The sequence below is a fragment of the Drosophila miranda genome, chromosome 2, assembly GCF_003369915.1.
Source record: "Drosophila miranda strain MSH22 chromosome 2, D.miranda_PacBio2.1, whole genome shotgun sequence".
In the NCBI taxonomy this organism is placed as follows: Eukaryota; Metazoa; Arthropoda; class Insecta; order Diptera; family Drosophilidae; genus Drosophila; species Drosophila miranda.
The window spans coordinates 33,278,013-33,349,492 of record NC_046675.1 but is presented as its reverse complement, the minus strand read 5'-3'; the positions used below and the strand labels follow the sequence as shown (position 1 = coordinate 33,349,492).

General features: G+C 39.9%; 4 protein-coding genes and 3 non-coding genes across 12 annotated transcripts; 4 read left to right on the top strand and 3 right to left on the bottom strand.

Annotated features, from left to right (window-relative positions):
* The first annotated feature begins 15,629 nt into the window (after nucleotides 1-15,629).
* Nucleotides 15,630-24,339, top strand: LOC108157270 (extended synaptotagmin-1). 5 transcript variants are annotated; one of them, XM_033388226.1, is made up of 11 exons: nucleotides 15,632-15,756; nucleotides 16,315-16,417; nucleotides 18,763-19,279; nucleotides 19,337-19,888; nucleotides 19,949-20,119; nucleotides 22,049-22,134; nucleotides 22,381-22,429; nucleotides 22,496-22,672; nucleotides 22,728-23,159; nucleotides 23,219-23,722; nucleotides 23,999-24,339. In XM_033388226.1, the coding sequence occupies exons 2-11, from the start codon at nucleotides 16,377-16,379 to the stop codon at nucleotides 24,086-24,088; spliced, it is 2,619 nt and encodes an 872-aa protein (XP_033244117.1). In that variant the 5' UTR covers nucleotides 15,632-15,756; nucleotides 16,315-16,376; the 3' UTR covers nucleotides 24,089-24,339. The 5 variants fall into 5 exon arrangements, with proteins under 5 accessions (XP_017144751.1, XP_033244117.1, XP_017144747.1 ...); XM_017289258.2 differs by lacking the exon at nucleotides 22,049-22,134 and adding an exon at nucleotides 20,698-20,795; XM_017289260.2 differs by lacking the exon at nucleotides 22,049-22,134 and adding an exon at nucleotides 20,348-20,433.
* Nucleotides 23,841-23,947, top strand: LOC117187594. Its single transcript, XR_004472249.1, has one exon. It is a non-coding gene; the product is annotated as a U6 spliceosomal RNA (small nuclear RNA).
* A 305-nt stretch (nucleotides 24,340-24,644) lies between the features above and the next one.
* LOC117187593 lies at nucleotides 24,645-24,751 on the top strand. The gene has a single exon (XR_004472248.1). It is a non-coding gene; the product is annotated as a U6 spliceosomal RNA (small nuclear RNA).
* A 613-nt stretch (nucleotides 24,752-25,364) lies between these two features.
* LOC117187592 lies at nucleotides 25,365-25,471 on the top strand. The gene has a single exon (XR_004472247.1). It is a non-coding gene; the product is annotated as a U6 spliceosomal RNA (small nuclear RNA).
* Nucleotides 25,472-28,559: 3,088 nt separating this feature from the next.
* Nucleotides 28,560-52,906, bottom strand: LOC108156300 (protein CREBRF homolog). 2 transcript variants are annotated; one of them, XM_017287684.2, is made up of 6 exons: nucleotides 52,750-52,906; nucleotides 46,137-46,197; nucleotides 29,282-31,336; nucleotides 28,967-29,222; nucleotides 28,774-28,899; nucleotides 28,560-28,709 (listed from the first exon to the last, which is right to left on the bottom strand). In XM_017287684.2, exons 3-6 carry the CDS (start codon nucleotides 31,223-31,225, stop codon nucleotides 28,600-28,602), a joined length of 2,436 nt encoding a protein of 811 aa, XP_017143173.1. In that variant the 5' UTR covers nucleotides 31,226-31,336; nucleotides 46,137-46,197; nucleotides 52,750-52,906; the 3' UTR covers nucleotides 28,560-28,599. The 2 variants fall into 2 exon arrangements, with proteins under 2 accessions (XP_017143173.1, XP_017143172.1); XM_017287683.2 differs by lacking the exons at nucleotides 46,137-46,197; nucleotides 52,750-52,906 and adding an exon at nucleotides 39,465-40,708.
* An 87-nt stretch (nucleotides 52,907-52,993) lies between these two features.
* LOC108156301 (BUD13 homolog) lies at nucleotides 52,994-54,883 on the bottom strand. The gene has a single exon (XM_017287685.2). The coding sequence runs from the start codon at nucleotides 54,791-54,793 to the stop codon at nucleotides 53,054-53,056; it is 1,740 nt and encodes a 579-aa protein (XP_017143174.1). The 5' UTR covers nucleotides 54,794-54,883; the 3' UTR covers nucleotides 52,994-53,053.
* A 13,871-nt stretch (nucleotides 54,884-68,754) lies between these two features.
* LOC108157757 lies at nucleotides 68,755-70,638 on the bottom strand. Its single transcript, XM_017289938.2, has one exon. The coding sequence runs from the start codon at nucleotides 70,494-70,496 to the stop codon at nucleotides 68,871-68,873; it is 1,626 nt and encodes a 541-aa protein (XP_017145427.1). The 5' UTR covers nucleotides 70,497-70,638; the 3' UTR covers nucleotides 68,755-68,870.
* Nucleotides 70,639-71,480: the final 842 nt, after the last annotated feature.

Sequence of the window (71,480 nt, the reverse complement as noted above, 5' to 3'; positions counted from 1 at the left end):
AAGAGCTAGAACGATGAAATGTCATAACTTTGCATTTCGAGGCATTAAGGTGTTAATATTGAGATCGGATTGCAAGCGAGGATGAAATGAAATGTCCTTGTACTGGACACAGAGTTTAACATCATCCGCATACATAAGTACTCGAGAGTATGTTAATACTGAAGGTAAGTCATTAATAAAGAGTGTGAAGAGTAAGGGGCCTAGATGGCTGCCTTGTGGTACTCCCGAAGAAACCTTTACTGGTAAAGAGAGGGAGTTTTTGAAGAGGACTCTTTGAGACCTAGAACAAAGATAGCTAGAAATCCATCTCAGGAGGTTGGGCGGAAACCCTAAAAGGTCAAGTTTATGCGCTAAAAGGGAATGGTTTACAGAGTCGAATGCTTTACTAAAGGCGGTGTAAATAACATCAGTCTGTAAGTTACATTGAAAGCCTTTAATAATGAAAGAGGTAAGCTCTAACAAGTTCGTGGTGGTTGATCGCCGCCTTATAAATCCATGCTGAGTTGGAGATATAAGTGACTTGCAGAGATGTTGCAAGTGCGGAGTTAAAACCTTCTCAAACATTTTAGGAATAGCGGATAACTTTGCTATACCTCTATAGTTTTTTGCATCAGACTTGCTACCTTTTTTATGGAGAGGAATTATAAACGATTCCTTCCAGATCGGGGGGAAGCAAGAAGAATCAATGGACAGGGTGAATAGTTTAAGCAAAGGTCCACACAGAGCTTTTGCGCAGTACCTGAGTACACAACCTGGAACCCCGTCTGGACCCGGTGAAAACACCGGCTTAACAAGTCGAAGATCATGAAGTAGGGAACATTCATTTAACAAGGGACTGAAAATGCCGTTTGACCTCAGTAAACCGTATGGGTACGGATGACCAGAGTAGCTTTCCTCAGAATAGGTGGTTTGGAAAAATTGGGCAACAAGATCGGCAATTGCCTGATCATTATTTGCCGACGTATTACAAAATGATAGCGAGGATGGGTGTGCGGACGTTCTACGCTTACTGTTTACGAAGCAGTAAAATTGTTTAGGGTCCTGAGAAAAACGTATCCTGCATCGGAATAGGTAGTTCTTATAGCATTGAGCATTAAGAACTGAAAAGTTTGACCGAGCTATTACATAGCGAGAGTGAGAAGTAGGAGAACCCACTTCTTGAAATTTTTTATAAAGTCTTGATTTTAAGTTTTTTAGACTGGATAACTCTTTGGTAAACCAAGGGGGTTTTCCAGATCTAGTCGGACAAGAAAGCGGGACACAAGAATCGAAAAATGTGCCAAGAGCATTGTAAAAAATGTTTGTGCCTTTTATGACATCAGTGCACAAGTACAAAGCGGACCAAACAAAATCCCTACTGAGGTTATTAAGCTTCGCAAACTCGGCTTTACGAAAGCAGCGGACACGTTCGGGCAGCCTACTCGACCGATCCAATACAGTTGGTCCTATATCTAGCGACACCTCGAAAGTAGGGTGGTAGGCGTCTTCAGGTATAGTGAGCGGAAGGGCTCGGGTTAACAACACTATGGTCGGATCCGATACATAGCACAGATCAAGCAATCGACCCAAGGAATTTTTCACATGGTTGACTTGAGACAGGGATAGGTCAAGCAAGCCGTCAACGAAGTCATGTCGTGACATGGGCACTAGGTTACTAGACTCGTTTACCGAAGACCAAACAGTTCCTGGCAAGTTGAAGTCACCAAGAACAATTTACTGGTGGGATCGGGATAGACGGGACAACTAGCGAACTTGCGGACACCACGGACACGGACGCTGCAGACGTACTTGGCTGCATATTCTCCGAGGCGATGAATTCGGCTACTGAATCTGCATCGCCAGCAGCTGTCGTTGCCCTTGGAGTGGCAAACGAGATCAACTGCTGCACACTTGGAGTGGTCGGAGTCAGTTTTTCGGCGGCGCACGGCTGAGTGACGGTTGGCAATTGCAGATCCCGCGGAGTGACCTTTTTGCGCCTCGGAGACTCATTCAGCAGTTTTAAACCGCTAAACTGAGCCTCCATGGCTAGGAGCCGATCGTATTGGTTTTTAAAACCAACGGTCAGCTCCTTAAAGCCACTCCGCGTCTGCCTCATAAAAGCCACCATGTCTTTCTCCACCGCACGGCATGCCTCGCAACTGTAATGCAAGCCATTACGTTTGGCTATAGCATCACTCACGAGGCCAGAAAATCCAGCGCATTTTGCGTGCACTACGTGGTCGCAGAACCAGCAGTGGACATTCGGCTGATCGTGGGTGATCTGATTCTTACAGCTTTTTTTGGCACAGACCACAGCGTATTCCATTTTATTATTTATTTATTTACTATTATTTGCAAAACAAATTGGTATCAGACCAATGTGCCAGACAACGCTCAAAGCGGAATTGGTAAAAAAAAGAGAGCAGAGTGGAGAGCGGTTATAGCGAGAGCTACTAAGCAGAGAGCGCTATTGCTCAGAAAGTTTAAAGAGCGAGAGAGAAAGAACAGTTATTGAAGTTGAGGTGATAGCGAGAGAGTGATAAAACAACAAAAGCTACCAGACGAGAGCGGACTGCAATGCAATGTAATGCGTACTCACTCACTGCAACAACACAAACACAAGCACAAGCACAAGCCGACGCCGAAAAATAAAAAGTTAAATAATGTTTTAACACAAATCAAAAGGGCATGCACTCGCGTAAATGAATAGGTTTCCAGATTGTTGTCTGGTTAGAAAGTATAATTAGAATTTAGTTAGGAAAACACCGGCTGTTTATTCAAAACAAAAGGAAAAAATGCGGAGCGCAAAACAAAAACACGTCTGATCACTACGAAAGAGAATCGGATTTTTGCGTGCTGCTTTCCCTGATTTTCTTGTTCTTTTTCTTTATTTCTTTTCGTTACGTTACTTTCGGTTGGCTTAGCCAAGACACACAAAAGAGAAGAACCAAAAATGCAAGTAGGCTTCCGTTGTCGAGTTGACTACGGACTACTCTTTCCTCGAGGCGTAGTCACTCAACCCGTGCAGTAGCTACTCTCGATACCCTCAGATTTCTTAGTCGGAGTTTTCCTCAGCTGCTGTCGATCGGGAAGATTTTTTTTGTGTTGTTAAAGCGGCACTTGCTTTAGAACCTTTTGCCGTATGATGTTAGTTTTCTTTCTGGGCGTGATGCGTGCTGGAGCAGACGTAGACGCCGCTGCGGTAGATAAGGCCCAATACTACGATAGAACCGTGGGACCGCCGTCGCCAACGCTCGTGGACCCTCCGTTTTCGCTGGTGTCTCGATCTCTGCGCTTTCTTCACCTAAGTCGTGGACCCTTGCCCTGTAAGTCTGGTTCACTATTATCTGGGTTACATTCAAGCTTTGCAAAAAAGCGGATGCCCTACGTTAGGAAAAGGTGCATACATTTTAACCTGACTTTTTCCACTAATTGTGCACTCACCCTACAAAGATGTATTGGCACTGATTCTAATTGGTTTCACTGGAATTTATTTCCTTTTGTACCACTAAAAATGCCCGCGGATGGTTTTAATAGGCTCGGATAAGTTTTGGGCTCTTTTAATCCACGTTGCAGCATTTTCCCTGGGGCTGTGCGCTTGTACGTCTGCACATTGGAGTGGTTTGGAAGGAAAAGAACGATGCTCAGCCTTCTGCCTGGCTCCATGCTCCCAAAAGATCTTAGCAAGAGAGAGAGAGAGAGCGAACGAGAGAGTAATGTCATTTTTGACAATTCGTCTGTCTTTCTCTTCACTTGTCCCTCTTACGTTACGTGTAACGTACCCTCTGCTCGCTCATGTCATTGCCAAAACGTCAAATTTCCCCATGTAGTCTATTAACTACATTTTTACGCTCGACAAACTGTTCATTACAATCTATAGGCTTCATTTTTATAGTACGGTGATATGAATTATTGTAATCATTTAGTAAGTCATGCAAGGTATAAATCCACGTATGATTACCCTGCATACTAAACATTTTCCACATACGACTTTTTAATGCTCTATTAAAACGTTCACAAATAGATGCCGTAAGGTGTGTATATGTATGGTAATGGTTAATGTTATTTTTTTTCATTTACTCTCCGAAGGCTACATTAAAAAACTCCTTTCCTTAATCAGATTGAATATTTTTAGGTTTATGTTTAGATATTTTTAATATTTTCTTCAATGCTGATAGAACATCTAAAGCTGTTTTAGACTTAAAGGGAACTGCATATGCATACTTCGATAACGTGTCAATTACTGTCAGCCAGTATCTACATATATCCTTTGTTTTCCTTATAAAAGGGTATCATTTCAACAAAATCGATTTGCCACGTGTCATTAATTCCCTTTTGTACGAATTTACGACGAATAAAATTTCTTCAAGCAGGCTTTCTTGTAGTTGAAAACAGCATTTAAGCTTTAAATTATGTACTACATAATATTCGAGACCGAAAATGACGTCGTGATCCTGCTTCTTTCTAGTGGACCTAATTCTTTTTGATTGAAGCGTGTCAATTTGGGTTGAATGCTTTTGTTAAACTTAGAACTCTTGCTGAATTGGGCTATATATAAAGGAGATAGACATCAACGACTCATTCAGTTTCTTACAAAATCTCAAACCAACATGAACACAATCGACAGGAATTCAAGCGTTATGGTTAATTTTCAATATCTCTTTGGAAATAATAAACAACTTTTTATTAAGGAATTGGCGTTTATGCAAACCGGAACAGTAACACCAAACTTCTTTCATTTCAAACCACCATATCATCTGAATTAATTGGATAATGAAATGATTAAACAACAAAATATTAATCGTCAAACCATAAATGGATTGGAATGGTCAGATGGTGAAATATCATATTTACGTTTTTCACCACTAAATAGATTTAGCATCGTCATTGTACGTGGTGAAATTAAAACGAGGTGGAACGTTGTGAGTTGCTGCGGACACCGCAACTCTACAGTTATACCCGATACTTAGTCAGTATGGCTCTCCTCCGGCAGACGCCGCTAATATTAAACGACACGACAAGGAGTGCGTGCGAGAGAGACAGAAAATCAGTCTGAGCGTGACGTCGGACGCTGCGTAGCCACTGCAAATTGATTTGTTGCTTTTGGCTATAAAAATTATCCGATCTGATTCAGATTCCGCAACCGGATATATATGGTCATTCTCTATGATTGTGCGTTCTTAGTTTTCTCGAATCTGCAATATTGTGGATGCAACAGATTTTCGTCCTTTGTGGGGGCGGAAAAGGGTAGGGCGAAATTTTGAGATATACGTTTTATAGTGAGATCTAACAGGAGTGCGTATACCAAATTTGGTTACTCTAGCTTTAATAGTCTCTGAGATTTGTGGATGCCTCAGATTTTCGTCCATTGCGGAGGCGGTAGGGGGTGTGGCGAAATTTTGACACAAAACGGTCAAGGTCCGATATCACAGGAGTGTGGATACCAAATTTGGTTGCTCTGGCTCTTATAGGTTCTGAGATCCTTGAACTCATATTTTGCAATTGGCAAAGCCGACCATGAAACCTGTGTGTTAGAGAGAGACAGAGCGAGAAAGAATGAAATTGTTTTCTTGATTTTGGCTATAATAATTATACGATCTGGTTCAGTTTTTGTACTCTAGAAGATATAGTCATCCTCTACGATTCTGCGTAAAATTGTGGATGCCACAGATTTTCGTCCTTTGTGGGGGCGGAAGTGGGCTGGGCGAAGTTTTGAAATATTCTTGTAGCAGTGACATATCACAGAAGTCTGGATCCAAAACATCGTTGCTCTAGCTCTTATAGTCTTTGAGCACTAGGCGCTGATAGGGACGGACAGACGGACAGACGGACGGACGGACAGACGGACAGACAGACTGGGCTCAATCGACTCGGCTATTGATCAAGAATATATATACTTTATAGGGTCGGAAACGATTTCTTCTGGACGTTACACACATCCACTTTTACCACAAATCTAATATACCCCAATACTCATTTTGAGTATCGGGTATAAAAATGACCACCCATATTGAATGTATGAAAAGCGAATTGGATCTCTTTGAGCCACATCCTACTAAAAGCTCTATTCTGAGAACAGAAGAAATTTCATATAAACCCATAGATTCGTTGGACAGTGCTTCTTCAATTGAATTTGTTTGCTTAGGAAATGGGGAAACATATCGAGACCTATCAAGTGTTTACTTAAGACTTATTGTGCAACTAAGAAAAAGTGATAATGCCAACATTGAAGGAATCGATGTTGGAGTAGGGAATAATATTTTGCATTCAATATTTAGAAGTTCGTCCGTATATTTAAATAATATTTTGGTTTCTCAGAGTGATAATAACTATCATTATAGATCGTATTTGCAAAAGATTTTAAACTATGGTAGTGATGACAGTAAAAGTCACTTAGCCACTCAAGGCTATTATCCTAATTATGGTAAATTATTATCTGGTAGATACGTTAACACCGATGGATCCATTATGCTCAAAAATATTTTTCAAAACAGTAATAAGGTTGAACCATTCGGAAAAGTTCATGGAGATAGATTTAATCAACCAAAACTGCTTATAAATAATGTAGATTTGAGGATTACTTTTAACATTGAAAAAACAGCATTTTATTTAATGGAATCTAAAACTGAATCAAATCTTAAAATATTGGGGGCAATACTATTCATGAACCACATAACTATTAATCCGGGCATTTTTTTGGCTCATCATCATGTTTTACAAACTATAAATGCTATTTATCCATACAGCAAAGTTCAAGTAAAATCATTTACAATAGATCCAGGAAATAATACATTCCCAATTTTTTGGCTTTTTGCATGGTAAAAAAACCAATCATATTCTGGAAATCGGGCATTGAACCCCTTCAATTTTGATAATTTTAAAATTCAACGCTTTAATCTATTGGTTAATGGAGTACAAGTACCATCGCAGGCACTTGAGTTTGATTTCTCGAACTCTGAAAATGCTCAAAGCTCTAGAGGATATAATATGCTATTCAGATCAAGTGGAATAAAACATTATGATCGAGGCTTACAAATTTCAAAGGAAATGTTTGATAAAAATAGTTTTATATTAGCATTTGACCTAACTGCAGACCATCACAATTCAACTGTATGCTCAAATTTATCATCATTTATCACAAGGAGCCATCCGATTTGAAGGATGCTCCAGGGGCATAGCTTATAATGAAAGTTAAACTTGGAGTGCTGAAGCGCCTTTTCCTCCAGATCATCCAAAAATGCTCATCAAATTTTCAAGAATTTGTACGTGCTCCTCGAAGATCATCTCTTCGAATTGCATTAAAAAAAGTTGTATTTCTTTGGCATGCATCTTGCAGCTGACTTCTTGAATATATGACTGATAATGATTCAAAGAGCATTTCTTATATTCTTTATTCTTTATATCCACGTCTTTGCTCTGTTACCCTTATTATACCCTATACTCAAAATGAGTATTGGGGTATATTAGATTTGTGGTGAAAATGGATGTGTGTAACGTCCAGAAGGAATCGTTTCCGACCCCATAAAGTATATATATTCTTGATCAGCATCAATAGCCGAGTCGATTGAGCCCTGTCCGTCCGTCCGTCTGTCCGTCCCTATCAGCGCCTAGTGCCCAAAGACTATAAAAACTAGAGCAACGATGTTTTGAATCCAGACCTCTGTGATATGTCACTGCTACAAAAATATTTCAAAACTTCGCCCCGCCCACTTCCGCCCCCACAAAGGACGAAAATCTGTGGCATCCACATTTTTAAGGATACGAGAAAACAGAAACCGCAGAATCGTAGAGGAGGACCGTATATTCTAGAGTGCAAAATCTGAACCAGATCGTTTAATTACTATAGCCAGAATCAAGAAAACAATTTCATTCTTTCTCGCTCGGTCTCTCTCTAACACACAGGTTTCATGGTCGGTTTTGCCAATTGCAAAATATGAGTTCAAGGATCTCAGAGACTATAAAAGCTAGAGCAACGAAATTTGGTACCCACACTCCTAATATATCGGACCGAGACGAGTTTGTTTCGAAATTTCGCCACACCCACTTCCGCCCCCGCAAAAAACGAAAATCTGGGGCATCCACAATATTGCACATTCGAGAAAACTAAAAACGCAGAATCATAGATAATTACCATATCTATCAGATTGCTGAATCTGGATCAGATCGGATCATTTTTTTGGCCAAAAGGAACAAATCAATTTGCAGTGGCTACGCAGCGCCCGACGTCACGCTCAGACTTATTTACTGTCTCTCTCGCACGCACTCTTTGTCGTGTCGCTTAATATTAGCCGCGTCTGCCGCAGGAGAGCCATACTGACTAAGTATCGGGTATAAATGTAGAGTTGCGGTGTTCGCAGCAACTCACAACGTTCCCCCTCGTTTTTTATTGGTTGAAATACTTAAAGGCTGCAATCCTAAAAACAGATTAGGTAGACTTTAGTTACGCATTAGATACACTTTAATAAATGTGGATGATACGGTTGATTAAATTGTAGTCCGTCTGAAAAATTTTAGTCTCCAAAATGTTCAGAATATACCCCTCTTTTCGCTGCTCTAAGACTCCACAAAACTCAATCTCTACACGCACTTCAATAGGGCGAGAGCGAGAGAGAGAGAGCTTTTACACTTCCAGAGAGCTAGCTGAAGCTTTTTTACATGTCATGTCATGTAATAACTGATGAAATTTACATTGATAGATCCATTTAGTTAATTTAATTATTAATTAGTTATTAATATAATTTATAATTTATATAAATTATATAACAAAAATCCTATATGTAGTAAACATTAAATAATAATTTATAATAATAGATATAAATGGAAAAATGTTTCTTCTAATATAGTAGAAATTTAATGTTTTTTTAGCCTTGTTATGAACATATATGTATGTATGTACGTACATCTGTAAGATATGCGTTCTGTGGCGTGTGGCGGTGTATTCCAACCCCGACCCCCGTGCAACGCTGTGTAAACACACACTGCAACAGTTGTTCTATTTTGGCGCCAAAAATAGCAGAGAACGTAAACAAAAGTCTATCAAAAACAAAAAACACACTCAATCCGAAAGCTCTCTCTTACACTCACTTACAGCCACTCATCTACTCACGAACATAGGCTACAGGATGTAGGTCAAACACTGCGTATGAGTGATATGGCAAGAGGCAACAGAATTTCGCTTTCACCTTGCCGCAGTTCAGTTGTGCGAGTCGCGTACAACAGTCAACTCCTTTTCGGAAAATGTGAGATCCACAAAGCGGCGGAAGGCTGTAAAGGAAATTCGCGCGCGACTTTTTCCGAATCAATACTGCGACTTGTGTGCTGTGCCGGGCCAAAAGAAATAAAAGAAGGCACACAAACGGGCCGAACAATTGGAATTTATTTTTGGCAGCCCATTGACATTGGTTACACATTGGCGGACACATTGTCGCATAGAGACAGGCAAGTGGCTCTCAAACTGCCAGCAGGCGAAGGCGATGGGCAGAATCAGCATTAAAAATGCAAAGGTCCTAAGTGGGGTCCACGGTCCACCTGCGAAAAGGTCTCTCGCTGTTATCGCGCCTCTGGAGGCGCACTCGCATCTCATTGGTCTCATTCATGCACATTCAGGGCGAGTCGAGTCCTGTATCCTGTGGCCGCCATGGAAATTACACCACATACCCCAGTGCAATGTCAAGTGGCAGAATGAGCTGTCACCAGGCGGGAGGGGGAACGAGTAGGCATTTGAAATATTTATGAAAGCAGTGCGCGTTTCCATGAATCCTTCAACATTTTGTTGCTTCTCTTGCTGCGTTTGTTTTTTCCCCCCTTTTGGTGGCAACTCAACATCAAGGGTAATTAAAATGTGGACACATTAGGGCGGCTCGGGGTCTAGTGGTTGGCCACATAACAGAAGACCTCCCACCAGCCACCAGCAGAGAAATTTTCACTTCAGCTGCTGTTCCTGGCTTTTGCTCCTTAAAGCTGGTGACACGTCGACTTGAAAATGAAGTTTATTCTTTGAGTTTTGGTAAAAGTTTTTTCCTCTAGAGAGGAATATGTACTTTTAAAAGCATGAGAAATGGCCCTATGCTCTCGCCTATATAATGGGTGACAGAGAGGGAGATCATAATAAGTAGTTTCGAAACAAATGGTGGCCTTGTTATACGCTTAAAGCTGGTTAAACTTAAGCTGGAAAACTTTTTAGTGACACCAATTTTAAGAGGAAATTATTTTGACTAAAGAATATATCTAGCTGGGGTATTATTTAAGAAATATGTACAGTGGCGGACAGTTTACTGCTCTTTAAAGTGATTTTCCATTGCTATTTTTACAAGAAAAATAATTTTAGCTGATCAATTAATCAGTTTTCTATAAGATTGCTTAATTTTTATGAGTGTATTTTTATTGAATTTTTTTTTGTAAAATTTTTTAAGTATTTTTTTGATGAATTCTAAGTTTTTTCAATTAGTCCATATAGTCGCTTTCTTTTTACAAGGATTTACAATTGGGTCTAGTCCTGTGCAACTGTCCAATATTAAATATCAAAATCTCTCAAACTAAGACAAATTAGAGTTAAGCTAGAAGAAATACAGACTCTCAGAGGAAAATCATTCTGCATTTTCCCAGCCAAGGCCCAACTACCAATAGAGACCCCCCCCCCCCCCCTTCCTTTTGGAGCATCGTTCAACGTTTCAAAAGAGCTTTAAAATTATAAAGATTGAAACACACAAGTGCTGCATCATGTATACATCGTGTAGGCTCTAAAAAATGTTGTTTTCCCCTAGAAAAGTCCCCCCATATTACACTATTTTAGCAGATCCTTAACCGCAAAAGACCGTTCCAATTTTTACTAAAACAATTCCAGTCTTAAAGAACGCGTATTTATATTTTACCTTTTGGATACTCCAACATGGCAATCGTTGACCCCACTGAACTTTCCTTAATAATTTTCCTAGTTTTGCTGCCCTTCAGTGTTTCTTCTTTTTTTTTTACTGCCTCAATCAACGATTTCCGTGCGAGTTACCCTATTTCGGTATTTTTGTGCTGAGAATTGTCGGCATTTCAGGGGCAATAACCAAACACAACACAAGAAAAAAAGATGGGTGCCGTCCAATTTGTGTATAATTCATAAGGCCAGAGACATTCCACTCCATTCCATTAGTATCGTACTTATGGTCGATAGGTAGTACGGTTTGGCTTTGGCCTGATATCAAAGCCCAATAATGGCACTGAGGCTATGGGAGGAATAACTTAATGGAAAAACTATCATTTGCAGTCTAGTGTGGAGGCCTGTGGAGGCTTCTATTTCAGTCATTTTATATGTATCCCTGCGGACATTTTACGTTTAACATCATCTGCATATATATAACAGTCTTTGAGCCAAAAAGTGTGCAACATGTCAGAACCGAGCAGGTTTCTTTTAAGGTCTATGGGGAGTCGCCAGACATTCTTGACTAAACATTGAAATGGCTGAAACGTGCGCTCAGCTGTGATTCAGCCAAGTGATTAAAATTTAGTAGAAAATTAAAGATGTCTCAGCCAGATATGGCTCTGAAAGCAAACTACAGTAGAGGCTCCCCTTTCTTGCTTCAGGGCTGGCTGTTTTTTCTATTTCTTTATTATACCCGATACTCAAAATGAGTATGGGGTATATTAGATTTGTGGTAAACGTGGATGTGTGTAACGTCCAGAAGGAATCGTTTCCGACCCCATAAAGTATATATATGCTTGATCAGCATCAATAGCCGAGTCGATTGAGCCCTGTCTGTCTGTCCGTCCGTCCGTCTGTCCGTCTGTCCGTCCCCTTCAGCGCATAGTGCTCAAAGACTATAAGAGCTAGAGCAACGATGTTTTGGATCCAGACTTCTGTGATATGTCACTGCTACAAAAATATTTCAAAACTTCGCCCCGCCCACTTCCGCCCCCACAAAGGACGAAAATCTGTGGCATCCACAATTTTAAAGATATGAGAAAACCAAAAACGTTGAATTGTAGAGAATGACCATATCTTTAAGACTGCGGAATCTGAATTGGATCGTATTATTATAGCCAGCATCAAGAAAACAATTTCATTTTTTCTCGCCCTGTCTCTCTCTAACACACACGTAGCATAGGCGGCTTTGCTTAGAGTAAAACATTAGCGCCTAGATCTCAGAGACTACAAAAGCTAGAGCAACCAAATTTGGTATCCACACTCCTAATATATTGGACCGAGACGAGTTTGTTTAAAAATTTCGCCACACCCCCTTCCGCCCCCGCAAAGGACGAAAATCTGGGGATATTCAAAAATCTCAGAGACTATTAAGGCTAGAGTAACCAAATTTGGTATCCGCACTCCTGTTAGATCTTACTATAAAACGTGTATCGCATCCACAATATTGCACATTCGAGAAAACTAAAAACGCAGAATCATAGATAATGACCATATCTATCAGATTGCTGAATCTCGATCAGATCAGATCATTTTTATAGCCAATAGGAACAAATCAATTTGCAGTGGCTACGCAGCGTCCGACGTCACGCTCAGACTGATTTTCTGTCTCTCTCGCACGCACTCTTTGTCGTGTCGTTTAATATTAGCGGCGTCTGCCGGAGGAGAGCCATACTGACTTAGTATCGGGTATAACCGTAGAGTTGCGGTGTCCGCAGCAACTCACAACGTTCCCCCTCGTTAATTGTGTATTTAATCCTCTTTGAGATGTGACTCTGTAACCTTTCCCTTTCACATCTTGAAATCAATCACACGCACATCTTGAAATCAAACCAATTGCTCAAGAATGTCTAATTGCATTACAGAGCAGAAAGAACTTGAATTACCCATTGAATTTAATTCAATTCTGACCTCATTTGCTGCTCTTTGAATGTATCTAGAGCCCGTTTGCCTGCAATCAATGATGCCTCTTCAGTGCCCTGCTGCTCCACATTTGCTATACCTTCGTTGGGTCTCAGGTTCGAATCCCCCACACCCCTTTCCTTGCCTTTCCTACGACATGCTCCATAAATCAAAGGCGAGTGTGACGCAATTTTCTTGCAACACCCAATGATGCTACGGAAAAACTAAACAGAAAGAAAAATTTCCAATTTGTATACATTGTTCGCTCAATAAAACCAAGGCGCCGTCGTCGTTGATGGGCTGGAAATTGTCACAGTTTAGTTTTGAATTGTGTTTTATGGTAGGGCCATAAAGCACGCCCAGCCACGCCCATTAGGAGGGTTCAGAGTTCCAAATCCTGCAGCAGGTAGCACATAATGCCAAAGTAAAATCAAAGTTGGGCAAATAAAATATTTATAGAGCAATTAAATGAAGACGCCAAGGAGACAAGACACCCGAAAAAGGATGTCCGACGACATGCACAAACGAGTTCACAAATTTCCCCGAGGCTTACAATGTTGTCATTAACAATTGAGACTGTGTTTCCGCTGATCCAGAGAATTGAGAAACAGCCAACAGAGGATAAGCCACGGATGCGGATAATTGACAAGGACCCGCATCCGAGAACCCTTGGCTGCATTTGCCTGGCGGCGGTAACGGCAACGTCAACGCACGCTGCACGTCCTTCTGTGAAGCTCCATGCCTGTCCTGCTGCCAGACAATGTCTGTGTATGTATATAGTATGTGTGTGCAGGTGGTTTAAGTGTTGTGTGTGTGTTGAAGGCCATGTGCAAGATACTCTTTTTTTTCTGGTAAGGGCTTGTTTGCTTTTGATTTGCTCTTTTCATACACGGATACACGTCAAGTGCAGGGGGATATACCCGCATTCCATTGGTGTTAATACTACTAAAAGGACGAGTGAAAGTGTAAAAAGTTAACAGCTTAAAGTGTTATGCCCACGCAGGGAAAGTTTTTGCATTTGTACCCTCATAAAAACACTCAAAAATTAGTGTACATTACCATAATTTGTAAGTTATGAGGCTTGGCAGTTGAACGGCCAATATATGAACATTATCTACCCACAAAACCAGAGAAAAGGGACTACAATCATTTTAATACCTACACTTTAATTTAAAAATGCATACCAATTGATTGGCTGCGGGAGTGGAAAATGGAAAAATAAAGAGTTTTCACTTAAATAAAAAATAATAAAAGATAAAAAAAGTAGTAGAAAATAAAGCAAAATAGTAAAAAAAATAATAAAAATATTAAATATTTGATTTAAATATATTTCGTATTTTAATAAATTTTAATTTAATTTAAATTAAATATTGTAATAATTAAATTATTTAAATTATATGTATTTCAAATTTAAATTAAAGACATATTAAATTCATATTAAGATGAAATATATTTCCTACTAATAATATTTATTGTATTTATTTATTTATTATGATTTAAATATATTTCGTATTTAAAATAAATTTTAATTTAATTTAAATTAAATATTGTAATAATTAAATTATTTAAATTAAATATATTTCAAATTTAAATTAAATACATATTAAATGCATATTAAGATTAAATATATTTCTTACTAATAATATTTACTGTATCTATTTACTTATTATTCATTTATATATATTTCTATATTTCCTAATATTTATTTTATTTTAATTTATTTCACTTTTTTCATAAATTTATGTTTAAATCAAAGTAAATTCTATTAAATCTGAATATTTTTGTATATAAGAACCGAATATCTAATTAAAATATAGGTATGTTTCTTTTTTACTAACCCATTTTTCTCTAAGTGTATCTACTAAAACTGATATCGATAAGATAATTATCACGGATACAATAGCATACAATAATATGTTTCCCTGTCAAAGGAAATTAGTTCTTCTTTCTTATAGCTCTATACTTTTAAGTTTCAAATAAACAATTTTCAGCATACATCCTGCCTAGGGCCCAGTTCTGGCTGGCCATAAATTGAGTTTTATCGTAGCAGTTTTGTTCCTCCTCGTTACGTTTCTTATTATTTATTACATTGCTTTTTTCGTAGGGGATATCTTTCAGTCGGAATGTCGACTTACTTATTCTGTGGCACATTGAATCGCTTTACTACCACTACTCCCCCAGTGTGTAACTTTCGATTTCCCATTTCGAAGCATTAAAAATGCATATGCCACGATTATTACACATACGTCATGTGTTACACCTCCATTTGATATTTATGAAAAAGACTGAAGCCGAGAAGGGGAAGTGAGAGAATTACCCAAAAAAGTGGCGCCTATGCCCCCACAGTGGCTCTCAAACTGCTGGCTAATTGCGCGACACACAAAGATTCTCATCTCATTTGTTAGTGAGTCAACCATGGAAGAAGCAGAAGCAACAACAATTACCCACTGCTTGACCCAGGACCTAGGCATGCTAATCCCATTACACTGTCGAACAAAAGATGGGCCAAACAAATTTACAACTGGCTTTCCATTTGTGGGATTTGGACTTTGATTCCATAATTAATTTCTGGTAATGATAACAATGTCCCTGTTGTGGTCCCCAGAACCAGGCTGTACAGTGATGCCCAGGCCCCACTGCTGTGGCTTTCATGGCGGCAACAAGCTGTCTATCACCCTACCCTCCACTGTAAATCCGCACTGGCAGCCACTCCACTGTGTGTGTAGCGTCTGTGTGTGGCTTTTGTTGCAGAGCTTTCGCGCGGAGAGCTTTCGCTCAATACTCAAACTGCCTCTGGTTCTGGGTGCGAATGATGGGATGATGCTCAGCGAGAATTGAATTCAATTTGAAAACACCGCTCACAATGAAAAGTCGCTGAAAATCGCTCGGGACAGACAGTTGAAAAAAAATTGAAAATAAATTGAGTGTGGCCCTCAGATCCATAAAATATTTCAGTTGTCTTTTGGGTGCGTAAGAAACACACACAGTTTTTCGTTTGCTTTGGGTGTGTAATCAGAATACGGTTTTGTTTTTTAAAAAAGTGTGTATAAAATAGAAGTTGATAAAAAATATACAACAATTCCGATAGGGGCATACATGTACATATATGTATATGTTTGTACGTTGTACATATAATATAGGGGGAGCATACGCTATGCCCTCAGTTTCTATTCGAGTATATGCAAATGTTGGATATATTTTCCGTTCGTTTCGGTTTTCGTGTGTGAATTTATAATACAAGAATTTTTGCCAGCCAAAGAGAGATTGGCTAGAATATATAGGATGTTCTCGTTCAAAGATAAAAATTGCACATCGAAAGGCATGCTGGAAAAACGTTTAAGCCAAAGGAAAAAATGGAATCGAACATTTATGAATACACTAAAAGAAAAAAGTGACATTTAACCTTAAATCAATTGTTATTTATTTATGCATTCCATTTATGGGTTCAATCACGAAACACCTTTGCCTGACTGACCTTCTCATCAACCGATTTGTTTAATTAAGCACCGAAATTTTTGTTTCAGATGCACGCACATAAATTACTCTCTCAAAAAAATAAAACATCATAAATAACTTACACAAGTGAATGCGAAACACCACCCCCAACCAAAGAGCCACAACGATGAGGTGATGCAACAATTAATTGAAATTATATTTATTTATTTATCATTTATTTATGCGCATTAAATACAAACCACATGGCTGCACACACACACTCAGTCGTACATTTGTTTCATATAAAGAATCGGCATTAACATCAACATCAACAACATACACGACGGAGACGACGACGTCATCAGTAAGAAACCTGAACGGCAAGCGAAATTTCAGCTGTGTACAAAAAAAGAAACAACCTATTAAGGAACTACAAGTCTGTGGTTCAGACTTAAACATACCCCAGCTAAAGAGACTCCAAGGAAAAGGCTACCAAAAATAAACGAGACCAGCTAAAAAGCAATCCTAATATTGATCAACGAGGACTCCTAATATTGTAGACATTTACTTGTATCCAATATGCCCTCTTGCTCTACGATTACTGGGTACAAAGACAACGTATGTCGGTTCAAGCTCTTGGCAATAAGAAGAGCCGCCTCCCCCTCCCTCCAGTCGAAGGTAGACAGCTTTGGGCCAGACTTGAAATCACTCTCTGGCTCTCTGGCTGCTGCCTGGCATGTATAGGGGGATGGGGGGCACCATTCAACAGGTGCTGCCCAGCAGCACAGAACAGAGCAATTCCCCATTGCCCTCGCGTTTGTCAACAGTTAAAAGTTTAATGCTGCCAACACTCGAAATTCGAGCACTCTGCCCCTGCCCCTGCCCCAGCCCTTCATGCACCCCTAGCTAAAAAGCCCTCCCAGAATTTAGCTTAGTGAAAATGTTTGGTTTTTCTTTGTTGTTTACAGCAAACAAAGCGTTAAACAGCAGCGTAAAACAATATATTTTGAGTGGGGAAACAGAAACCCCTTGGAAAAGTTACGGCTTGGCAGCAGATTATTCGAGTCAAGGTTGGGGCCTAAAATGTATAGCCACAAGCGCGGGAGAAATTACAGCCAGCAATACTCGTATTATAATGAGTCCCCAAAGCCCACAAAAGGAGGAAAATGAAAGGCAGGATAACAGGAGGCGAGGAATTGTTTCTGGGAATATTTGAATAAAGTCAACAGCTGCCAAGGCGCTGAATAATTAAATGAGAAAAAAAAAACAGAAGGAAAATAACGGCCATGTTTGCGCGGAAGAATAAATACACAGAGAAATTATGAGAACATAATTTAATGAAAATAAAAATAAACAATACAGAAATGGTAATTTGCTGGGGAATTATTTGGCTTTGATTAGTCAAAAAATTAAGAATATTAAAAGGCCACTTGAAGGCTTGACTATTTGTATTTTTCCTGATAAAAATGAAATAAACGGAAATAGGATAATTAAATGAGAAAACAAATGTTTATGCGGAAGAATAAATACACAGGGAAATTATGAGAGAGAATATATATGTATATATTTTTAATTCTCAAAGTTAAGAATATTAAAGGCCATTTAAAGACGGGACTAAAATTAATCGAATGGATGAAGAATAATTAAATGAGAAAAGAACACAACAAAATTATGAGATCATAATTTAATGTATATGTTTGTATTTGTAATACTCAAAATATTACAGGCCTTTATCTTAATTTTTCCTTTTAAAAATTAACTGAAGGAATTTTCTAGGAAAACATTCAGGAAATTCCTGTAAAATATCTTCAGTAATCTTTCAGTCATCAGCAATCATTAATTCCCATTTAAAGACTAGACTATCTTAATTTATTTCCTTTTAAAAATTATGATAACAGCATTAAGAATGTACCAAGAAAACCTTTAACGAACAGTCTTTCAAATTAGTTATTTTAAATCCATTAAAATATCTTCAGTAATTTTTCAAATCTTCGGTGCCTTTATCCTTCCTTTTTGGCTTAATTTTCTTTCGAGCAAACTTCCCGAGAAAGTCGATTTACCCTTTGGTGAAATGAAATGAAAGTAATTTCATGTCCCCCTCACACTCAACAGGTAACCCCCCAGTTTGTATCCCCAACAGAAAACTCGTAAAACTGTGTCAATTTGCCTCACCCACACACTCGGTACTCGTTGTGTGAGTAATGCGAGGGTCTATTAAAGAAATTAAGCTAAGTTAACAAAAGCAAAAACAAAAGATACAGATACAAAATACAAGCAAGATTGTTCCATAAATGTTCCATATAGTATAGACAGCGACTGGGGAGGCATTCCAAGATCACATTTCTAGCCAGAGGCGAACACAGTATGACATCATCATCTCTATCATCATCATCGCCATTCGATGCCGGCGGCATCTTAGCCGGCAAATGCTAATGAATCAGCTGCCTGCCGCAAATTCTCGGAAGCTTTACAATCGGAAATATCTGCTAAACACTTAACGAAAGCCTCTCTCTCTCCCTCTCTTCCTCTCTTTGTAGCGATAACACCACATCTGTGCCCTTGGCTGACTTCATAGAACCGCCCAATCCAACCGAAGACGAACCATTCGTACCCCTGGCCGAGCCCAGAAAAATGAACGATACGCCCGTGGCAGCGGCTGCCACGCCCACGCCCACCACCGCCACCACCGCACCCATCAGCAATGGTACGCCCACGGAGGCGGCTGCAGCATCGGCGGCTGCAACGACAACTGTGGCCACCAGCGGCAGCAGCGAGAACAGCATCTTCTCCATACTCTATACGATTGGGAAAAAGGTGGCCATTGTGGGCTCCATCTATCTAGTGGGATACATGGGCTGGTCGGTGGCATGGCTGATAGCGCCGGTCATCCTGTCCGTGGCACGCGACCAGCTGGGCAAGACCTCGGCGAAGAAGCGGGACATAGCCAAGGCCTCGGCGCTGGCCTGCGAGAAGGATGTGATCCTGGCGCGAATTGATGAGCTGCCCGCCTGGGTGTATTTTCCCGATGTAGAACGATGCGAATGGCTGAATAAGGTGCGGCTTTCGATTACCCAAATTGCTTACAGATATTTGATATCCCTTTTCTTACAGATTCTGAAACAGGTCTGGCCGAATGCCAATCATTTTACTCGCACGCTGGTCAAGGAGACCATCGAACCGAATGTGGCTCTGGCCCTGTCGAACTACAAGATGAACGGCTTTCGCTTCGATCGCATTATCCTGGGCACCATACCACCCCGCATCGGGGGCGTGAAGATCTACGACAAGAATGTGGACCGGAATGAGATCATCATGGACCTGGATCTCTTCTATGCCAGCGACTGCGACATCAATTTCTATTTGGGTGGCATGAAGGGCGGCATCAAGGACTTCCAGATCCATGGTTGGGTGCGTGTCGTAATGAAGCCCCTGATCCGTTCGATGCCCCTGGTGGGCGGTCTGCAGATCTTCTTTCTGAACAATCCGAATATCGATTTCAATCTGGTTGGTGTCATCGATTTCATGGACATGCCGGGCCTCAGTGATCTGCTGAGAAGGATCATTGTGGAGCAGATCGGCGCTGTGATGGTGTTGCCCAACAAGCTGCCCATTTCCCTGAGCGAAGAGGTGTCCGCGGTGGCTCTCAAGATGCCCGAACCAGAGGTGACTAATAGAAGGGGGATTCTCTCAAAAGGAAATGCACTAAAGGTAATTTTTTCCTAGGGCATTCTGCGCATTCATGTGGTGGAGGCCAAGGATCTGATGAAGAAGGACATCAGTGTGCTGGGCAAGGGCAAATCCGATCCCTATGCCATCATCAATGTGGGCGCCCAGGAGTTCAAGACCCAGATCATCGACAACAATGTGAATCCCAAGTGGGACTACTGGTGTGAGGTGCGTATGATGGGGGAGTCCTGTTGCTCCAACGTTTGTTGCCTTGGCTTTTTGTAGCTGTAGCTGCTGTTGTTGTCGATCGATTTGCTGCATGACACACACACACACACACAATGCCACAATTTCCTGAGTAGTTTTGCCGTTGTTTGCCTTTCTGTTATTTTCCATTTTGATTTTACCCATTCTTTTACCACTCGAATACTCGTGCTCGTTGCGCCTGAACAACAGGCAACAGTTTTTATTGAAATGGGTCAATTTTTCGAGATACAATTGAAGGACTCGGATGATTCCAAGAAAGACGAGAACCTGGGCAGGTAAGCCACATATTTTCTGTTACCTTAAGTCCATACCATTCCTCACCCTCGTTTCGAGAACGCGCCCCGCCCCAATCCCTCAGTGTGAGTAATGTTCGTTCTTGATTAAAGCCCGAAAAGCTGTTGCATGATGCATGTGGCATGTGGAGAGTGGTTCCTCTCCACTATATACTCTTACAACACTATGGATTCAATATATGTACATCTTCTATTCTATTCTATACCACCCACACACTCTCACAACATATGTATGTATTCTTCTAGGCGTGTATTTTTACCACCATAGGCCACTTAATTGGGTTTTCTTTGTGGGACTATGATCAGACAATGCCAGGTGTACTAAACGATGATGTATTGGGCAGGTTGTATTTGCCGCATGAAACTGCATTTCCTTCATATTTGCCGTTCTCTTTTGTGCCATTTTGTTTTTTGAGTTCTGCCTGGAATATTTTATGTAGTACTAACCAGCACGCGCCTGAAACACTGAAGAGTGATGAGCCATCAACGGATGAGGCGGTTTCCGTTGAAGGAAGTAATGGACAGATGTCTTCCCATTTGAGAACTTAAATTTCTTCTATTTCGTTTGGTTTTTCTTATTTTTGAAAACCATCTTAAAGTAATATAAAAGTATTCAGAACTTAAAAAAAACTTGGATTGAGTCATATTTTATCAGAAAATGTCTAAGAACTCTATCATTAATAGCAGAGGAGTTTTATTTTTCTCCATTATATAAAAAAGTGTTGTTTCGTAGCCATCGTCGCCGCTCGATATTCGACTCATATCAGCGCGAGCGCACAAAGCGAGTGAGCCGGGGGTTGGCGCACGAGCATAGCTCTTGCCACTTAGTACTGAAATTGCTTTTTTCACAGCCAATCCCATAATCTCTCAAATCATTCGAAATTTGAATCGATTCTTAAAGATATTCCTAAGCCTGATTTGAGCCTAATATTCAGGCTCTGAGAAGAATTCCTGGATAATTGTCCTTAGTGGCAATATGAATATTTAGATAGATCCATTTGGGTCCCATTTATTTAGGACTGCGTTAACAGTAGCATCTGCAGTATCCTTCTTAAGAATTCCTGACTAGACTTTCTTCCTTCCTAAGAATTCCTTAATTCTTGAGAATTGCTGACGTATAACTTTCTTAGATAAGACTTTAAACCATTCATATCTAATTTTGGAATTGAAAAATGGTACATGTCTATCAGTTTCTCCACTACACTTTAAAGCACAATCGAAGAATCCAACACTTCACGGAAACTGCAATATCCGAGATACAAACGAAATATTCAACACCTTCACAAAACGGACTACAACTTGCATGCCCTTTGACACCACGAGCAGCCCAGGCTGGAGCACCCTGTACCACGAGACACGGATATGAACACCCCCCCCCCCCCCCCCCCCACCACCCCCCAAAAAAAACGAAGAAAACACTGACTAAAGCATGCCTTTGACCATTTTTGTAGTTTAGAACCGCCGAACCTGTAAATATCTCCACCCGTTCGATGAACGTGTACTTTTTGTTAGAGTTTGCGCTGGAACTAACCCCAATATTAATGCGAAAAAATGTCTTTTACATTGCTTTTTGTTCGAACGTGCGAACGGAGCACAGGCTGCGGTCGAGGTCTCGCAGCATGCCATACTCGTGCTCAGACTCTTTGACTGGGACCGCACTAGTGATGATGAGTCGCTCGGCAGGTTAGGCAACCCATTGATTGATTGATTGATTTCATACCGAATGAGTACACACACAGACACAAACGCTGAAACCCCCCTCCAATACGAAGCACAAGAATACAGAAAACTGTTTGATTTTCAGGGGACTTTCTGACCCATGACCCGCTATGAATTTTAAACACTAAATGTTTTCATTTCATTTTGCTAATTTTTTTTCACTATAATTTTTCGTTGAACTAATCCTCGTTGTCATTCAATCAAAAACAGAGCCAGCATCGATATAGCCAGCGTGATCAAAAAAGGCGTTGTGGATAGCGTGAGTAAAGCCGGAATAACTCATCCTTTGGGTAATCCTTAGTAATCCCCCAAAACTATTCAACAGTGGCTGACTCTAGAGGATGCCAAGCATGGTCTGCTGCATGTTCGCCTGCAGTGGTACAAGCTAACCGCTGATCCCAATGATTTGCAGCAGATCCTGCTGGAAACCCAGCTCCTGCGGGTTACCTCCATGAGCTCGGCGGTACTCAGCGTTTTCATCGATTCGGCCAGGCATCTGAAGGTAAGACAACTCCATTTCCTTAGCCCACAGATCATGATATGCGTTGCATCCACAGCAAGCTCGGTCCAGCTCCAAGCCCGATCCCTATCTGGTGTGCAGCCTCAACAAGCAGAAACAGCAGACGGCTATGATCATGAGGGACGACTCCCCCGTGTGGGAGCAGGGCTTCACTTTCCTGGTCAGCAATCCCGACAACGAGAGTCTGAACATCAAGATCTACGACCAGAAGACAGGCAACGATATCGGTCAATATACTTACACGCTGAGTACCCTGCTCAAGCAGTTCAACATGGAGGTGATCCAGCAGCCCTTCCAACTCCAAAAATCTGGCCCTGAATCCAAGCTCTATATGTCGCTGTCATTGCGGATATTGAAACCGGGCGAAATCGACAAGGAATCCGATGCTTTGGAGCAGGTGGCGGCCCTCACACGCAGCAGCTCTGTCAAGACACCCGATGTGGCTGTGGTGGCACCTCCAACCTTCAAGGTGGGTCCCAGCGAGAGTTTCCAAAAGCATCAACCAACCCTTCTATCCCTTGTACACAGGATCCCCAAGCACCCAACAAACGCCAGTCCACAGAGTCACCCATCAGTGAGGAGGAGCTTGCAGTGCCCATGAAAATCTCACCGGCTCTGTCTGCCTCCACGTCCAGCGAGAAGCCGATTAGCGAGCTGGCCGCCTCGGTGTTGACCCATCACTTCCCCGAGACGAGCTCGACGGCGGGCGAGCACGGCCTTGGACGCATTCAGATGTCCATACGGTACAGTGCCCAGAGGCAGAAGCTCGACGTGACCCTGCACAAGATCGTGAAGATACCGCTGCGGGACCCCAGCAACATACCCGATCCGTATGTGAAGCTGTATCTGCTGCCGGGACGCACCAAGGAGTCGAAACGGAAGACGGGCGTGATCAAGGACAATTGTAATCCGGTTTACGATGCCTCGTTCGAGTACCTGATTTCAATAGCAGAGCTCAGGCAGACGGAGCTCGAGGTAACGGTCTGCACACAGAAGGGTTTTCTGTCCGGCAGCAGTCCCATCATTGGCATGGTAAGAACCCCTAACAACAACCCCTAACGGAACCACCCCGAACTGCATTTCCTTGCAATTCCCAAGTGCCTTTTCTTCACCTGTACAGTATATATAGGGACTTTTTCGTGTTACATTCGTTCTTGCTTCGGCAGAACATATACTAAAATTGGAACGATACAGAGAAGATTAGCATGGCCCCTGCGCAAGGATGACACGCAAAATCGTGAAGCGTTCCACATTTTTTTGCTTCTCTGCTGCATTCCCTCAACTGGAATTTCCTTTTATCTTTTTTAGCTGAAAATACCTCTGGACGACAGTGAGATTACCACGCCAGCGGGTCTGAACACATGGTTCGACCTGCAGCCTGAGATGCGGCACGAGTGAAGTGAAGCATCAAGCCGCGTTGCAGTCTCATCCACACAACAGCACAATCAATCCACTCAACTCAACTCAAACAAGAACTAATCACTTTTTTACCAATTGCACTTGACGCCTTTTGTATTTGTTGTGTATAATTTATGTGTATTATAACCTTTGGTCGGGTCGAAACCAAACTAAAATCTTTTAGTCGTGCCTCTACATTTATAACTATCTATTTATTGTAGTCAAATAAATCGAACTGTGTTTTCAACAAAGCATCATTTCACTTCCATACCTTTACAAGGGCCAAAGGTGCACTTCCTTTCTATATTTACAGCAGGTTCAAGACCCACAAAGGATGCTTCCATTTCCAAACTATTAATATTTTTATTTTATTTTTTTTTAATAATATTAATTATGCGTATAGCTCGGAAACTAGTTTTCTTTTATAAATTGCAAAAATTAGGAAAAGGCTCAAAGGAAAGCAGATGGTTACCGTGTTTTGTGGAACCCCTTAGAATTCCCAAGTGCCTTTTCCTCACTTTTACAGTATATATAGGGTTTTTCTTGGTCTACATTCGTTCTTGCTTCGGCAGAACATATACTAAAATTGGAACGATACAGAGAAGATTAGCATGGCCCCTGCGCAAGGATGACACGCAAAATCGTGAAGCGTTCCACATTTTTTTGCACATTCCCTGAACTGGAATTTGTTGTTGCTTTTTATAGCTTCAAGGAGACATTTCTATCTGTGGACCTGCCACAGCCATGGCTGGCATTTAAAAAAGAATTTTGAGAAGAGTGAGAATCTGTCGCTAAAATCATTAAGTGAAATTAAACAAATACTGCTTGGACATTGCTTTAAATGTTTATTTAATTTAAATATTTATTTATTTGCTAACACCCCACAGACATTTTATTTCTCAAACATTGATTCCAATGAATGATGGTTCGAATCCCACCAATGGCGACTATTGTTATTCAATTAATATGAAAATCCAGAAACTATTTTGTTCTCTTTCTTTTTTTATAATAATTTTGTATATTTTTTTTTGTTGGTAAAAGATTTTTTTAGGAATAATAAAAAAAAACAAATTAGTTTGTCATAAATAACACTGCTGTTGGGCATTTCCTTCTCTCAAAAGCAAAGCATAGTGAACGATAGATGGCGACACTCAGCTTTGCTCGTAACGAGAATGAACAACAGATGGCGACCGGATTTGTTGGTCTTTGCTTGCAATTCCCAAGTGCCTTTTCCTGACTGGTTCAGTATATATACGGCTTTTTTTGGTCTATATTCGTTCTTGCTTCGGCAGAACATATACTAAAATTGGAACGATACAGAGAAGATTAGCATGGCCCCTGCGCAAGGATGACACGCAAAATCGTGAAGCGTTCCACATTTTTTTGCCCATATAAACCCGAAATGATGGATAAATAAAACAGAATTTCCTTAGGGTTTTGCTGCTTTGTAGGCATTTTTTTGTTTGTTTTATTATTTATCATCAATTTGGTATGTATTTTGTATGCGTATATATGTATATGTGTATATAGACAATTGGTTTCGTTTTGACACACATATGTACATCCAACGTTTGTTTATTTAGACATAACATTTATGTTTTCGCTTTCTTTGAATCTTTGCTTAATATGCATACAAAATTTGCAATTTTCAACACAGTTTTCGTTTTTATTTCATCATTGTTTAGCAATATATATATATATATATATATATGTATATATATATGTCTGTATGAATATTTGTATAATTTAGATCGATCCAATCCAGAGTTGGAGATTTCGAATCAATGTTTTTTTTTTGTTTTTGGTTCTGGTACTGTGGCCAACGATTTATTTTGAGAGTTTCGTTGTCTGAATCCGAACCTCTACAAAGTTCATCGAAGAACTTTATAATTGAGTTTGAAATTTGTTGTTTCTTTTTGTCGTATCATACCTAATGTTAATTTATTTGAAAATACATAATGCACATATATATGTATCTATATACGTAATATACATCTATGCTTTAAATGGACACATGAATCAGGCTCTTGGTTTTATTTTTATTTTATGTATAAATTGTAGTTCCCAAATTATTATTTCGTTACCGAATCCTGAAACTTTAATTTCGCTTTGCTTTTGTTTTTGTATTTGTTTTTTTTGAGGTAGTAGTTCGCTTAGTTTCGTTATTTTATTTTTATATAAAAATGGGTTGTTTCTCTGAAGCACATTTATATAAAGCACACACATTTACAATAGCCGTAACATTTATGTACATATATGTATGTATGTGTTTTTAATGTATATATTTAATATGTTAAGTATACAATATTAAACACTGAGGAACTGTCGTGCTTATTTCAATGCTCCAATTGCCTTGAATTCTTTGTTACTTTTACTCTCGGTATCGTATCTGTATCTGTATCTGTACTTTTTGTTTGGACAAAGACAAACCTAAGATCTAAGCAACATATACATATACCATATATCTTTGCTTGCGCTTGTACTTTGTGTGTGTGTGTGTGTGTGTGTGTGTGTATATGTGTGTGTGGATCCACTATCCCCTACTCTCTTTAATTCCTAACTTTTTTTGTAATTTTGAATTCTTATCACTTATGTAATGAGGTTAAGCTCCTAAAACATGAGACATTTGAAAACCCTAGATAACTGATGGCCAATTTAGTAATTTAGTATTTAATTTTTTTGTTATAATTTATGTGCGCATATTTGTTGTTTCTGTTTTCGTGTTTAATTTGTTGTAAGCCTAGTTTTAACAGCTACAATTTGTTTTTGTCCACGTGTTCATCGCCTAAGTTCTAAGTTTTTAACTTGAATCACTTTGTAATTTGTATTTTCGTTCTTATTCTCATTCATCGATCCGTTTCGTTTCCCATTTCCCTCAGCTAGAATGTAGTTTAATTCCTTCATTTTTGATATCAACTGAACACAACTCGTTAAGCAACAAATAGCAGTTTGAAAAAAGGCTACGAATATGCATATAGTATGTAGAAAATATAGAACCCAAAGTGCGAGGAACCCGCCTCCGAAAAAAACCGCACAACAAACAAAAAAAATCTGAATACAAATATCACAAAATTAGCATCGAAGCAGAGCAAAAGTATTCATAATTATAGTAATAATAAAAATAAAATAAAAATAAAGTAGATAGATTTTAATAATAAAACTCAAAATAAGATTACGTTTTTGTTTGGTGTTTTTTTTTCTTCTGTTTTCTTTTTGTATTTTTATAAAAATTAATTTTGGAAATAGCCCGCGAAATGGGGAATTAAACTTGATAAATGATGCGACGGCCTAAAGATTAAACTTGTAATTGAAGGTATGGATAATAGAAAAAAACTTAAGACTAAATATTTCATTCTCTGGTTATGGAGAGTTTTAACATCAGGAAAATAAAAGCATAAAAGGAAAATTAAAATTATATCACCACGCATATGTATATAGTATATATGTATATGTTTACAGTATAGTTATTATAGTATTTATAAGTAAATTAATCAAAAATTCCCATCATCTGGAATCAATCAAAACTAGCATTAACAAAATTGCAAAAAGAAACTTAAAAACTGACAACCTAGGACCATTAAATATATTAATATTAAATTGAATATTGTGTGTAAGGGGGCCGAAACAATTTTGGATTACCGATAAGTGTTATGTATTCATAAGGTATTCATGTGTCTGTTTAAATAAAAGCTCTTTATCCACATTCAGAAAAACCTAAGACCTACAACAGTGAGCCAAATTAGATAGATAGACAATGATTATAGCAAAATGTAAAACTTAAACAATTAAATCGCAGTTGTATATAAACCTATTCTCATATATGTTTAAGATTTATAGCGTTCTTTTATGTTAGAAACTGTTTATCCATCCCTAATCCTTCATCCCTTCCTCCCTTATTCGCTAGGCAGGTAAAACTGGTAGCGATTCACTTGCTCTCCATCCATCCATCCTTCCATTTCAGATTCCTGGAAAATATTTTTCTCATCTTTCCTTAAACAAAAAAAACTTAATGGCTAAACAAAATTTCGTATTTTTAGTATTTTCTTTCTTTTTGTTTTTAGTTTTATGTTTTGTTTTGTTTTGTGTGGTTGCCTCTTTCTTTTCGGTTTTTGTTTTGTTTTGTTTCGTTTCGTTAATGTTTCATTTTCAAAAGGAATTTTGTGTTTCTTTTGTTTTTGTTTTTTTGGCTCTGGTTCTTCGGTTTTTAAAGGCTTTCATCTGCATGCCATACAAAAAAACATCCAAAGCCCAGGCTCTTTAAATCACAGTTATATATCGGTTATCAATATTATATCACTCCAGCAGAACATTATCAAAAAAAAAAACATTAAAAACAACATCTATTGTATTTCTTTTGATGAGGGGTTTTTGGGGGGGAGGCCATCCTGAGTTCTGTTATCAGTTTTATCAGCGGGACATCTCTACAACGTAAAACTATTCTATTCTTGATGGGCGGTTCGTTAGCTTTTAATCTGTTTTTGTGGTTGTTGTTGTTGGGGTTTTTTTTTTGTCTATGATGATTTACGCAGGTCCTCCAGGCCGCCATTGTGCAAGCCGCCGCGCATATTCTCCAGCACTTTGTTCACGAAATCCGTAGAGCCGCCCGCGATGCAAACACCAGCTAAAAAAAATATATAAAATGATGAATTCTAAGAAAAATCAAAGGGGAATCGTCTATTGCTTACTTTTGGCCGTTGTATAAATGCGTGCAATCTGCAGATCCACCTCCTCCGTGGACTCGCCCAGACTTTTGGTGCGATGCTTGAGGGCCAAGGCCTGCTTGAGCTCGGCAATGCCATTGATGAGGCGCTCTGAAAGCATAGGGTTTATGATTTATTAATACAGTTATGGCAAAGGAATGTCCGTCCTATCACGTACTGTGTTCTATTTCAAGGCCATACAGCTTGATTTTGTTTGCCTCATGCTGGGCCTTCTTCTTCAGGCGACAGGCACGGGAGGCCAGCTTGTTCTTCTCCTTGCGTGACTTGGGACGCGAATTGAAGGGCAGCTCCGATACGGGGGTCATGTCGTTGATGGTGCGACTCAGTTTGTCCAGCTCCTTGCCAATGTTGTGCAGTTTTCGGGCGTTCGGTGTCAGGTCATTGCCATCGCCCTTGCGGGCCTTGCCGCTATGCTGAAAAAGGAAAGAAATATCAGTATCGGCTGAAGTTCTTTGGCTTTTAGGGTCCATACCTTGTACACTTTTATGCCTCGCACCGAGCAGGTGGGACTGAAGACGGGATCGGTGACCTCGTTGAGATGATGCGGATCCTCGAGCTTGGATTGGAAGACCAAACGCTTGCCCTTGGGTCCCTTGGCCTGGACATTGTACTGCCAGAAGAAGCGCTCTTTGCCCTTGCTGCTGGACAATTGGTTGGGCGTTGAGGTGCGTGTCTCGTCCTCATCGCCAGAGCCACCGCCGTTGTCGCTGCTAAAGTCGTCGTAGTTGTCGCTATTCTCACTCGAGTTGTCGTCCTCATCGTCCTGCGAGAAGTCAATGCCATCCGGCGACAGGACACTGCCCGTGCTCAGCGATGAGAAGCTCTCGGCCTCGGCCAGCGAACCGGTAGAGAGTAAATGCTGACGCGGCTCTCGTCGCATCCAAATCTGCTCATTCCCCAGATGGGTGGGCGCCGACGAGCTCAGTCGGCTCAGCTGCGAGTTGCTGCTCTCCATGGAGCCTCCTTGAAAGCCAAACGACTTGCGTACACTGCTAGCGCCTCCAGCCGCCTGACTGCTGCTGCTGCTCGGACCGCTTCCATCCGGGGCAGTGCTGTTCCCGGAGGCGGCACTGCCAAAGCCACTGCTGCCGCCCGGACTCAGTGCGGCCGACTGGCTCAGCATCGATCTTTCCGGCGGCGAAGACATGGGAAAGCCCTTCTTGATGAGATCCTGCATGTTCCGCGACTTGACCATCTGGTACTGGGAGCGATTGGCGTGCGGCGGCGGCGGTGGCGTCAATGGGGAATGCGACGCCTGGCTGCCGGGCGAGAAGCTGGCCGCCAGCTGCTGCTGCGGCTTCTGCGGTGTACTGTGGTAGATCTCGTAGGGACTAGTGGAGGAACTGCTGTTCGACTGTTGGGTCAGTGTGAGGAGCGTCTGCAATTGCGGCAGGCTGCCGACATGGAACTGGTGCTGCTGATGCTGCTGTTGCTGCTGCTGCTGAAGCAACTCCATGGGTGGTGCCACCAGCGAGTCCTGTCCCTGGGCCCCCTGCGGGGACAACATGAAATTGACACTTTGCGAGACTGTTGCCGGGGGCAGAAAGTCCTCTATGCTCCCAATGACATCCAGAAAGTCACCGCCATTCAGATCGGCCAGATCGGCGGCCTGTATCTCAGCCTTGTCGTTGGGGAAAATGTAATCATCGTCTAGACTAAATGGTTCGTGTTTGGTATGGATAATGGCACTGCTGATATCACTCCACATGGTATTCGAATTGGGCGTCATCTCGTACAGCAGCTCGTTCTGTCCTGCGACGCCGTCCTGCAGCTGCAGCACCTGTTCGCTGACCACGTTCAGGCTGAGCGTTTGGCTCATATCGGGTGCAAAGTAGCCCCCGGCCCCACTGCTGTTGCCGCCGTTGTAGAGCGTGGAGTTCAATGGCGATGCAGCACTCAGGCTAACGTCTTGCAGCAATGTGGGCGACAGGGAGGCCGCATCGAGGGCATCCAAACCGAAATCGGAGAGTTCTCCCAAAGCCAAATGCGAGTGCTGCTGCTGCTGCTGTTGCTGCTGCAGCTGTTGCTGGAGTTGCTGCTGTTGTTGCTGCTGCTGCTGCTGTTGCTGGTGGTGGGTCGCCATGCTAGGCAATGTATGCAACGGACTGGGATGATGTCGCGGCGTCTGTAGATCCGGCTGCTGGTACGGATGATGATGGTTCTGGTTGTGATTGTTGCCACGTGGTATGGTTATGGCCGTTGTACTAAGCATTACATTACAGGTATTTGTGGTGCTCGTCGAGCATTGATTGTTGCTACTCCCATAGCCCGTATTGATGGTCAATGTGGGCAGGGCCGCCACGCCCACAACGCTCGATCCCAGGGAATACAGATCGTACTTCAACGTATTGCTGCTGCTGTTGGAGCCAGTGTCAAAGAATTCCGATGACATGGGATACAGCTGATTCTCTGTCATTGTAATTGGCCCGAAAGGAATATCTGCTCCGAGTGCGGGGGCTTCTCCGGCTGTGCGCCGGCGCACAGGCGCTGCTGCGACTGCGACTGCGCAGTTCACACTTTACGATGTCTAAAAAGAGAGAGAAAGAGAATGGTGGAGCTAATTAAACGCATACATTATCATCGGTTTTTTATTATGCCCAGCCAGACAGCCTTGGACCACCACAGAGCACAGGCCACCGAGCGCGGGGCACTGGCACTAGCACTGGTTACTGGTCTACCAACTGGCATTTCCATTGGAAATGGAAATTGCTCCAACTCGTAAATTATTGAGACCCCAATTCTCAGTCTGCATTAGCCTTTATGCTAATTCTTATGCAGTTATTATCTGGAGCCGGAACCCCTGAATATTATTGATCACTCACGTTGTCACAATCTTTTGGTTCGAACAAGTGTTGGATTAGATTAAATTATGATTAGAAAAGTAGTAGAAACTCTATGATAAGTGCCAAGCAAGGTCAAAAGTAAGTAGTTCTACTCAAGAGCACGTCCTTGTTCAAAAGACAGCCCAAGAAAATCGTGCAACATTGAAATGTCAAGTGTTAATCATCTTACTATTTATATTGTCTTTCAACACACATAACACGACCCATTGATGCTCGACTAGACAAGCCAATACTGCAAAAGAGATTGCCCGAGGTAATATTCATGTCATGTGCATGATTAAATACAATTTTAACAAGTTTCGACCTTTTTAAGCTGGAATAAATAGTTTCCGTGGTAGCTTTAATCTGTGGTATTAATAAAAACTTAAAAAGGTTAAAACTCGTTAAATTAGTAAAAAGTCCCATAAAAATCAGATATTTTATCTCCTTAAATCTCTTCAAGTACAATTCACCTTAAATGTACGTAGAAGAACTATATTTCATTGCCATAATGAGACTATTACCTGTATTCCAATTCTCTCATATTATGCCGAACTAATTCTGATAAATCCTAAATCCCAAATACTAGATGCACTTTTCCATCTTGATTCATGAATTCTTGATTAAATGAAAGCACAAATTATGGTATTTTTTTGGTAAACAAACTTATTTATATTTTTGTTTTGGAACCACCATCACCTCTTGTTCGAGGCCTTTCACCTGATCTCAAAAACAGCCCACAAAAAAATTGCTTACTAATTTTGCCAATAGTTTCCTCTCTTTCTCTTTCTTGTTTTTTTTTTTTTTTTCGGCACTAATATTGTTGTTAAGCTTTTTGTTCTTGTTTTTTTGGTCAAAACAAAATTGTTGATGATTTCTCAAAGGTTTTGTTTTCTCTATTTTGTTGTTCACCAAAAAAAAAAAAAATCTGCAAAGTGTTGGGGTAGCGGAATGGAAGAATGGAGATTATATAGCCGGGGCCTTTGACGTGGTTCCTTTTTTTGTTATTTAAAGCGATAACAAAACTAAAAAAAACGAGCAACAAATTGTTGAGTAGGCTTTTGGATTTGCCAAAAAAAAAAAAAAAAAACAACACACAAAACGAATGTGCTGAATCTCCAGGGTTTCGAAACTATAGAAGTTTTTGGAAATAAAAGATTGCTTCCGAAGACAAAGTTCCACATCGGAAGACTACATTGTTCTATATAATTAATCCCCATTGAATACTGGACAGTGTTCAAGTGTGGGTTGCCTCTGCAATGAACTCTGTATCTGGGATCCCTCCATTTTGCTTATCTTTCATCCATTACAGACGATAAGTCAACACATTCCGACTGATAGCGCCTCTCTCTCCCTACCTCTCTCTCGCGCTTCACGACCATACCATTCCATTCCGATTTGAACTTTGTAACGCTCCCTGCCCGCCCCTCGGCCAGACCAACTGAAGGTCACACGCTGCAAGGGTAAGGAGGGAGGCACACTCGTATGTACATATACACATGGGAAAATTCTACTTTAACTAAGTGATTGCCTCTGGTTTCTCTGGTTTTTTGTTTTTTTTTTTTTTTTTGTTCGCTTTACATTGTTGCTGCCTATTGGCTATTGGCTATTGCCTATTTCTATTTCCTTCTGAAATCGTTTAATATTCGTCAAAGGTAGTCGAACGCGCTGAAGGCCAAACAATACTCGTAAAAAAAAGCCACACAAAAAACATAGGAACCAGAAACGTCTAAAGGGGTGCTTATATACGAAATTAAATGAGCCTCAAATATACATACATATGTATGTACATACATATGTATGTATATAGAAATAGAAGAGGCAAAGGAATAACAAAAAAAGAATTTATTACAAAAAAACCTCAAAAAGAAGACAAGCAAACATTTCAATTTGAGGCGAGAGAAGTGGAAGAGAATATAATGTATAATACTATTAAAAAAAAATCCCCAACACACACACACGGACACTCTCTAAACGCGAAATGTTTGATGGAGAGAGAACTGCTTTTTGGGGGGGAAACGAACATCTGATAACCGAAAAGGCAGAGAGACCAAGTAAATATGAATAAATATTTAATATTATATGTATGTATATCTACTACATCCACAGTGTCATAAAAGAAACCCGCTCTAATCAGCTGGAATTGTACATTAAAAGAGCACAGCTATAGCAAACGCGCTGTGGAGGAACAGGGCAGCAGGAGGGAGATGAAAATAGTAATTCCTCCGATGAATTTCACTTTTCACTCGAAGTTTTTAGCACAGAAAGGGGGTGCGCTTTTCTCAAAAGCGAGTGTCATATGGCTTTAGGCATGACTGTGACCAGTGCACGTGGAGAGGAGCATTTGGTTGGAGCGGGGGTCAAAGTACAAGCCTCCAGTCAGAGGCGTGACCAATTACCACTTTGGTAGGGCGTTTATTTAAGTAAGAAAGAGGCAAAGGCAAAATGGGAAATAAATCAAAATCTGTTCTTAGCAATATTATAAACACATGTGCCGCCTCTCAAACAATTTCAACACACGATGAAATAATGCAATAACAATAATAGCAATTATAAAAGAAAGCAAAAAAAAAAGAGGAACAAATACAAATAAATTGTTAGCGTGGCTTGCTATCAACAATTTATGGAAGAGACAGAGAGAGGGAGAGAGGGCACAACCAAAAGAGAGAGAGAGCAAGTTTGGGGGAGAGAGAACAAATGTTAACCGAAACTCAAGGTCAAAACTGTTTATTTTTTATATTTTGTTTTGAATGTATAATTTATCGCAGAGTTGCTTTTGTTTTCCACTCAGATACACGCACACACGCGCGCTCGCCAAAGCACACATGTACTCGTAAAGTTGTAAACAAAAACCAGACGCTTGTAAAAAGCTTTCGAGAGCGAGCAGCCCTGCTGTGGGCGCTTATCTCCCCCGCTCTTTCACACTTGCGTGCTCTCGCAGAGCAACATATGTTTTCCGTCTATTTGCTTTTGTCGCCATCTTCGTAGAATCTAGCTATATATAAATATATATTTTATATATATAGGAGTATATAGGAGAGTAAGCTTTTTTTTTGTAGCTTTGCTTGACTGACGAGTTTTGTCTGTGGTTGTTACAACAACAACAAAGCGTGTGGGGAAGCTTTTACATTTCGCCAGAATTTATACTAGATTTGGTCATGTGTGTGTGTGCGTGGGTGTGTGTGTGTGGGGATTTCATGCTTGGGTTTGTTGATTGCGGTACGGCACGGTATGGAGGAGTGTAGAACGTTCTTAGGGCATATTTGCACGATTGTGAAACAACACACAAGACTATGGAAGAAACACGAGGAAATGTGAACAGAAAGTATAACCCTATGACTGTACTTTAAAGATCTGTGATCAGGATATATATTATACAGGTCCATGATCTCTTCATGGTGCTATGCCTTGCTTTGATCAGCTGTTTCTTACAGAGTTGCACTATACCCTCCTGAAATTGTATATTCTCCCTTTCGTTTGCATCAGTTAACTGTTTCCTTCTACGCCATGTTTCGATTATAAGTCTATGATCACATTACTGTTCTAGAACTCTATCGATAACTGTTTAACGCTGAATCACATTCTACAACTTTTGCCACCCCCTTGCTCTTGATAACAATATTATTATACAGCTCAGCAAAAAATTCAATTCAAAACAAAAAAGATCACAAAAAAATTAAAATAAAAATAAAAAATAACCGTTGCCCAGAAGGCGGCAACTTCCGTTTCGCATTATCAATGGGTCAGTGGCAGTGGTCAATGCCTGATGATGGGGGATGGAATGGGATGGGATGGGGACCTACACATAGGTGGCACGCTCTATCATTACCATCTTCCCGCCTCTCTCTCTCACTCTCTCTCCCCCTCTTTTTTTTCCTTGTTGTTTTGTTATTGTCAACATTCGTCATCGCCGTCACATGTTCCGACTGCATCCGTTCTGTCTCTCTTTCTCCGTCTGTTCTTTGTTCTTGCACATTTTGTGCAAGTCACCTTTATTTTTTGTGTCGTGCTCTTTGCTCTAATTTTAGGCACACCCCCGCCCCCCTACACGCAACTTTTGCATGCACCTCCACCACCCCCACCCACACACACACACACGCACACATGTTTTTATGTTGAGGTAGCCCCAGCAGAGCAAAGCAGAGCAGAGCCAAGTGCAAGTTCCTTCGATTTATTTTTAGTGTGCAAAAAATAGACACAAAAAAATGTTACGGCCAGAGTAGGAGGTGTTGGGTGCGGGTGCACGTGTGGGGTATTTACTCGATTCGATTTCTTATAGTTTTCATTTACATTTTGGTTTTTGTTTTTTTTATATATATTCAGGAATTTTTTAGCATAGCTTGGGCAAATGTCTGGGCAATTGATGATATAACACGCTCTGTCGCGTTCGCGTTCGGTTTTTGTTTTGCTTTTTGCCTTTGCTGTCTTATACTCGTACTTATTATACAAACAGCTGACGCAAATTGTAAATTTGCTGTTTTCGATGGAGGAAGGAAGACACGCAGAGAGAGAAACAGATCAGGGAAGTGTGGCATAGAACCTTGTATGCATATCGATTTTGAACTTTACAAAAAGTCTTTAAATTTAATTTTTGATCTTTTTTTTTTTATTCTAAGAACAGCTGGATATTCCTATGATATAACATTGAAGCAGTAATTGATAATTGTGTCATCACCCCTTTAAATCGGAAAATCGCGTATGAATCATTTTTCATTTAATTTTTTCTGGTTGTCTATAAGGTTTATTGTAAATATTTTCTTAGAAAGATGACAGACTTTTGGGGTTACAACTTGTCTAGAACTTTAAAAATTATAACAGATAAACCCTTAAGATTTGTATAGTAAAAAAAGATAAATCGTGCCATTTCTCAAATAGTATAACACCTCGAAATCCAGTCAAACTTTTGAGAATGGCATAGAGAGATTCATTCCTAGAAGGCACCTCATAACAAAGGGGAAAGAGTGTACTTTCAAGAGTAGGAGAACTGCTAAGCCACACTGGAAGAGATAAAATCCTCCACAGCATCAACACAACAGCGAAATGAAACCACAATCAATCGATAAAGTACAAGATGTTTGCTTCCCCACTGATTCGCTAATCGATAAATAATTAAAATCAATTTATATCGATTTAGCAACATATTTGTACAGCACACAAAGGGAAATTAGCACAAGTCGGCTGAAAAGTTAAGCAAATATATGGGTACATGTGTGTATGGGAGGATCTCCCCCTCTCTTTCTGTATTTTCTGTCTAGAAATCGTGACTTTAAAGACGGGGCAGACAAATGGACAAATAGCAGTGCAATTGAAGAGGAGATCAGCAGCCCGCCGTCTGATGCTGATTCCCTCGGGGAGGCGTGGAGGAACACGTGAGCCGTCCAGACTGGCGATTCTCTCGCCCTGCTTATCGACCAGACCCTCTACAGAGGCGTCTGGCTCGTCAGCTGTCGTCGTCCCGCCCTCTTATCAGCCCACAGCCGCGTGCCGGACCAGCAGCGACAATGGGAATTGATAAGTAATACGCTCAATGGGTCAGAGGCACTTTGCAAATTTTGTTTCGTACCACAAAACATTTGAACTTATCTTATCGTTCGCTTCGAGATAAACCCAACCCAAAAAGATGGAAAACCTATGTTTATATTCGCAACAAAATGAAAACAAATTTTCGGTTCCGCCCCCTCCTCTGACAATCTTTTATCGACAAAACGAGAATAGATTTTTTATTCCTTCCAGGTATTGACCCAGAAAAAAGGGCTTTGCCTACAAAGTGTATCTGCATCTGTACATTGTATCTGTGGGTGTGTGTGTGTCCACAATTCCTGGAGGTAAACAAATAAAACAAAGTCCCATGTGAGTCACAGAGGCAGAGGCAAAAGACAGGCGTACAGTAGCAAAAAAAAATTAACAAAATTTTTATACTTATAAATAAAATATTTTTTTGTTGAAGAAATTTCAAAGAAAAGCAAACAAGTTTGCTTAATGGCCGCATCCGCAGAACAGAACAGAGCACAGCCTCTGAAAAAAAAACTTCGCCTCCCAGCAGCGCCGGCAACAAAGAAAGTTGAAGGCCATCAAAAGCAAATGACCGTATATAGAATATATAACAAAATAATATAAAATACACAAGAATACAGAAAATTTAATTTCGATTGAGTACATCTGTTTTAAGGGCGATCCATTCGCCTAATGATGCAATAAACTCAGCTTGAAAGATCATCTCTGGAATCAGAAATAGTATAAATAGTATACTGATACGATTAGATATCCCGCTGTAGATTCTAGAACCTGTTATGATAAGGAACTACTGTTTGATATGATGGCAACAAAATCTATATGCATATATATGGATATTATTCTGCTTATGATTGATAGAGAAGTTCAAGCGATTTGTCAATCAATTTATGCAGAGTTTCAGGATACATTTGAAGTACTATTTAGCGTTAAGATATGCAAACAATTTCTATACGTTGTCTAAACAATTGGCAATTATTTTTCAATTTAATTTTATTCTATTGTCCATTCAATGATTCACTGAAAGAAACATAAGGGCACTCCATAGAGACCTTGTGAAACCTCTTGGGGTCTTTTGGGGTTCCTGTTCTGCACATTTCTGGACTCCACAATCAACATCCTAATCAGACGGATAATCTATTCCCTGTCAGCACTGCCCTAATTTATATTTTTGTGTATTTGTTTCTGTGGCGAATTATGGGGCCTCAACCATTCTTATCGTGCGCTCAACTGTTGAGTCATTGAGCGCGTTACCCTACCCAAAATTTCAGCATCCAATGCTTTCCAGAGCTAAAAGTTTACCCTCTCCAACATTGTGGCGCCTAGGCAACAAAGGGGCTCTGTTGGGGTTCAATTCAAAACTGGCTGTGGAGGTAAGGGAGCCCAACATATGGGCAGGTTTTAGGCTGGTATTTTTGGTATTCGCTTAGAGACACACGGTCAACACTAACAGTTTTCAGCCTTGAATTTTCGCACTGACACTGAACCCAAAAAAAGCAAAAACCAAATCGAGCCAACAAAATTCAAATTGAAATCAAACTTAATTTAACTTTTGTTGATTTTCTTTTGTTTTCTGTGTGTGTTTTGCTCAAAAAAAGTATAGATGGAGAACCTTCTCCAGCCTCAAAAGTACTTAAGGATTGAGAGATTTCATTTCTGGTAGCTTGATAGATCCCCAAAAAAAATATAAAAAGTATTTTTTTTGTGCCCAAGCCTGAGCTCTGGCCTAATGGCCTCTTGAACGAGGCCTCTCTGTTCCCGATACATAAATAAAACTTGAGAGAATGCTTAAGGCTTATGTGTTTTTGTTGTTGTTTTGATTTAGATCGGTTTCGGTTTTTGTTTGGTCTCGCCTTACCATGGGTGGGGGGAGGGGGGAAGACTCTGGTTTTCGTTTTCTATTTCGAAGGAATGTTTTAATTGGTTCGGAGGGGATCGTAAATTACAAAATGTGTCAGCTTATAGTGGGTGAGGGAGGCATCAAATTTGTAAGAAAGTCAAGACTTATCAGAGGGTTTAAGTTGTATAATTTTAATGGGGCACAACACCGAAGTATTCGAATTACACGAGTCTAAACTCAGCATTACAATATTTTCAATGGATCTCTTAGCTCTGGCTTATTTTTCCCCCACTTCCTCTCGCTGCCCTGCCTCCGCTGCTATCAGAAAACCAGATCTTTTTGATAGCCCATCATTTTTAATGTTTGGTTTAAATTTTTAATTTCATTATGGATTTCTTTTTGTGAATTATTCGGGTCGTTCGTTTAATCTTTCAACATTTTTTTCCTATACATATATACACACGATTTTCGTATTTACCAACCTTATATATTCCTCTTTTTGGTTTTTGGCACCTCGTTGGTTTATAAACAAGACCGGAAAAAATATGTATTTGGTGTTGGATTTGTTGTAAATATCGTTTATATTACTTCCTTGATGTTTTGTTAATTAATTGAAATTGTATTTCGGTTAAAGTGTTCACTCGCTTTTGTAATAATTAATTATTATGCATGGGCACACGTACATTAAGGAGGGGGAGGGCCTCGCTTATACATATGTATGTAAATTTCATTGTTGCTTGTGTATTTTTCAGTTTTATTTTGTTTCTCTCTTTATAAAATTGGGTCACACATGTGGCAGAGATTAAGATTGAAATTTATTTATAATGAAGCACATTAGCACGACGTCGACTGCACATACTACTATAATCATAACACACAGAACTTAGACGCACACTTTTGTATGAATTTTTTGATAAGTAAATCTTATCAGCGCGTCCGTCAGTCACTTGTATATATTTTCGTGAAATTTTTTGCTTTGTTTTCCGCGTTTCGATTTTTGGAAATTACTGGCAAAAATCTACAACAATTTTGCATAATATTTTCGTTTGTTCTTGGCGTTTTGTTGTCAATTTTGCTGGGTACCGACTGACTCCACCAGCTGTGCGATCTGATGTGATTGAGGGGGAAGAAATACCGATTGATGATCGCGAGAGAGAGAGAGAGAGAGAGCGAGAGCTTTGCGATCGCGTTCGTGTGTTGCTCGGCGACGTTCGGGCTGTTGTTTGGAGTAGGTAGTCGGGTGTGTGTGTGTGTGTGGGGGGTGGGAAGTCGGGTTGCTTCTAAAAAGAATTCATATACATATGTACTGGCAGGCACACACATGTATTTATGTACGTTTTTGTGGACAAATTCCAAAGCATTCATCAAGTTTGGCAGCGTTTATGTTTGTTGGTTTATTTATTTATGCAAATAAGTGGGTTTTTATATCGACTTTTGCCTCGGGAAAACTAGTTCGAACTTTTGTGTTTAAATAAATGCTGCCCACAGATTGAGCGCGCGTTTTTTTAATTGCTTGCTAATTGAATTATGGACCAGCAAACTATTTACATTTATTAATTTTTGTTTGCTTTACTTTATACAATTTTAATTGTTTACGTTCTTCACACTCTTTCTTCCGTGTGTGTGTGGAATAACAGCACGCGTTGAACAATATATACTGTTCTTTTTGTACACTGTTGCTTTTTGGTTCCCTATTTTTTTTTTTTTGTGTGGTTCTGCGCTCGCCTCGTCAAACGTTCTGTTCTTGACCGATTGATAAAAAATACACAAAGCTCCGCGACAAAAACCAAAAGCTTGCCGCTTGACTTTTGTTTTGATTGTGTCCACACAGAGAGCAAGCAAGAGAGAGAGAGATAGTGTAGCTTTGAATGCGCATGACACACACACACACACATATAGGCAGCGTTGTCTGTTGCTTCTTTCACTTCCCCTTTTCCATTCGACTGGCTATATGTATGCCGGTTGAAGCAAGAGCGGGAGCATGGGCGGGGGCGGCTGCGGTGTCGGTCGCGAGTTAGAACCACAAAAAAAAGCTCCGAGTACAGTCTGTATTTTTGTTGTTGCTTTCGGTTTTTACTATTCTTCTGTGCATTTGATTCTTGAGCAAAGCTCTCGCGCTCTCTCTCTCGCTCGCTCTTTTGACGTCACTTTTGTTGTTTACTTCGGTTTGATTTCCTTTTCTTGCTCATTGTCCACGGTATTCGTAGGGTAAAAGGGTGTAAGGTATTGGGGGAAGTGTATGTAACAGCCATCCCATAAATCAGCAAAAATATCTAATAGTTCTCACTAAACGATACTTTGCAGGTACTCCTGCCGTACTTCCTGTCGTATCTTCATTTTTCTATAAACAAAATGGATACAGGATTCCATTTCTACCTGTGGGGTAACCCCACTGTCGACTATCCCCCATTCTATAGTGTTTTCTTTGTTATTTCTGTTTTTTCTAGTGGCTGTTTTTGTTTTATGCAAATTTTTGTTATGAAATTGTCTAGCGCTTTGATTCTGATTCTTTTTTTCGCAAATGTAAAAATAAAACTTGTTTGCAGCATTGGAATGAATACAACAATAAATGTATCTGTATCTACAAATACAAAATGTATACAGTATTTATATGTATGTAGGTAAGAAAAGTGCAAGATAGAACCGATTCTAGAGAAAAAGAAAACGTTTTTAGCCCCTGACGATGCACTTTTTTCCCTCTCTCTCTGAATTCTTTATTTTATTAGTTTGTTTACAAACAACAAATGCTCAACAATGAACAGCAACAACAATATCAATTCTTTTTATCGGTTTTATTTCTCGCATTTCGTATTTGTATATTTTGCTTATTGTTGCTTCTTTTTCCTCTTTATTAAGCGATTTGTTCTAGTTGCGTTTTTTTTTGAGGGAGGAGGTCGGTCTCGGTCTCGGCTGATGCAATCTGTCATTTTTAGAGTGTAATTTAACACTGCAAAGAGCTTGGCTTGCAATACAGTAAATAAATAAAGACCCTTTGGGGTTGGGTTTATTTTGGTGCCTTTTTAAAACCATCTAACGATTTTAATTATTTCTTATGAAAAGTACAATACAATTTATATACAAAGATACACAAAAGTACATCTGATATCTTCACTAATTCATTAATAATTAATAATAATAATAATTTTTCTGGTTTATTTTTGTATCTGTCTGACATAAAAATGCAACCCTTACTGCTAAGCTACTCTGTGTGACAGCCTGGAGCCCGTTCAAAATCCATCGTGTACCACTGAAATGTATGGGCGTTACTCATCTTTCTATTCATATTGTCTTTCGAGGGAGAGAAGGCGCGAAACAGGCAACCGATCGTAATCAGGTGCGATAATTCCTAACGATAGTCCACTATAATCGAAGCAAGTTTACTTCAAAAATGTATAAACTTTAATCCGTGATCAAAATTCCCCAAAATAAAGTCGGTTTTCCATAAAATGAAGTTCTTGCCACAAATATTAAACAGGAAGAACGGATGGCATGTGGGAGTAGGGAATAATCCCATTCTAATCGAGGGGAAAATAACCAACTGACGCACGGAATGTATTTTTTTATGTTATTTTCTCGCCCTTCCCCCCTGCAGTCACGGAAAATCACGACAATATCCTTGAATGCGAAATTGCGACATAAGCAATACGCACACACAGCCAAGAGCCAGTAGCACTAGTAGAGGCCACGTCCACGGCCTTTTCAGGGATACATAGGGAGCACCAAGGATAACAGTCAAATCCCACGCTCAATCTACTCAAAAACAGACACGACAACCAACCCACAGCACAACATGCATACATATATGTACATATGTATATGTTTCTATGTATATGTATGTATGGGGGGGAAATGTGTTAAATGATTGTCAAGGACGTGGGTGGCTTGGTTATTTACAAAATATTCCCGATATGCCTGACAGCTACAGCGTGGGAGTGTACACTGAAGGAAAACTCAAACGATAAAAGATCTACAACATCCCATGATATTTTCCAGTGTAAAATACTTATATGTACATGGAACATCCATGAGAGCCCAAAAGCCAGCTCGGGTTTCGTAGGGCTTGGTCCTAAACCGCGCTCTCTGCTCTCTCATCGACGCACTTTCACTTTCTCTTTTGGGTGAAAGGAAGTTCAAGGCAGTGTAAAGCTTTCAAAGACCTTGAATAACGGCTGTTGTGGGCGTTGTCCTCCAGGCCCTTTACAATTTATGCTAAGGCGCGAACTTTTCATTCTGTTTGTTTTTTACCTAATTTGATGGCGTGACAAAGCATAAATATCTATTAATTAATTCATTTGGGGGCCAGCAGGCCTTCTTTTTCTGACAATCAAAGCTCCAGCCGCTGGGGAAAGCTCTTCTGGAAAGCCTTTCCCTAAGACTCTTCGGGGAATGGAGGATTTTTTATTCGCATATTGTTTTTGTTATGAATGTGGAGAAGCATAACAAAATGCCAATCATAGCAGACTCTCAAGGACACTCGACTGGTCGAGGGGCGGTCAGGGGGAGGCAGAGAAAGCTACACAGACAGAGAGAGGGAGAGAGAAAGCAGAGACAGCGGTGGAGGTGGTAGGTGGTAGGTAGGTGCCATCGTTTGCTTATGGATACATCCTTCTTAGCCTCAATTCTGCGTCGTAATTTTCCATCATTCCATCTCCCTCTCTCTCTCTCTATGTGGCAACCCTTATGGTGAGGACGGTGTGCGTGGGGGGCAGCCGGCGAATGTGTACACAAAGCTCGTTAGTCTATATACTGATGCCGCCGCAGTCCTTTCAAGACTCTCTCTCTCTCTCGGCCTCTTTATAGACGTTGTTGTGACGCGTATCGATTTGTTTATGTTTATCATAAGGAAATTGGCACAAGAGGCCCCCTCCAGACGTACCTAAGCGGGGGAACGGGTGGGATCTGACTCTTAACAATAGAAATTTTAACACTCTCGCTCTCTTTTTGCTTATAGCTTGTATTTTCTTTTGTTTTCCGTAGAAAATAGGTAAAGCCTCCCCCTTGATAATTCTTAGAATTTCTCTTTTATCAGGTAATACAAAGCTGGGTATCTGGGGTAAAGGGATTGTAGGGGTTTTTCCCAGTATTTTGCTTTGAAATTGGAAATATGGGATAAACTGTAAATTACAAAAATTGTTTAAAAACTTAATTTTAAAAACTTTTCTGTTAAGGAAATTCTTTTTTATACTTTAAAAATCTGTTAATAAACTTGATATTACAAAAATGGTTTGAAACCTATTAAAACAACATTTCTGTGTGAGGAAATATATTTTTATACTTAAAAAAATCTCTTCATAAACTTTTAATTAAAATTGTTTAAAAATAATATTTTAAAAATCTTCTTAAGAACTTCAGAAACTTATTCTCTGCTAGATGTACGCGTTAAGCATCGTGTCGCGCGTCTTGCGGTAGAGCCCCTCGGTTGGATTGCTTTGGTTTCGTGTCGCTCGTCCTAATAAAAAAGTTTGCAACATTTGTGGAGCATCTTTCTACAATATTTTGAAAACTACACTCAGAAAACATTTTAAACACTAAGAAGATTTAAATTTCGGGCCAAAAAACGTAGGCCATATGTTGGTTTCGTTTCCATAAAATATAAAATATAATATGAGTCTAGAGAGAACTTAAGAAACCTTTAATAGACAATACATACAATATTTTGCTCAAGATTCTCCAATAAAAACCAGTCAAAACATTAATGTCGAGGCACACGTGGCTCTACATTAAGATACCCGCTTATCAGTTCCTATATATAGACATGTATTTCAATAAATCTATGAGTAAGCGCTAAATACGCTAAAACAAGTTGTTATTAAAGTCTCACTGGGATAGACCCAGTTTATACGTCACATTCTAACTGTTACATACATTTATACGGCTTTACTATACCCCTTCCCTTTACTCTAAGAGTACCGATGAGCTATTTCCCTGAACACTCAAAATCAGGGAATGCTCACATGCACTTTGCATGTGATTCAAAAAACAAAAACAACAAAAAACAACAAAAACATTTAACAATATTTTCTTGATTTTCTTATTTTGCTTTTCCCCCTCGCCGCACTTTTTGCTGATTTGCAAAAACGCCGTTCACGACGTTCATTGGCCCCAACAAAGTACAACGAAAATCTGATAAAATAAAGCAGCCAAAACCCACAATATTTTCAGCAACTAAGCATTTATTATTATACACAGTATATCGGACCATACCATAGAGCTGCAGAGGCATTGACTTTGTTTCCCACCCAAAAAAATGAGAGAAAAAAAGACCAACTCAAGTCAAGTTCAGGGCCAATTCATGGAGCTACTACTTATTTATTTATGGGCTTTTTGTTTCGGTTTGTGTGGGGGTTTTTTTTTGGGGTTGCAGTGAAGCATGGTTAGGCATTATCATTATCTAATAACGCACGTCATCGCGAAACAGAAATTGGACAAAGATCTAAATATAATCAATTGATGAAATTAAATGTCTGTGCAGCAAGCGCTGCAAAAATCATTTATATAGGGGAATTATTTTCCGTATTAGTGGGTGTTTTTAATACCCGGTAATCGTATACAGGGGTATACAGATGTGACAGTGGCTGTGTAGAACACCCACAAGGAAGCATTTCCGACCCCATAAAGTATATATATTCTTGATCAGCATCAATAAATGAATCGTTATAGCGAAGTCTGTTCTAGTTCTAACCAAGTTCTTAGAGTCTCTTAGAGCTAGAGCAACCAAATTTTGAGTTTAGGATCCTGTGTTATCATACTGAATCAAGTTTGTTTTAAAATGTTCATTTATACCGGAATAATTTCCCTTAATTATCTATTCTTTTTAATATTTTCTAGCAATTATGGTTACCCGTTGGATCCCTAGCATAAACACAAGGCGACTGAAGTGCGCTGCCGCAAGACGCGCGACACGTGTAGCCCTACCGGTGGTGTAAAGATAAAAATTGACTTATGATTGAGGAAAACTTATAACCGAACTGAACTAAAATGTATTAAAATACATACAAATTACAAATATTTATACTAATTACTAATGAGGTGTGTAAATATTAGTAAATTAAAATCAATAGTTTTAATATATCCCAAATTCCCATATACATATGCACCACACATACTCGTACCACAGGTATTTTTGTAGCCCCCCACAATAATCAAAAACTTACCTCTCAAAAAAAAGGCTTTTTGTAATTCTTTCCGAAATGTGTAAATTATTCAATGCCAGACCTGTAAATGGAATAAGAATTTGGAATACAGAAAAAATGGAATTTCAAAGCCAAATGGAACTTGCAATTCAACGGTGGAAAAGTACAAAGTGCGAAAATGAGTTTGCAAAAACCCATAAATGATTTGGGGGGCGAAACAGAAATTTAGTTTTCTCTTTAGTATAGAAGAACTTTGTGTGGGTTGGTTCATTGATTGCAGAACGCCAGAAGATATATACATATAGTTTATATATAGAGCCAATCCTATATGTTTGACAATGCGGAAGTTGTTGAAATTATAACAAAATCCAAAGCGAAACAAAGAGAACTGCATATATGTACGACACGACAGCGCGATATAAAAATTGCAGCACTCTCTCTTGTTTGTGTGTGCAACGGCAGACGGTCTATGGATCGTTTATACATATAAACAGAAGATATATATGTATGTATAGCGCCTGGTATCTACTTTGTGTAATTAATGGCTAGCACTTGCAGCTACTGACAAGGTTATAGGCGGCCGACACACGGAAGACAACAGCAACAGCAACAGCGACAGCCACAGGGATTTACTCCTTTCAACTTACCGAAAAACAAAAAATAAAGACGGGCAGTCTTTTTGATACGAAATGCGATTAACGTGAACAAGCGACGCGTAAGACAGAGACTTTTGATTAAATACAATGCTTGAATAACTCTATCTTAAGGATTAGTCAACAGAACAACAGAAGAAACAGCACGGAACACGAGGGGACCCTAAAAAGCCGGACTACGCGACGCGAACAAGAAGGACGAAACGGGAACCGCGAACGAGTACCAAACCGACGACGACGACAACGACGAAGACACAACCGACCTGTCTGAATTGCAGTCGATAACTGTGTCAGCGTCTAGCGGCGGAATGCTTAGAGAGTCTCGGAGTCCCGAGTCTCGATTCAGGCAGGAGATGTGCTCTCAGGTTGCTCGGTGGCGGCGTTTTGGCACAACACGACCTTCTTCTAACCCAACAACTACCACCACCAAAACACACAAGGATGAAACCAGGCACACAAGAAGAATCGCTGTACCGACTAGAGGGATACCCCGCAGAATTAAAATATATAGAATTGACCAAGACTCCCCATAAAAATGAAGGAAACATCATGTAAATGGTTATATTTGAGCAGTAGCGTCATTATGCTTGACTCGAGACGCACTAGCAAAAGAGAATCCACGGGAATAGTAATAAAAACAACATACATAGCGTGTGCATGACTTATTTTTTAGATGTTTTTATTGGATTTCTTCTATATTCAAAACGCCTCCTTATATCATACGACTACTTTTGGTAGATCTCTATATATATTACCGATATACAACCTGTACCAATCTATACACAGGTTTTTTATAACAGTTTTAGCTACAAGAATAGCAAAAACAAATTTGGTTTTCTATATACATTTTTCTAGTCACTAATCTTTCGATCCTTTGAATTATAGTCTATAAGAGTGTATTACGACTCTCAGTTCTTTGCGGAAACCGTTTCATTATCGCTCATACCCCTTATGCTCCACAACTACAGGGTATTACCATGCCAGTCGATGAGGGAGAGCCGGCGCACAAGAGAAATATCCTGCCAAAAACAGTATCCTCGGAGATAACCACCGGCCAGGGGGTGGAGGGGAACCCTTGAAAACTAACCCCGAAGGCAACGAAGAATATTCATTCAATCGTCAAAAACCTCTCCTCTCTTCTTTTTTTCCTCGATTTAACTTTTTGTTTGGCCATCAAACGACGCGGGGTGGAAAAGCGCTGGCGGGCGCAGGCAAGAAGCAGAATTCCATGAATGGAGAGGAGTAAGCGGGTTTTCCCATTGAATAATGCTAGTAGATGCCAAGGAAAAACGTGTAAATGCAACCCAAAGAAAGTAAGGAAGGAAGGACAAAAAAAGTACAGTAAGACTTGCGAAATTTTTATGAGTTCTGTGGGTGGATAAAACGTGGAGAGAAGTGAATGGGTGGTTGGGCAAGCCATTAGATATAGAGTAGAGAATGTGAAATAAGATTTTCTTAAGCTCAAAAAAGAGTAGGAAAATTGTTAAAAGATGAAAGATAGAACATTTTATAACTTAAAATTCAAATCAATAAAAGATAATGTCCTCTAAAGGACATCTTAAACAGTTCTACGGGTATTTATACCAACATTTTTAATCCATTCAAAGAGCAATCTAAAACTTCTTGAAACTCTTTGCACTATCCTCCAGTATAGGGTATGATTTTAGGATCCCATCTTATCTTTTTGTACAAGAAATAGCACAAGATAGTACCCTTCTCTCTTTAAGGAGTCACTTCAATTAAATTTTCTCCGGCTTTCCCCCTTTTTCCTTGCATTTTTCACGCTCTTTAACGCTCAATTACTGTATAGATTCGATTGAGAATGTTTACCGAGACTGAAATTTAAATTTCAATGGAAAGGCCAGGCGACAAGCAGCGTTGCAGACGATTAAAAAACCGTTTATAAATCATCGGTTGTCAGTGGCAGTTCCGAGGAAATGGAACCCCATACGACTACCCCATCGAATCTGCATATGGGATGGCAGAAAATTACATACTTAACTGTGGGTTGCCGCATGCAGTTTTTCTTTTCTTACAAACAACCCTCCGTTTTCCTTTCACCGTTTGTTCACGCAGGGAAATTCATTTCAATTATTATTAAAATTTTATATTTACATTTCCATCGAGCGGTAGATGGTAAAAAAGGGGGCAAGAAAAGCGCGGAGAGCACCTAAGCTACAAACAAAGAAAGGAAATCGGGAACTGTTTTTATAGCCGTAACGTGAAAAATTGGAAAAACATAAAAGTAACATAAAATATAAAACTAAGGCTAACGCTAAGGGTAGCTTCCATATCATTGTCCCTGTGTGCTCCCTAGTTATTGTTATTGTCCTGATTCCTCCTCAGTAGATCTCCTGCTCCTCGAGTTGTCTTCGCCTCGACTGCCTTTTGATCCATATGTGCTTTTGTTCTGAACAAACTGGAAATTGAATTTTGTGGCAGTCCCACAGGATGCTTTTCATGCTTATCTAGGGCAAGCGGCCTGTCTCCAGTCCTTGTCCATTGTCTCTTGTCTTACAAAGTTCTGTAAGCGGTAGAACAATCCGAATGGGAACAATGGTTGGCCCATGATTTATGCCTCAAAGCTACGTTAGAAGATAGAATTTCATTCAAGATTCAAGGCTATCGATCCAGGGCTTGCCCTCTCTATAAACAAGCTAGTTTTAGGTCAGTTCTTAATGGAATTCTGATGTGTTTTATAGGCAAAGTGGTTTGTATTTTAGATATAACCATTAAATATATTTCAAAAGAGGGCTCAGCTTTTTAAAACATTCATCTAGCGATCCCTAACTAAGATATTCTGCCCGACAATTTATTTGTAGCTTATATAATACTTATTTTAAAGTTCTTTAACAATCGAAAACCCTGTCTAAGATTTTTCCTAGCTGATAAAGTATTATTTGGGATAAATTAAGAATCTTAAGACATCTACCTAAAGCTGAAACATAAGGAAAAACGTCGGGGGAACGTTGTGAGTTGCTGCGGAGACCGCAACTCTACAGTTATACCCGATACTAAGTCAGTATGGCTCTCCTCCGGCAGACGCCGCTAATATTAAACGACACGACAAGGAGTGCGTGCGAGAGAGACAGAAAATCAATCTGAGCGTGACGTCGGGTGCTGCGTAGCCAGTGCAAATTGATTTGTTCCTTTTGGCTATAAAAATGATCTGATCTGATCTATGATTCTGCGTTTTTAGTTTTCTCGAATGTGCAATATTGTGGATGCAACAGATTTTCGTCCTTTGTGGGGGCGGAAGGGGGTGGGGCGAAATTTTGAGATATACGTTTTATAGTGACATCTTAAAGGAGTGTGTGTACCAAAATAAATACTTTCAAAACTTAAACAAAAACCGTATCAAACCATAGAAAACTTAATAAAAAATCACTTTTTAAATAGATGCCTTTTGAACCTGGCTTCATTATAACCCTTTTTCGGGTGATCATGAGGGATCCTCGCTTTGATCTCAGCTTTCTTCAACTTGAACCCCATCTTAAACTCTCATTTATAACCAACCAATTTTCTCATATATGATATATGATAATGCTGCATCATCTCGCCACCACTTGAACCCCCTGGAAATGTCTTGAAAAAAATCCCAATTATCCCAGCGACAAATGAGCCAAGAAAACTGAATTTTTTTACATGAAAACTTTTTGTATATTTTGATGAATTAACCTTAATTTCCCGTGTCAATGGCCCGGCGGCGTTTTGAACCGAACACTTTCACTCTTTGTCTCGAAGGAGGAGGGCACCAAACCAGTTTCCGCTCAAAAGGATCGGAGGATCTTTTGTGTAAGGATTTGCACGTGTGCACAAATTAGCGAAAACTGGTTACAAGGCATTTGCCTTCTGTTTTTCCTCGTGAAAATGAGGGGAAACTAGTTTCCAGCGGGGCGCCGGCATTGTTCTTAGATGTGCATGTGCCCTAGGGAAAAACCAGATGAACTGGGAAAAATTATGAAAATTTGATTGTTTTTTTCCCTTAGCGGGGTGCACATATTAGGGTTCTCTCCCGGCTCTTTGTCTTCCTCGCAGTTTGAATTTCCTTTTGAGGTAATAATTAAGGAATTAGTAAGTGAGTCAGGGAGAGTCCATTCGAATGGGAACGAAGAACTGATTGGAAGATCACTCTCTCCCTTAGAATTCCAGTTTGATGTTGAATTCCTTCATGGCAGCCCCCTTTGTGCTTACCAGCTCTCATGACTCACTAGAAATCCCGAAATCTAAGCACGTGGTGCCAGAGAGGAAATTCCAGAGAAACACGCGAAATGAGATTCCCTCCCCATTCGGCATTCAGCATTCAACAGAGTTCCCATTCGGAACAAAGGGAATTTGAATACTCTTTGGACATGTAAAGGAATTAAAAAACGCTTTAAAGAACTTCCGCAATAGCGAAACCCACCCCTCAACGAAGGGGATCCTTGTAAGGGGTGCAGCAGCAGCACACACACACCTCCCATACACTCCCATACAGCGTGAGTGCATGTGTGTGTGTAAGGCCATTACAATGTCATGTCGTCAGTGGGTCCTTGGAAGCACCCCCAAAAACCAAGAGCAAAGAAGCATCGGGAAAGCCAAGGAAATGCAAGTTTTAGCCAGGACAGGGGTTGAGCTTCGACGCCTTGGGGGATGTTTTGTGTGGGTTTGGGGTGCCTTTCCCGTAGTTTTCCAAGCGGGGGGGAAACCCCATCCCCTTCGCACTCGGTTAGACAAATGGCGATCTTTGAGGTGGAGCAGACCCCCAAAAAGTTGAAGAAACTTTCTCATGGCCAAAAGAACACGGCAACAAAGAGCAGAGACCATAAAAAGGCACACAACGATAAGCCGAAGGCCTTAATACCCTTAAGAAATAAAAATAAATATACTTAATATTTTTATGAATGATATTACATTAATTAATAACTGTATTCCTGGTAGGTTGGTGCGACCTTATGGGACCAGCAGTGAGTGTGAGGGAGATAAATATATGCTATGGTTTGGTTCTGCCGCAGAGCAGCGGTTGTTTAATATCATTTTGGCATAAATGAATCAAATATAAATTTCCCATTGCATCACATGCCATCTCTGTCTTGCAGACCACAAAAGCATAGAGTATTTTCAATCAAATTTATTTATTTACTTTTATTCGATGCAAAGCTATGCTTTGAATTCCATTCGTCATAATCTACGGGACTTGCAAAGTCAAAACAAACACAAAGCAAAGCAAAAGCAGAGCAGCAGCAGCCAAGAGAAGGGGAAGGGGGGGGGAGGGGAGTAAACAGTCAGTGTGCCATGAATGAAGACCATGTGCGGAAGCTTATGTATGCCAAACAGAAAGACAGAGACAGAGACAGAGAGAGAGAGAGCGGGAGACAGACAAAGGAGAGCAAAGTGGAGGGGGGGTGTACAGATGAATGCAAAGTATGCACCCACAGAGAATTGAAAATGGAGACAACATGCGCCCGTTGGCTGATTGCCTGACTGACACATTTTTTCTGCAGCTGGAAAAGTTTTCGCGCCAATTTTCGGTTTTTGCACAGGCCATGGAAATTGTAGCCCACTTGCACAGGCATAATCACAACAAGCAACAGCAGCAGTAGCAGCAGCAGCATCAAACAAACAAACAGGTTTCCAACGGCTGACCGACAATGGGTGAAGGCGAAGGGCAGGCAGAGGCAGCAGCAGCAGCAGCTGAAAACCACGGCCTGTCTACTCATCCACATCGCGTGTGCGCTTGGAAAATGCAAGCAACAACACGTTTCTATCGTTGTTGTTGTTGTTGCTGCCTTTGTGGTTACGAGCGTTTTATGCTAATTAACGGGGGCAGGGCAAACACTCTTACACACACACACACACGCACACGCACTCTCATCTAGTTCTCTTATGCTTTGTTCGCTGCAGCAACAAACAGAAACAAAGCCAGCAGCAGCACTATTTACATACACTGCTTACAAGGCAGAAATTTAAAAGGCTTTAATTGAATACTTAACGCAACTTACCAGCTTGAAATTTATAGCCCCTGGCAGACACACACTTTCAACTAATTAATTAAATTATATTTGTAAAAAATCAAAGAGTTTTTGGTTTGCTTTTGATCGAAGATACAGGTCGCAGGTTGAAGATGAAGACTATGGTGTTTACCATTTGCTTTTGCTTTGCTATTCTACACACAGGGTTGCAGTGGGCAGCAGTGTTGCGGGTGGACCGCGGCCCAGTGCTGCAAGACAGCTGTAGATTCAAAAATGTAATCGACTATCGGCGGTTATTTATTGCAAGACAAAAATATACAAATTCTTTTGAAATTTACATATCCTCCACACTGTACTTGTATGCCTCGTCCTGCATCGCCTTGCGCTCGTTCTGCTTGTCGAACCAGCGCTGCTCGTAGCCATTGGAACGGTCCACGCCATCCCAGCGGTAGCCGGGACGAATGCCATAGCGATTCTCCGGAAAACTGCCCTCGTACTTGAGCATCACGGGCTTGTTGTCCAGCTTGTCCTGTTTCTTGCGCTTCTGCCGCATGTACTCCAGCATGGGATCGTCTGCGTGCTCCTGCTCCCGCAGATGCCGATCCAGATCCTCGTCGTTGGCGTAGCGGGCCACTGGCTTCGATGCCTCATGGGCCATTTCCTCGTGGCGCACCTTTAGGTCCTCGATCTGCTTCAGGCCCTTGCCCCACCGGTCGTACAGCTCCTTCTTCTTCTTCTCGTGCTCCTCCTTGCGCCGCCGCTCGGCGGGATCTTCCTCGGCCGCCTCGCGTGCCCTGCGTCCGCGTCTGCCCGTGCTGCGCATTTGAATCTCGGCATCGCGGCCCGACAATTCGCTGGACATTTGCTCGAACAAATTGTGCTCGCGGCGACGCCTCTCGTCCGACTCCTTCTTCAGGGACAGCGCATCCTGCAGGCCCGCACTCTTGCCGTCCAGTGTCTTGGTGGCCTTGGGTTTGTGCGTGGGTGGAGGCGATGGGGAGGTCGAGGCCTTGGCCCAGCGACTCTTTCGTCGCCCTGGCGGTGATTCCTCTTTGATGCGGGGTCTGCGTTCCCTGCTGGCAGAGCGACGCCTTCTGGGTGGACTCTGATCGGAGTTGCGTCGCCTACGGGGCGGAGATTGGTCGCGTTTTCTGGGCGGACTCTGATCCGAGTCTTTTCTCCTTCGATCTGACGATTGATCGACATCTCTGCGTCTTCTGGTCGGGCTCTGGTCGGGACTGCTTCTACGCCCTTTCCTGGGCGGGCTCTGGTCGGGACTGCTTCGACGGCCTTTCCTGGGCGGGCTCTGGTCAGAGTTGTGGCTCCTGCGACGCCTGGGAGGACTCTGGTCAGAGTCGCGTCGCCTCCGTGGAGGGCTCTGGTCGGGACTGCTTTTACGCCCTCTTCGGGGTGGGCTTTGATCCGAATTGACGCGTTTCCGTAGCGGTGGGGATTGATCTTCCTCTCGTTTACGCCTAGGTGGACTCTGATCTGGGCTGCCTCGCTTCCTACGTGGTGGACTCTGATCTGCAACTCTTTTTCTCCTCGGCGGACTCTGATCAGGACTACGTTTTCTTCTCGCTGCAGAGGAATCCCTCTTGGGACTCAGATCCCTTGAGGTGCTGCGTTTTTCCTGCTTGATTTTGATGGCCAGGGGGCTTTGGGCAGAGCGCTCTTTCTTTGTTTTCACTACAGTGGCTTTTCGACCCCACCTTTCCTCTTCATCGTCCTGATCCGCCGGCTCCTGATTGATTCGGACAGCAGAGGCCTCCTCTTTGTTGTCCTCCTCTTTGACCTCGTCCTTGACGGCAATGTTGCGCCACTTGCTGCGCACGGCATCTGAATTATCCTCGATATACTCGCCCACTATTTGTGGTGCATCTTCGCCGCCCAGCAACAGATCTTCGTCCATTTCCATGCCGTCGTCTTCGTAGGCATCGTCGTCGATTATTTTCACTTTGGCCGTCTTTTTGTGCTTTTTCTCCTTCTTTTTTTTCTTCTTCTCCTTGTCGCCGGACAGATACTTCTTTAGGTATGCCTTCTGGTCGATTATCTTGCCATTTTGCATGGACATTTTCAACAAGTTTATAATTAATTTACTAAAAAACGAGGTTGTTTACGTTTTATCAAGAAGTTGTTTACAGTGTGACCGCGAATTTATCGAAATATACCCGACACTCAGAAATATACCAAAATATACCACCTCATCTTAAAAGTATACTGAAGTTGCATACGTTTCGATACATCGATATGTATTTTAATGTTAGTGACATCAGTATATCTGTGCGATAGCTTGGCGGTTTGTTTTGAATAAGAATTCTAGAGGAAAACTTCGCTTTTTATAATTGTTGTTTCTAAACAAATATCATAAATACGGATGTTTTTTGGGATAAAATTCATTTGAAAATAGTAGATTTTTCATGCAAAGTTGCCAGCGCGCTGAAAAAATGAGTTCTTTGACAGAGTTGCCGTACTGTCATAAAAAGTAAAAACGTGTGGCATTATCTGGCAGTCGAAGGTTGGCGCGAAAATTTGGTCTCTTAACCCATTAAGCGCCATGGTAAAGATGATCTGCAAGGAGAATTTTCATGGAACTTAATATTTTGTGGGTTACCTAAAATATGTAATCTCTGAATATATAGGTTTCTCAGTGTTCCGAAAAATTATAATCTCGCAATAGTTTTGTAGCAACACAACGGACCTTTTATAGGTCCAAGTGAGTTTGGGGGCGGGAGGCTCTTATCCCCCCCCTCCCGGCTACCGCCTTAACCTAACCTAATAGTTTTGTACAGTTTTTGACAAAATTTCATCAATATCGTACGGCCCGTTATGGGTTAAAACAATTAAAACATCAAATCAGCTTTCAAATCTTAAAAGGCTAATTAGAAGTAATGAATAAAGTCTTATTGTCAAGAAAAGTCTTTTCTTTAAATTTTTGGTATCCTTAACCCCATCTCGTTCCCACCAACAGGTGTCCACAGCCACACACTGCTTTCTTTTTAAGAAGAGGGAGTCAAAAAGAAGCAGAAAGATTCGATCACGCCGCGTTTCAGTCCGGCTTAAAGCGCAAAAATTCGATAGATCAACCGGAAAAAGTGGTGGAATATATTGTAGTGCAGTGCAGTGAAGGGTAGAGTAGAGGTGCAATGTTTAAACATTGAAAATGGCAAAAAAAAATTCTGTTTTAGTGCAAGAAAAAAAGCGTAAGCAAGTGCGGAGGCGGCCCACGAGGCAAAATGGCGACCACAAAGCAGATCGGCGTGGAAAAAAAAGTGAAAAAACATTGAAAATGGCCAAAAAATAGTGTTTTTGTATGAGAAAAGATGCAAAAGGCAGATCAACGAAAGAAATATGCGGCAATATGTGAAAGTGAAGTGCAATAAGTGTTTTCTTTATGTATTTATGTGTATCATCTATAATATATATACATACATATGTACATATATACCTTATTTCGTGCATCAAATTTTTTTTCTTGTTCAAAAATCAGCGGAGCACCCTTCGATTCCAGCGATGAAAAAGGCCCAAAAATAGTGTTTTAGTGTAAAAAAAGTGCATAATCAAAAGTGGTGGCGGTCACAAGGCAAAATGGCGACCAGAAAGCAGATCGGCGATAGAAATATATGCGGCAAGGTGAAAAAGTGAAAGAAGCGGAGGCGGTCACGAGGCAAAATGGCGACCAGAAAGCAAATCGGCGAGGGAAATATGCGGCAATATGTGAAAGTGAAGTGCAACAAGTGTATTTTGTTTATGTTACAAAAATATTTAAACACCTTATTTCATGTAGCAATTTATGTTTTTTCATGTGCAAATCATTTGATTCCAGCATGGAACGAGGTGTCTCTCACTGGAAAGAGAAAAGTGCTGGAAAAAAGCAGATCGGCGGCAAAAGGAGAAGTGTAAAAGGAGTGCGAATAGGAAAAGTGTGTCACGTTATCATGTTTAATTATTTTTTTGAGTGTCTCTTTCGTTCATCGTAGCCTTCAAATCGTCGTTCGTCATCGTCATAACGGAATCGTCGGCTTATACGTTCATTTTTTCATACGTCTGATTTTTTTTTAAATCTAAATAAAACCAAAAAAAGTTGCGCCTTGTGTGGGTAAGTTTTACTGTTACATTTTATTAACTGTTGCATTGTTTGCCTCTCCTCTCCCACGCACCAACTCACACTCTCTCCCGTTCTAGCGCGCACTCATACATTCATGTCAATGCATACAAATGGAATTGATATTAGTGTGTGAAATATTTAAGCGCTCAGAAGGGCAATATACGACTGTGTGGGTGTGAGTGGAAGCTGTGCAAGGGCTTATGTGTGCACAAGGTGTGGTAGTTAAGGTGAGGTATTCTCATGCTCCGAAGTGATTTGAAAGCTAGATTTGGCGCTTGCTGCCTCTCTCTCCCTATCTCTTCTTGTCGCTCAACTCAAAAAAGATGCAATTATTTTACGAGCAATGATTCTGAATACCTCACCTTATTGAAATATATCTTGTTTTTGGCATTTGCTTTCCCATCAATATCTTATATTTCTGTGTCTGCGTATGTGTTTCTTTTCTGTTTTAGAGTGTGCAAAAGGGAAATTTCTCTTCCAAAAATGTCATCAGTTTATATTCGTGGATTAAATAAATTTAAACTTTAAAAAGTAGGGTATTTAAGGAGAGATAGGGTTAAAGGCGGAGGGTTAATGTGGTCTTTTGCTGTCACTTATGGGCAAGACATCCTTTTCTGCCAATATTTTTGGTCACAGCCCAAAACTTTACGATGAATACTCACCAGAGGAACCAATAGAGAAGGCAATGCGCGTGTTTTGATTCAGGCTCCAAGGCAGCCAGGGTTTAATAGAAATTTGACAAAATTTGGGTATATTTTAATTGTGTCGGCAGAAGGCAAGGTTTCCGACCACAAAAATCATATTAATTCCAGTCCTGTCTGTTTGTCTATCTCTTGGAAACCCTAGATCTTGAAGACTATAGCGGTAGTGTTTATTTTTCGCTTTGTTTCTGAGATCCGCCCCGCTCTGTTTTCTCATTAGTTTGAAGTCTACACAAAAATTTCTCTATTCAATGCCGAAAACGACTGATCTCTGAACTTTGTTGTTTACCGAAAATTTGTCCCACATCTAACTGGTCTCATAAATTAGACAGGCACACAGATACGTACTCTGTATATGTGTTCATCAGCCCAAAACCCGAAAGTTTTGCTTACTGGAGAGCTAACCAGCATATAAATTTGACAGCAACGGGAAAAAGCAGCGCAAAATTAACAAAACCAACACAATTTTCCCCAAGCACACACACACACCTTGGAATAAACAAAGAATTTTCATAAACTTGCAGCATGCTTTTCCACAGCCACCATCCAACGCCGCCGCCGCACAGTTTTCCACAGGCAAAAAGTGAGGAACCACACGAAATATTTCGTCAAGAAAAACGAGGCTACTGCCAGAAAATTGCGTCAAGTCAGAATTATTTCTTACGCTGCGCCGCGCCCCGCACCGCCCCGCCCCGCTGCACTGCTGGGGTTGGAGGGCTGAAGGAGAACTAGGGAGTAGTTTTTGCCCCTTGGTTTTTATCATATGAGTAATTTTTAATTAAAATTTTAGTTTGGCTTCGACTGGCACGAAAAAAGGGCGATGAAACCACAAAAAAAACGCGCAGAAAAAAGGGTCTTCCTTCAAATTAGTGTCATTCCTTTGGAGAGTTATTTTAATTATTAAAAATATATATTTGAATTTTTTTTTGCTTAGAAGTAAAGGTTCGAATATTATACGTGCAGCCGCTTTAATAAACCTTTTTGAAAGGCCCTACAATTATTCCAAAGCAAACAATGGGTATTACTTTAATTCATTGTTTTTTTGAATTCAAAACTATTCAAAATGCCTCCCAAACAAAAGGCTTTAGATACATTTCCACCTTTGATTACCTAAAAACCAATCAAATAAATTTTCCCTTACTTTTTTCATTATCTGTACCCAAAAAAACACGACAAATGTTTCATTTTTCAGGCAATTCTTGAATCAGTTCAAAGTTCAGTCGAAAATTGCCTTAAAGTGGTCTGCCCTCTATCCTCCCCGTCCACTTCCACTGCCATTTCCATTTCCTTCCATATTGAGGTAGTAGTTCTCGTAATTGCATGTTCGGTGTCTTGTCTGGAGTTTAGGGCCAAAAATTAAATGTAAATTTGCAAAACACAGATACTCGTACTCGTCCATGTGTGTGTGTGTGTGTGTGCGGGAGTGTATTGGCACTTGTCTGAAGATGCTTTCTCTCGAGAGAGAGGGGGGACATGGTGTGACTGGTGACAGTCGTGGACAGATTTATAGGTACTGTGTTTGTGTTCTTGGGAATCGAAATTTGTGGAATTTATGTGCTCAAATGGAAACGGAAATTAATTGTATGGGATAATCGAATATATTGTATTCGATTTTCCAGTATTTCAAGTACTCGTTTGAAGAGGAATATTATTAATATTTGTGTGGAATATATTTTACAGTTTGTGTATTTAAGTAGACCTTTAAAAAACCGAATTAAATGGCTTTTACTTTAGAAAATAAATTTAAAAATGATAAAATATTTTAAACGAATAATAACTAATAATAATAAAAAATTATAATAATTATAATAAATAATAATAATCATAATAATAAGTAGTTATCATAATAATTAAAATTAAAAATTATAATTAGAATAATAATAAAAAATTATAAAAATAATAATAAAAAATAATTATAAATAATAACAACTAATAAAAGTAACAAATTATTATAAATAATAATAAAAATAACAAATGATAATAATATAAAAAAAAAAAAACAAATTATAATAATAATGATAATACAAATAATAATCAGTAAAAAAAGCGAAGATAAATCCTACAAAAATGCTTTATATTAAAATATTTTTTAATTCGTAAAAATTAATAAAATATTAAGTTTTTCCCGTTTACATGGGAAAAGTCATCTGTTTTTATATCAAATGTGAATCGAAAATATATATAATATAATTTAATCTTTTTCGTTTACACTAGAGATTGATGGAAATCAAAACTTGTGATAATATTATAAAAAATTAAAAACTAAATATCGAATAAGTTATATATTTGTGACAACAAGGCTCTCTAATATACACTTCCCATTGGTTGGAACCCAACCTTAATAATATTCCCAAGTGTTGCAATATACTCCTTGCAACACTTGCAACTCCTTTAGTTCATGCCACAAAAACACCTCAACAATGTATTGGCAACACAAAATTAAACTTGAAAATTTATTTTAACAAGGAAAAGTGGGCCAGAAACGTAGAGATGACACTTCTGTGAGGAGGCAAAGAGAGAGAGAGATCCACTCGCATGGCTGTCAGGGTACTAATATCTGAAGAAGACCAATGTTGTCCCCCCCCCCCCCCCCCCACCCCCCCGTCTAGAACTGGGATGGAAGGAACCAACAATGTTATTGATACCCTCAGCCCTACCCCCGAATAAACAAGAGGAACGGAACCCTTTTGGCAAGCAAATTCCCTCGAGCATATTGTCTTTCTCTCTCTGTCCCCCCCATCAAGAGAGAGAGAGAGAGAGAGAGAGAGATTGAGCCTTCTCTGATGACAATAAACCAAAACTTCCAGCTGTTTATTAGCATGTTTCTTCTGTGTGTTCCATTCTATATATAGACATGTATATCTAATGCCAAATTGACAATGATGATGGGACTCAGAATGGGGGTGGGGTAGAGCGATGCTGGGGCAAGTGGGGCAGAAGTATCGCTTTACAAGTGGAAAAATTCCTTTAGGCCAAAGTGTGCATTAAGAAGATTGTTTTACTATTGTTGTAAGACACCCAAATATCTATACACAAATATCCATACACAAGGCATAGTCTGTGTGTATGTGTGTACCTTAACTACATGAATATTGGATGGGGGCACTGAGAGAAATTTAGGAGTGAGAAGAAATATCTAGAGGGAGTAGAAGACAATTTTAAAGTTGTATTGATTTTTCAAAAGAAGTTCTTGTAAAATATGAAGTACAATAACTAAAAATATTCCGTTGAGATATATTTAACATTTTTAATATTTAAATAATTTTTGAATTAAACATTAAATTAATTATTTTAAACTCAAAATTCAAATAAAATTAAATTAAACATTTTTATAGTTAATAAACCAAAAATTAAATTAAATAAATGAATTGATTAATTAATATATAAAAATAAATAAAATTAAAAATCTAAATAACAAATACATAAACTAAAAAAAATGTCAATTAAATAATAAATTAATTCAATAAAAATTAAAAATATATAATAAATGAAATATAAAAATTAAAATAATAATTAAAACAATTCATGAAAGAATAAAATTAAATAGATACAAAAGACAAATAAATAAAGTAACTAAATACAAACTAGAATTGAATAAATTAATTTAATAAAAGTTAAAAATATATAATTTATTAAATATACCTACTAAAAAAATAATTAAAATAATTCATGGAAGAATATTATAAGATTTTACGATGTGCTCATATGTGCGCTTACTTGAGAATATTTTTATATATTATAATAAAACATATTAACAATATTTTTAATATTTAATATAAATATACATTTTTTAATTTTTATTTTTTTTTAAATATTCTTAAGCCCAAAAATATTTAGATATTTATAGATATAGATTTTATAGATTTAAAATCTAATTTTTGCCGGAAATACCCTTATTTTTTTACGCCAATCTTCCCAATTGTTTGTCTTTAGAAATAAGAAAAAGATATGTTCAAAAAGCGATGTTTATATTTTATTTTGATTTTTCAAAAATTTCGCAAAATCCACAAACAAATCCTTTGAAAATTTCTCCCAGTGTTGATTCTACACGAAACTTGCCCAAAGGCAGGATGCTGCCGCTGCCATCGTTGTCTTCTTTGCCTGCGTCTTGCTTCCTGCTACTTCGTCATGTTTCCCCCTCCCCCTCCCTCCTGCGTGTCCCCTGGCTGCCCCGCTCCTTGGGTTTTCTGTGGCAGCTTCCTTGGTGTTGTCATTCCACTCAACAAAAGGATTCAAATTTCATTAAATCTCATACAAAAGTATCAAAATGCCATTGTTGTCATGGCACTACCCTCCTCCCCCATCCCCTCCACCCAGCCACACACTGCATTTGCCAGGACCTCTGGCACATATAGAAGGAGGCACATTCTGGTGGGGAATGGAAGGCTTGAAGTCTCTTTAGCTATTAGTAAATGCTATTACTTTGGGGGGCCGCCTGCTTTTATTCGATTTACGTTTGAAGTTGCGTCCCATATGCGTGTATCCTTGGAGGAGCCAGGCCTGTGTCCTTCCTGATCGGTATCTCCCGTAATGAAAAACTTAATAGACAGACGACCGGCTGAAGGCTGAAACAATCCTGGTGTTTGTTTTTTTGCACTTTTCTTTCTCGGTAATTCCAATTCCCGCCCTGTCTTCTAGATAATCCCCTTCTAAATCGTATATTACTTTCGATTTACGCGTATGGGCTTTTCCCATCTTTGGGTTTCGGTGAGAAAATCACACCTGGCTGGTGGCAATTTACGGGCTAAGCGGATTACTTTCATTCGAACGGAGACTTTTTGGGGGTGTCTATTGATTGTTGGCATATGAATCGGTCCTCAAATAAATGGGGATTCATGGGAGCAAAGAGAGAAAGGGTGTAAAGAGAATAGGCAGAGATTTCTTATAGATTGGCACTGGCTAAACGGAGAGAAGTCTCTTTCGTAATGAATCACAGGTTCGGGGACACAAAAAAGGCAGAGTACGGACACTGGACAAGGCATAGATTGAGGGCGATCGCGTGGCAGGAGAGTCAGTCATTCTGCCTATAAAAATTATCCCATTTGGGATCTACAAAGGTGCGACGTAACGATCATGCCACAAAATGGTGTGGAGACACTAGTGGGCGGAGACCCGTTTCTTCAGCATCCTTCAGCTGCTCAGCAGATGGAGCTCTCAGACCCACTGCACAACGCTGGATATTCAGGAGGTGGCTCCGCAGGGGAGCTGCTGATCCAAGGAGCAGCCCTACACCATCAATGCCCACTAACTGGGCTGCCTGGATAAAGGGTATCCGCTCTCTGCTGATTCGAATGCCCTGCTCATGCCCGAGTATCCAGTCCTGTAGATCCTGCAGAGCATCCACATGCACCACATGCGCCATTGGTTACTGCAACATCGAATATTGCAGCTCCTAAAGTTTTTGGCAAGACGCGACCTGTATCTCTAACCCGTCGAAAGGGGAAATCAAGGGGAGCTGAAAGTATTCGAATGATTCTCGAATGGACTCCCGCGATAAGACGAAAATTGGTAACCTGCCGGCATTGCGCGCTTTTTCACTGGTGATCGGTGGCGTTTTTCGTTTCCTGCACCTGCGAGCTGGAGTTTTATTTTTGTTTTTTTTTTAAATTTTTTTTAAATTTATGTTTTTAAATTTTCATGTTTTAATTTTTAGTTTTTTTATTTTATTTAGTTTGTATTTTTATTTTATTTTTCTATTTTTGTTTTGTTTTTTATATTTATTTTTCTATTTTTTTGTTTGTTTTTTATATTTATTTTTGTTTTGTATTTTTTTTTTAAATTTATTTATTTATTTTTTGTCTTTGATCGGTTTTGGAGTAATATTATTTAAAAAAAAAAAAAAAAACAAAATAAAATCCTAATTATAATAAAGTATCGAATCGAATGGTATCTGAAATTACCAGATACTTTGATAGTACCAGCAGAGCTCCAGGCAAGGCTGGTTATTGCAGCATTGTTTTTGTTTTGGTTGATGTTTTGGTATAGCTGTCAAAGGCTTGCAAGATGTGATTTGCATTAGAAAGGTATCTTACAATATATAATGGTATAAATAAATTTATTATAGAATTTAGACTAAATTTTATGCAAGTGTGAACTGAATTTTTATTTGTTTAACAAAAAAGGCTGCCCTGACAGAAATTCTAATTGAATGACAAATATACTCGTATGACATGTGATGTGATGTGGCAGAGATCTCTTTAAATTTAGCTTGAAATCTCGAATGTTTGCTGAACAGGGATTTTCCAGGGAAAAACTAAGCCAGCCGCAAGAGAAGCGGTTTAAGCTATCTAGTTTTCATTTTCTATTTAATTTATATTTATTTCTATTTATAGTGAAATTTATATTCCACCTGTCACGAACAGGCTTGTTCGTGGCTGTCTTTTCAATTTATTTCCCAATCTACACATTTGGCTATTCATAAGCTTATTTTCAGCGCTTTTCACTCGACGCCCCACCCTTCACATTTTCCATAAAGCGCGCAGCAGCGTCGACAATTATTTCAATCAACTCCAAACAGACGGAAAACCTCAAGAATGTTTGGGGGGTGGCAAGCGAATGCCTAATCATCCACCCACATAAGAACCCACCACGCCCACGCCCCCACCCCCACCCACACCCCCTACGGCTGCAAAAGATGTCTCTCTATTGCTGGAAGCTTTTCGGTTTTTTGGGGGTTTGAAAGCAAAACTTTTCAAATGGCTTTCGCATTAAAAATCACTAAAATACGTTTTTACGCTTCAGTGGCGCTGTCGTTATGTGACAGACTGTACTTATACATACATATGTGTGGCATGCCCCTGTTTCTGTGTGCCAGTGTTTGAAGAATTTTCCCACCAGTCATTGGTGTTTGTTCCTAGAAAATATTCGATTCTGCAGCCATAAATACACTTAAAAAATCCTGGAAATAAACATAAAACTATACCTTAACAAAAACCCATTAAATCTGCCAAGTTATCAGCATTTATAAGCCTTTAAAACTAATCTTTAAGTAAGGAAAACCCTCTTAAAATCAACTCCAAATAATTCGAATTAAGAATTTCCAGCAAAATAATAACCAAAAAGCGTAAATAAATTCAATAAATTACGAGAACTTTTCGTCATTTATTTCGAGGCTTTTTCCAACAATAAAATGAAGCCCAGTGAATAAAATAATCCCTCAAGTCGGGCAGGAAGATGCCTTTTAAATGAATTTCGAGAACAGAAACACACATGGCGTATGTGTAATATTTGTGGGGCGAGTCAATGATTTGCGGTTTTAGCATTTGGGGCGGAAAAAGCTTATGGAAAATTAGTTTAGTTTATAGTTTTGTTTACAGCAATTTTATTGTGTGGCCAAAAGTTTCGGAGCAATCATTTTGTGGTTTCAGAACTAGAAGAAAGACCAAGAATAAACGGAATTTGGGCCTTAAACGTGTTTAATTCCAAGTTTATTTTTACTTAAATTGTGGGGGTTTTTATTTGATTTTAACCAAGTTTTTTGAAGCCACGGGAAATGGGAAATTATTTTCTGTAAAGTTTGACTTAAATTTCCTATTTTTTTCCAATGAAAATTTGTCTGCAAAAAAGCATCCTTTTCCGCAAGATAATGATCCCTTCAATCTGATTGTGCTTCAATCTTCCATCATCTGCTTTCGTCGCTGCCGCTAGCGTTTGATTCCTCCATAAGAAATCACGTTCGAGGCAGATTCCACATGTCAGCGGAGTGGAGCGAAGAGAATGAGAGCCACAGAGATGCCACCAATGCGCCACGCATGCCACTAATGAGGCTCGTTAGCGTGGTCATCCAGGAGGTCACCATTCCCATCCCCATCCGCAGGCCCCATTCGGCGAGTAATGTATGCAACAAGCCAAATTGTACAAATGTACCAGGCAAATCGATAAAGTAATTTGAAAATAGCCCCCAGAGAGGGGTCACTGTGCCACCCACTGCTTGTTCCACACGTGTCCTGTCCCCGCTGTTCAGTGCTTGTTTCCCGAAATCCGCGAACATTTGGCCACATAATTTTGTTTGGCAGAGCAGCACGTAGTCGATGACGGAGTCACTGAGGCCAGAAGAAGGACAGATCGGAGGACACGACTGCCAGAGTGTGATCAGAGGGGGAGGACTGCCACAGACTGTGTGTGACCAGAGGGTGGAGTCATTCTGGTTCCGTACCTGATGGGTTCGTTTCGCCTAATTGAGGCGCCATCTTGTGGTTATGCCTTCTACGTGCGTTTGTCGCACGTTTGCCTAATTAAAATTGCATTTTTCCTCCGTTCGTCGTGTGGTGTGCGCTGGGGGGAGACAGGTTATTGATATGACATGGATATATGCACATACATACATATGTATACCCCGAATACGTACGTACTCGTATGTATTTAGCATATAACGCACTCGTACATGTATTTATCGTGGCACCAGTTGGCTAACGTTTATTGCTGGCAGCCAGGTCATGTTTTGGCCATATTTTTGAGTCCCTCCTCAGTGCGTTTTGATGGAGTTTTTGATGGGGGCGGTGGCGTGGAAAGGGAGCTGATGTTTTGGGAATGCTAAAGTCGGAGGAACTAGAAAATCCATACAGAAGTGAACACATGATACAATGGTATTTTTAAAAGTGTTCTTGTAATTTCTAAAGTTGTATGGCATTTTTCTAGTATTTTCTCATATATTAGAGAATTTTATGGTTATTTTAAAAGAGTTTTCAGATGTGTTTCTAGTATTTTTAATGTTTTTTCTTTTATTTTCTGGTATTTTTAGGTATTTTATATATCTTGTGTTTTTAGTATTTTTATAGTATTTTTGGTATGTTTAGAGTATGTTTTGGTATGTTTATAGTATGTTTTGGTATGTTTATGGTATGTTTTGATATGTTTATAGTATTTTTTATATTGTTATAGAATTTTAATTTTATTTTCTGGTATTTCATAGTTTTTTTCTAGTATTTTCTGCTATTTTGCTTTATTTTTTTTTATAGTATTTTCGGGTATGACTTTAGTATATTCTGTTTTGTTTGTAGTATTTTCTAGTAGTTTTCGGTTGTTATCGAGTATTTTTGGCACGTTTATGGTATTTTCTGATTTGGTTTGAATATTTTCTGGTATTTTCTATTGTTTTCTGTTATTTTCTAGTAGTTCTGGTATTTCCAGTATTATTTTGTATTTTTTGTGTTTTTTTTTGTGTTTCTAGAACTTCCTTCTGTTTTCTAGTATTTTTATAGAATTTTCTGGCTTGTTTTTAATATTTCCGTTTCGTTTTTAGTATTTTCTGGATTGGTTTTAATATATTCTGGTATTTTCTATTTGGTAGTATTTTCTATTGCTTTCTGTTATTTTCTACTAGTTTTGGTATTTTCCAGAATTAATTCGGTATTTTTTAGTATTGTGGTATTTTCCAGTATTATTGGTATTTTTTAGTATTTTGGTATTTTATAGTATTTTCCTGCGTGTTTCTAGACCTTTCTTGTGTTTTCTAGTATTTTTATAGACTTTTCTGGCTTGTTTTTAATATCTATCGTTTCGTTTTAAGTATTTTCTGATGCATTATTTTATTTTCTGGTATTTTTCCAGTATTTTCTGATCAATTACTGTGTTTTCCGTTTGGTTTCTAGTATTATCTAATGCATTAGTGTATTTTCTGGTATGTTTCTAGTATTTTATAGTAGTTTTCTGGTGTTTTATAAAAGGATTTTCTTCTGATTAACTTATTAGGCAAAAACTAAATGAATAAATCCGTTCTCAAAAGTAATATCGTACTGAAAGTAGAATACCGCACATCGAAAGTATCTCAACACTATCGCTCCCTTAAATCTGAAACTCAATACATATATCCTTAACTATTAAGCAACAATTCCAATCACAAACTTCTGCCTGCCATTCAACATTAATCGCCCGATAAGAATCTATTTCCTTTCGATTCAATTAATTTATTTTGGCTGGAGTTTCCTCTAGAACGCCGCTCCTACCGGGTACTACGAGTGTTTAATATTCGCAACAGCAAACCGGTAGGTTAACAATTAGTTAACATGCCTTTGGGCTTCCATTGGCCATTGTGTTACATCATTATAATTGAAATCAATATCCCCCAGATTGCTCCAATGATTGAAGGGGGGAAGGGGGAGGTGGCGGGTCTGGAGGAAATGCAGTAACGCAAAACGGATGCTGCCTGTCAATTGGATTGCATTAAAATGGCGTGCGAGTCTTAACACCATTAATTACATCCAGCAATGAGTCAATATTATGACAGTTGCAACTGTTGCAACAAAACCCCAGAAAGGGCAGGGATCCAAGCTGGAGTTGGAGACGGAGACCAGCAAGGACATCGTCCATCAATTAATTAGGCCTATCCACTGGTGCTGGGGATATCCGTTCTTCAACCTTTTAAGCATTTCACTAAATTTGATTGATTTTATGCAGATGTTGAAAGGATGAAGGTGCGCCCTATGGGCTTTGATTCACATTGAGATACAGATGGGCCGGACCGAGTGGAGGCAGTTCCTTGTGGGGGCATTGTGTTTGACACGTGAAATGAGCAGTGCTACAAGGCTCGTCCAAGGAGGGTTGGTCGATACACAATACACAAGAAGAGTGGCACTGGAATTGAGATTGAGACATGAACTTGTTCAGAAGTGGATTGGGAGATGGCATAAAGTTCTGGAGTAAAGCTAAAGACATCGTAGGGACAACATTTCCATAAAATACCAGGAAAATACAGGAAATTATCAAAAAGTTCCAGAAAAAATACTAAAAAAAATACCAGATAAATACTATACAAATACTTTAAAAATACCATATATATACTAAATAAATACCCGAAAAATACTCTAAAAATACCAGAATAATACTAAAAAATACCAGCTAAATACTATAATCGTAGCAGAAAAAACACTATAAAAACAGATAAATACTAAATAACTACCAGATAAATACTAAATAAATACCAGAAAAATACGAAATAAATACTAATTAATTACTAGATAATTCTTCAAAAATACTTGATAATTACGAAATAAATGCCAGTAAAATACTAAATAAATACCAAAAAACACTGCATAAATACCTTCTGATACACTAAACACTAAAAGTACTAGATACATACATATATACAATAAAATTAACAGCTAATACTAAATAAATACTAAATATATACATATACCATACACCAAAATACTAAATAAATACCATAAACTATAAGAAACTCAATAAAATACTTAATAGACTAGAAATATAGCAATAAAATACCATTAAAACTGTACCATTCGAATTTATTAATTTGATCGTAGATCCAAAATGAAATCCAGAAAAACAATTTAAAAATTTGAAATAAAAGAGGACTCGCCAGGGTTGTGGCATCTGCATCGGAATTAATCATCCTCATCGCTGCTAGTATTGTCGTCGTCGTTGTGGTAACCATCTCCGGCAGCATCCTCATCGCTGGACTCGTTGTTCTCTGAGCTGCTGTCCAGATCAATGCCATTGATGTGGGTCTCCGGACACTGGGGCTTGGTCACTGCCAGACTAGGCTCGTCCCCCTCGACGGGCATCTTATTCCAGAGCGGACTCCTACCGGGGGTGCTCTGACCAGGGGACCTGTTCTTGCAGCCCATCAATTTGTTCAGATCCAGGCCGTCGCGGGCTTTGTTCCTTGATGGCATCGTGACAACAAACTCGGGAACATCGAAAGCCTTACGTTTGATGGCTGATTTCTTGATGGTTTGTAGCGATGATTTTTTCGATGGCGGATGCTTGGAAGCTATCGATTTCTGTTTGTTCATCGCTTTCTGTACGTCGATAGGTTTCTCATCCTGATACTGCTTGTAGAGCGTCTCGGCCTTGTTCTGCTTGTCAATGTAGGGCCCCTCTTCGCCATGTCCTGGGGCATAGCTAACCTCCGGTGGTTCCTCCTCGACGTAGTAGTGCCTATCGGGTATATCGGATGAGGCATCGCTATGCTCATCGTAGCTGGGAAGCTCATCCGACTCTGAACTATTGACTGGGGGCCTACTCTCCGGCGTCTCCTTTCGGGGAGTTGCAAAAGATGCCTTTGGATTCTCTCTCATTTGAGTCTTGACAACGGTGTCTGGATTTTTGATCTGGCCTTGAGTGAGTTTTCGATTGTTTTGCACCAATTTCGAAACGGGAATATTCCAATCCGTTTTGGCCGTTTCCTTGAGGGTACGCAGAGTCTCGAGCTTTTCCTTCAGTTTGGGGCAACGTTCGGGTATGGAATTCTCAGGGAGTTGTAGCCTACGTCCAGATATCTCGGGGAGTTGGATCTTACGTCCAGATATCTCTGGCAGTTGCTGCTTCATGGGCTTCTCTGCTAGTTTGGGCTTCCCGGACTTGTCTGGTAGTTGCTGCTTCCCGGACTTCTCTGGCAGTTTGTGCTTCACGGATTTCTCTGACAGCTGGTGCTTCACGGACTTCTCTGGCATTAGGTGTTTCATGGCTTTCTCTGGCATTAGGTGCTTCATGGCTTTCTCTGGCAGTTGGCGCTTCATCGTTTTCTTTACTACTGGCAGTGGGAGCTTTACAATCTTCTTTGGGGTCACTTTTAAGTTCTTCTTGGGAGGACTATCCTGATATCGTAATACTAATTGCACCAAAATGGGAACATCCTTCAATTGGAATTTCCCGGAAAGTCGCTCTTCGATCTCCTGGCGTGGGAGGATCTTCTCACCCGTCTCCATCTTAAATGTTTCCATTGTATGCCTATAGCCGAACCATTCAAAGTACTCCATCATCAGTTGATTGATGAGACTCGATAGACCATTCTCCTTGAATGAATCATGGCCTAGGGCTACCCCAGGCCCCGCCAAAGGCTCATCTTTGCTGCCGCCTAGATTCGTCTTGATCATCTTGAGGACTTTCACATGCACTCCACTGCGCAGGGCCGACATTGTGCCGTTCCGCTCGAACTGACGCTTGATGCTGTGATGTATCAGATGCTCGTACACGCTGGGCTTTACTTTGCCTTCTTCCGCACTCATCGTTCCTCTCTACGAAAATTTGTTCGAATTCGGAAAAGAAAAAAATAATAATTATTAACTAGAGAAATTTTTCGTTGTTTCAATAGGTGTATCTGAGTGTATCTACACAATTTTTTTTTCTACTTCTGATTTGTACATTCTCTAGACTACTTTTGCAAGGGTAAATTTTTGAATTTTCGAATTTTATTTTGGAAATAAGTTGGGAAATTCAGTAAATCAAGTGTTTCAGTCGAACTGAATTTGGAAATTTGCCATTCACTTGTTGCAGTGCCTGTCACGTGTAAGCGTCCAATTGGCAGTCACGTGTAAACGTTAAGAACGTGGAATTATCAGCCACACGGGAAAGTCAAATTTCCAGTCACGTGTCAACGTAAATTTTTTAAATTTTTGTCGAATGGACAGTCACATGTGATCGTAAAAAAATAACAGTCACACATGAATGTCGCATTGCGAGTCACATGTGCACTTTCAAATCGTCACTCACTCGAAAACATCAAATTGACGAACTGCCAGTCACGTAAAAACGTCACATTGGGAGTCACGTGTAAACGTTAAGAGGATATTCCCTTGTAAAACGTAACATTTCAAGTCACGCGTGAACGTTAAATCAGTCAGTCACATGTGAACATCGAATTGCCAGTCACATGTGAGTGTGGATACCCTCTTTTGGGGTCGAAATTCTACTTATTTCGAATTCAATTTGGCCTTTGGCCAGAATTTCTTATAATGTCTGGAAAGTTTATTTAATTTTTTTTGCACCTCAACCTCGAAACTCGTTAATCATGCAGATAACCTTGGGTCTTAGCCATCCATTCTGTCTGTCCGTCTGTCATGCATACATTAGCCGCATATTCGTTGAGGTTAAGGCTGAGAGTCGTCTGGGACCACAGCCCTGTTTTTTGTGCTCTGATTGCTTTGGAAGGTTTTCTTTGACTTGGGACAGGTGGGCGACTGAAGTTCAACCTAAATTAAGACTGATTAAGG

Bases quoted from the DNA above. Each gene is read 5' to 3' on its own strand.
- LOC108157270 (XM_017289258.2), top strand. From the start codon at position 16,377: ATGCGAAACACCACCCCCAACCAAAGAGCCACAACGATGAG. The intron at 16,418-18,762 runs GTGATGCAACAA...CTCTCTTTGTAG, and splicing joins CAAAGAGCCACAACGATGAG to CGATAACACCACATCTGTGC. The intron at 20,120-20,697 runs GTGCGTATGATG...GTATTCTTCTAG, and splicing joins AGTGGGACTACTGGTGTGAG to GCGTGTATTTTTACCACCAT.
- LOC108156300 (XM_017287684.2), bottom strand. From the start codon at position 31,225: ATGACAGAGAATCAGCTGTATCCCATGTCATCGGAATTCTTTGACACT. The intron at 28,900-28,966 runs GTACGTGATAGG...CTATGCTTTCAG, and splicing joins TGGCCTTGAAATAGAACACA to AGCGCCTCATCAATGGCATT. The intron at 28,710-28,773 runs GTAAGCAATAGA...TATTTTTTTTAG, and splicing joins CATTTATACAACGGCCAAAA to CTGGTGTTTGCATCGCGGGC.
- LOC108156301 (XM_017287685.2), bottom strand. From the start codon at position 54,793: ATGTCCATGCAAAATGGCAAGATAATCGACCAGAAGGCATACCTAAAG.
- LOC108157757 (XM_017289938.2), bottom strand. From the start codon at position 70,496: ATGAGTGCGGAAGAAGGCAAAGTAAAGCCCAGCGTGTACGAGCATCTG.